General features: G+C 39.2%; 2 protein-coding genes and 4 non-coding genes across 6 annotated transcripts; 3 read left to right on the top strand and 3 right to left on the bottom strand.

Moving 5' to 3' along the window:
• The first annotated feature begins 6344 nt into the window (after positions 1-6344).
• On the top strand, positions 6345-26723 carry LOC139739673 (uncharacterized). The gene is made up of 6 exons (XM_071650284.1): positions 6345-7151; positions 7574-7772; positions 17334-17406; positions 22070-22446; positions 24402-24965; positions 25065-26723. Exons 1-6 carry the CDS (start codon positions 6345-6347, stop codon positions 26717-26719), a joined length of 3675 nt encoding a protein of 1224 aa, XP_071506385.1. The 3' UTR covers positions 26720-26723.
• Positions 8291-8363, bottom strand: Trnar-acg (transfer RNA arginine (anticodon ACG)). Its single transcript has one exon. It is a non-coding gene; the product is annotated as a tRNA-Arg (tRNA).
• Positions 10663-10735, top strand: Trnar-acg (transfer RNA arginine (anticodon ACG)). The gene has a single exon. It is a non-coding gene; the product is annotated as a tRNA-Arg (tRNA).
• On the bottom strand, positions 15027-15099 carry Trnar-acg (transfer RNA arginine (anticodon ACG)). Its single transcript has one exon. It is a non-coding gene; the product is annotated as a tRNA-Arg (tRNA).
• Trnar-acg (transfer RNA arginine (anticodon ACG)) lies at positions 16373-16445 on the top strand. Its single transcript has one exon. It is a non-coding gene; the product is annotated as a tRNA-Arg (tRNA).
• A 4011-nt stretch (positions 26724-30734) lies between the features above and the next one.
• LOC139739672 (fumarate hydratase class I, aerobic-like) lies at positions 30735-46851 on the bottom strand. Its single transcript, XM_071650283.1, has 10 exons — positions 46728-46851; positions 46228-46355; positions 45395-45533; positions 44762-44862; positions 43300-43506; positions 42585-42711; positions 41785-41975; positions 40839-41156; positions 39186-39305; positions 30735-31041 (listed from the first exon to the last, which is right to left on the bottom strand). Exons 1-10 carry the CDS (start codon positions 46849-46851, stop codon positions 30823-30825), a joined length of 1674 nt encoding a protein of 557 aa, XP_071506384.1. The 3' UTR covers positions 30735-30822.
• Positions 46852-51443: the final 4592 nt, after the last annotated feature.

The raw sequence follows: 51443 nt of genomic DNA, 5'->3' as shown, positions 1-51443 counted from the left end.
CACCATACAAATGAATACGTAAGGTGTCACCACATTGATAATCACTTTCACTGTAAGTCCAGCTCAAACGCAAATACTTTCATTTTTCAAACACACACACAAACACACGCAAGGATTTTTGTGCTTCCTTTTATGGGCCATTCCATTTCTTTCAAGTTGTAATTCTCATGATGGTAGTAATCTGATGTAAGCGATTCTTCATTTTCTGATCTAGAGGACATATTTCTGTTAAGAAGTCGGAGACAATTAGTCAGAGAGAAAGACAGAAACGATAGTCAGAGAGTCAGAGAGAAAGAGAGAGAGAGAGAGAGAGAGAGAGAGAGAGACGGGGGAGATATAGGGGAGGAGAGAGCTAGACGGACACCGTGCATATTTAGGTACAAACATTGATCTCTGTATGCTATCATACTCCCAAAGACAAGACTCGTTTTGATCAATGATATACGTATTCGGAGGGGATCTGAATGTGCCCGCATCGTTTAAAGCAGATCAGAAACAGCGGACCGATGGAATAAAGAAAATCTGGATATTACCGGAAAAAATGAGAGGGATAAAGGCGTCTTACTCTGGAAATAATGACCTCATTTAAAAATCAATTTGAGTCGTTTAAAGATACACAAATTTGCATCACAGATTCTCCTTCCCCCCCCCTCCCGAAAAAAAATGATAATAAAGGATATGATATTTCTATTTTCGCTATTGCATTAATTTCTTTGATTTGATTTGATTTGTGAGTCTCTTTTTCATACATATGAAATACAAGGTAAGTTCAACGAACTAATTGAGCACAATATAATTTGAATCTGAAAGTTAAAACAGATAAGTGATAATTTGAGTGTGTTGAAAGCAGAAAAACACAAAATGTTCCCTGTACTCATTGCATTCCTTGCCAAACGAATGAGAATGGAATGACCTTTCGATGAAGTCACCATCAGCCCTTCCTTCACAAATTTAAAAGCACGTTAGAATCTTTATTGTTCAGAAATAGAAATGTTATGTCATTTTAAATGGGACCTCCGGATGATTTTCAGACTTTTACATCTGAACAACTATAAATTAGTTAAACCGAGTACAGAGTTTCTGAATTTATAGTGATTGGGATGAGGAATGAGAATGTTTCCAAAATTTATTGCAAATTGTAATGAACAAGGATGATGACATGGCAGCCTCACCATAAGAATGCATGGGTTGAGGCTCAAGGAAGCAGAACAAAAGAATAAGGCATGCATAGATTCTTCACAGGTGAACTTGTTAAGCGGGTGGTATTGTAATGGAATTACACTGCTACATTTCTGAAATATGTGAGGCTCTGATGTCATCAACACTGTTCAGTGTAATTTGTTTAAGATCTTCATTTTATTGGTTTCTCTGCTCAAGGGCAACAATAAATTCCACGAATCTACATATGGAGCTGTTGATTTATGTACTATGTGATGTGAAATTATGAAAATCGTCCGGAATGCCCCTTTAATAGATACATGTTAAAAAAAAACAAGAACGTTGTCTAAGAACAACATTCTTCATCCTTTGGAGTTAATAAGGCAGAATTAGATTAAAGTGCACACTTCTATATGTTCGCCTCCCCCAACTTTGAAATAAGGAAGTGCTTATCAAGATACAGTACCATGTTTTTTACCGTCATAATATATTTTCCCAGTTTTATATTGTCAATGAATGTCAAGCTTTGGTTCCCTTATTTATTAAAAAAAAAGCCTTTCGTTATTTATCTATCCACGAATCAGTCAAATCGCATTTACTTTTGTAGCTAATTTTTGTGTTTTGCATTTTTTATGATGATTTTGATAATCCTGTCCGGTATTGATATAATTAATATATGTTGTAAATTAAAGTAGATTAACTCTAAAATTCAAATATTTGAATTCAAAGTACTTACTGATCGTGGTCTCCCTCACACAAAGGATGCATGCATTCAAAACGAAACTTGGCCAGGGGAACTTGGGGTTGAAATAGACATACATTCGACTTGTAGACATGTAGTAAAAGGGAAGCACTAATAAATCATATCCGAATTCATGGTAGAAATTGAACATGTTTTGTAAAGCACATCAGTGCGTTGCCATTTCTATCCAAATACGGTCTTTAGTATAAATCAAAATGGCAACAAATAATCCGGGGTATCTTGCACACGAGAAACATTTCCGGCTATGGGAATAACAAATGCAATGATTTAAAATGATAACATAACATCCCAAAAAAAGATAATCAAAAGCAATTGTATTGTGTAGTAAACATACACAATGCATATACAGGCAGTTTCCCAGTTGATATGAGAAGGTTTCAGTTCAGAGAGTCTTTTTTTTTTCAGTTCAGTTTCATTAGTTTTCCATCCGGCAAAGATTTGAACAAAATACAAAGCATGCATCACATCATCACATTGTTTGATCAGTTTGGAAAAAAATATGTGAAGATTATAAAAACCTAAGAACGTCAATACAAACTTGATTGAATGCAGAAGACCACCGTCGTGAGTATTATTTATAAATTCGTGTTATTGTTTCAACATTTGTATACAAACCTGACAAATGCTGTATTGTTACTATAGACTCCAAATTGTTAGTAATATTATACAAAGCAGGGAGTTGTCCCTGTACACGAGTATGGGGGAGGGGAGGAGTAAATCAACAACGTCATGAAAATAGTAATCTTTGATTTGGGCGTGATCGTGCATTGCATGCGATCATTTTACCACAAAGAGTCATGGATAAGATCATGAGAAATTCTAAAAAAGACGAATAATACCACAATAAAGGACTACCGTATTTCATGTGAAGAAGATACCTGCTTTCATTTTTATTGGTGTTGTTTTGTCCTTCACTTGTCGATCAGACTATATTTATGACAGTTAAAAGGAAGGACAAACAGCTGATCGCCAACAAGTGGCGGTGATTTTGGAGCGAGAGGGACCTCGCCTTCCGTTGCCATGGCAACCTTTAAATAAAAAAGCACACCACTGCCTGTGCGATATGTGGAGAGGTTCGCATTGATATGCCCCGCTATTGAAAGGCGGTGAAGTTTTGTAAACCTGCCATTACCGCAAGAAACCACTGTGCGTGCAATTTCAATAGCAGGTTTGAATCGTGACCCCTACATGGTTAAGAACATGAAACATTGTTGGAATTGTATTTGTCTTGCTTTTATCATATACACCCCCAGAGTCCCTCACTTTAAAAAATACAAGATTACCAATATACCAAAATATAAAATAAAAAGAATAAAATAGAAATGTCGTATGTCTTTAAAAATCAAATAATTTCATTCGCGAATGATGTATCATGATATGGCAGATTCCATCTTTTAAAATTCCATTTTAAAAGATAATCCAAACAGCTTTTTTTTTTCTTTTTTTTTCTTTTTGTCCTCAGTCTCAAGTTGACCGACGCTGCCCTTTAGGCACTCGACTGTTATTGAAAATAAAAATCTGAACTGTTGTAAATACATAAACATGATAATTCTCAGTATCATTTCAGAACATGCACACACAAACACACACACACACACATACACACGTATATATATATATATATATATATATATATATATATATATATACATATTGTATATATATATACAATATATATATCTATCTATATATATATATATATATATATATATATATATATATATACAATGAATAATATTGTACACTGCTACCTATTATGAACACGTTCACCTATGGCTTTTGCAAAATGCCAGTATGAATGGAAGATCGTGAAAGGAACGCCTTTGTATATCAGGGAGGTAAGCTGTGGTATCCTCTCGATGGTCTTGCGACTATTACTGATTTGAGTCTCCCGAGCCATTTTCTATGAATCCTTGGGTATGGCCATTGTTGACAAAGAAATGATTATGTTTATAGTTCCTCGACATTCAAAGAGTAGACTTCCACCATACAACCTCGTAAAAGTCACTGACTTCTTGTAGAAAACGCCGAATTCCTATAAAAGTCTTAGAAATCTGCTCTTACAATATACGCCTAGCAGTAGCAACAACAGAAATATAATGATGGCCACTATGATTACGAGAAAAAAAAATACATCGCTTTTCATCATGTTTAATCCTCTGCATGCCACACTAATTGTCCATAGGTTGGAGAAAGAGATTTGTGCATTCATCGGCACAGAAAGGGTTAACATTGTTAAATCATGCATATCATCAGGATTATCAATATCAATATCAATATCATTATCATTATTTTCATTCTTATTACTATTATCGGCAACCTTGTTACCAATGGTAATAGTGGTACAAGTTCTAATGGCCACTGTCATATGCCGTAATTTGCTTCCAAAACAGAGTAACTAAACCAAATAGACGTTTACCCTCTAGCTGACGTACGTTCACAGGGTCAGTGAGGATATTTTGTTCTTTCTAAACTATATTTGACCCAGAGCTGTAAGAATGCACAATCCCCAGGAGAGCTGGAAATACGAAGAGCGGCGGAGTTGGGGAGTACCATAGGGGTAGTGAGGTCTCACGCAACCAAGGCTATATCAATATCGGCTTGATTTTAAAGAATTCAATTGAAGAAAATCATTTACTTTTTCACTGAGGACGCATGTATTTTTAAAGGGGAATAATATCCAAATAATGATGATTACATAGCTATGTGAATTGAGTGAATGCAGCAGTGTTAGTAGCACACATCGGTTAAGTTTGAGGTAAAACGGAGAATCAGTTCAAAAATTGTGAATTCTTAAAGTTTCAGTATTGCTGGATGAGAAGAATACAACAATTTGTGACGTCACTGCAGAATATCAAGAAGATATAAAAAAATAACCTTCCTTGCCGGGTAGCTGTGACGTCAGTGGTGGTGAATTCATCGAGTTAATGTTCTGTTTAAAATCCCACTTTCTTCAAAGCTTCTCCATAAAGAAGTGTGTCATGAATATGCATTTGTGCCAAGTGGGTGTGGCCTGTTCGGCCCACGCAGGGTACGTTGGGAGAGGATGGACTGGAGACTGGAGACGATATCGCTCGAGGCGAGGGAAGGAATAAAGTTTTGTTGTTACTTAAAAGTCTTATATGGTGGTGGTGATTTGTTTGTTGTTATAAATGTGTGACATGTTATTGTGCCATCAAATTTTTCCTCCCTTCCGTAATAAGTGTTTCGTTGTTATTTCATTACTCTGAAGAAATCGAAGGTTTTAAGTTTCCACAAATCCTCCACGACAGAATGATTAAGCTCTTTCTTTCAACGAAATCGATGCAAATCACATTATTTAGGTAATTTCATGTGACGTTGAATTACTACAATTATCAAGACTGATTTATAGAGACAGATTACCGAGACGGCTTTCATTTAAGATCATCTACCAGTATACAAAATAGATAATGCCTTTGAATTTGTATTTGTTCTTTTGTATAATCAATAGCCCTCTTTACGCTGCTCTCGTTGAACATGATTTCCTCTTACATATTAGTTTATCTCACCCTCTGAGTTATCACACATTGCTCAGTTCCTCTGAGTCTCTGACCACGATTTAAATTTTCGTAGTTTTCACAGCTTGACCGAGGAGCGTCGGCGAACGATAGGCCTAAAAAAAAAAAAATGTACTAAGTAAATCCCAGACGGTGCACGTGTGCTTGTGGGCAGCGCAGTGTATATAGTGGTGCTTCAATTAGAACGAGGTTGATTGGTCGCATTATCATAGCTGGGCGTCCTTCAATATGTACAATCCACAACTCCAGAAATCATTATCTCTATTTTTACACCTTCCACGAGCGTCAAAATAATGACGAAGCACTGAAATGGTTGCACTGGTTAGCCTTGAGCAGAGCAGTACAATGAAAAACAGACATAAAATATCACCAACGTAAGTAAAAACTGAGTCAAATTCACCGTTAATATTTTCTTTATTTTCTTTTATTCATGCATATATATTTTTTTCATTACATGAAGGTCATCATGGTCCTCTAAAGAGAGAGTCTTCGACTGGACGACACATAGCGATAAGAAGGGGAACCCCGACTTTGACAGACGATACGACAAACAGTCATAGGACCACTTGAAAACACAGACGTTAGCGGTGATCATGGTGATGAGGACTATGCTTCCAAATGTGAAAGTTCAATGTATCACGAAAGGGTACAAGAAAATTCTTCACAGGCGAGATATTTGATCAGCGTTAGACATTTTTCTATTGTGATTGATGATTTAGTGATTGTGTTTAGTGTTTTTGCTCACGTATAGCCTAAAAAATGAAGCAACTGAGGACCAAACATTACGTATCGGTGGAGATGACGCTCATGAGGTTTTCAGTGATGCAGAATAAAGCGAATTGAATGAGCTCAACGTGCTAGACGAAACTAACCGATCGGGTAGGATGGAGCTGGGGGGACAAGCAATACAAAATGCTTCTTTCGACCCAGAAATAAACGCAATCGCAGCTGGCCTTTCACTCGCGGTCTTGGTTGCCCTAGCAACCATCGGTAACATCATCCTTCTCGCAGCGGTTGGGTTTGTGGTGAGAGCAATGCCAAGGGGCGGATGGATGGCGTTTCACAAACTCATCTTCGCTTTCAGCTGCCTGGAGTTGCTCTACGCATTGGTGCCCTGTCTGATAGCAACGGTCGCCTACCTGACCTCTTGGAATGTGGTCGACAACCAGTCCGTCTGCGACTTCATGGGATGGGTGGCCTTAACGCTAAGGGTGGGATCGATGTGGATCTCGACAACGCTTGCCGTAGAGAGGTATCTCGTCGTGAGTGGACGCAGCAGATTAACGGAGGTGATGGCGGAGAGACTAATGTACGCCGCAATAGGAGGCTTATTCTTGATCTTCGTCCTATCGGCTGTGCCCCTTATGCGAGAAGCTCACATGGTGTCCCTTGCTGATACATCGGGGAGCTACTGTCATTTTGAGTTCACTCCTAAAACGACTCACACGCGCGCCTTCGCCATCGCCTTCGTGGTTCTCATGTACTGCCTCCTACAGGTATCATTGTTCTGTCACGTGTCGTTACTCTGCCAAAGGTCACATGACCGTAGTTCGCCAACCAAGGATGGTGTAGACAGAAATGTCCATTGTGACGCCACTTTACCTAGCAGACGACAGGACGAGGTACAATCCGTGACATTCTCTAGCTGCCTACTCTCCCTCTGGCTGTGGATTTGTGCTCTGCCATTTACAGTAGGTATCTTCGAGAAAAACAAAAGAAAAGTAAAGAGAGACAACAGCATTAATTTGTGTAAATGCAAAGAAATACAATGGGATGATAACTAACAGTTGCAATAACAGTGATGAGCATGCAATTATGATGGGCATTTGATAAGAATGATGACATTTAAATGAAATGACAATTAGATCCTATGCTGTTGAACGTCTGTCCACCAACAAATCAATTTTCGTCATTTCCATAATAAGCAACTCATAATTTTGATTTCAATATGTATAACTGAATCATGTAGCGAGAAATGATGACTTAATAGCATCGTAGGACGTAGGCACGTGATTACGCCTATCGTGCATAATGTATCGTAACCAAAAGTTCGACATTATAATACGGATTCGTTAATATCTTTCCCCTGCCCTGTCTGTGTATGCCTTTACAGATTGCTGTGATACTTGCACAGTCTCAGTACGAAATTGGCGCCAAGTTTGATTTCGCCATAGTCCGTATTCTGACTGTCTGTTCCACGCTGAATCCTTACGTAATTCTGGCGACTTGTGGAAACTACCGAGCGGCATTTTACGATGTAATTTGCTGTAGGGAGGTGGAGTCAACATTCCTGGCAGCCGACAATACTAGATGTAAGTGCAAGCTCTCACTTGAAAAAGAAAAAAAAAGATAGAAAGAAAAGAAAGATGTATGAATGAGTGAGTGATTTATAGACAATTATTCGCAATTATGCGCATATAACAAATCGATAGATGTGTGTGTGTGCAGGTGTGTGTGTACAATAAACGATATAGCCTTGCGTGATACTTTTTGATTATGATGCAATAAACACTGAGACACATTTTAAAAAAGTTGGCAAACTGAGTCAACTCCATTCTTGTTCATATGACATTTGCAATCAAAATTGCTTAAAATCGAAGAAAATTAGAAGAAAATATGGAATATTATTTATGATACTTCGCGAACACTCGAAAGATTTCGATTTGTTCTGTCTGATGATGGACTTCAAAAAATGGTGTAAATGTTACTCTCTCTACTCTCTCTCTCTCTCTCTATAACGTAATATCACTGCGCATGTATGCATCATTGCGAAACGTTTCTGAAATAAGATTTTAAGAATATTATAACAAAGTAGAAGGGGGAAAAAATTCGACCCTGCCAGGACTCGAACCTGGAATCCCCTGATTCGTAGTCAGATGCCTTATCCATTGGGCCACAGGGCCGCCGTGTTCTTGACCGTGAACAAAAGAGATAGGTGTCTTTTTCCCCCCACTGCATGTCATGTCATTTCCGTATGCCAAACTTCTACAGACCAACATCATCACACCACAACGCACACCTCACAGCGCTATAAGCACCTTCTGCACTACTATTCACTATAATTATCGTGAATTTATATAGTGTTTTTTTTTTATTGTATTGTAAGTTTATCTGGGGCCATCTTGCTAGTCAAGCTCTGCTCATAAAGATGGTCCCCTGCATTTCAAATTTCATATGATACTGTTTAAGAAGGTATGCGATCAATGGGAAAATTTGAGACAATTATCGTGACGTCATCTACATCTTTTGCATACTCATATAAAGTGCTCTAAGAACAGTTTACAGATGAAAAGCGGGTGCACATGCAAAGGAAAAAGAGCAATCTATAAATTTTGTTCACGGTCAAGAACACAGTGGCCCTGTGAGGCGCCATATTGAGCTAGTTATACTGCTCAATACTTTCCTAACACAAAGCTACTTTCCTAACACTTTCCTAACACTTTCCTACCCACTTTCCTAACAGATATCAACTCGGGATTGAGCATGCGTGTTCGTGCCGTGCACAAAATGTGTTACAATACTTGTACATGGCACAGGCAACGTCAATGTCTCACGCACGCACAGCATTATGCATATCGTCGTACGTACATGTATTGTCAATGCCAGCTCGACCGTGTCGCGAGTACAACTTTTTGAAAAGTTTCAGTGACCTGTGCCTGGTGTTTATCTCAACTGCATGTTATCATATTGAGCTGATCTTCTTGTGAAAGTATATTTCCAGCACATTTTACATTGATTTGACTCTTTTCATCATCTCTGCCCGTTGCACTGACGTTGACGACAGCCATCGGTATGCAAAAGTGCAGTGGGCTGCAGCGTACGGCGCGACACTGCAAAGGTTTGCACCTGTATTGTAACCACTGTGATTGTAACACATTTTGCACACGGCACGAAGGCGCATGCTCAATCCCGAGTTGATATCTGTTGAGAAAGCGTTAGGAAAGTGGGTAGGAAAGTGTTAGGAAAGTAGGAGAGCGTTAAGGAAAGTATTGAGCAGTCCAACAAGCTCTCACATGAAAAAAAAAAAGAATTTAGAAAGAAAAGAAAGATGCATTAATTAATGAGTGAGCGATTTGTACATACACTATTATTCGCAATTACTGTTGTGCATACAACAAATCGACAGATGTGTGTATGCAGGTATTGTATGCAATAAACAATAGTTAATAGCCCTACGTGGTACTAGTACACTTTTCGATTATGATGAAATAAACTATAAGACATATTGAAACAGAGTCAAATCCATTCTTGTTGGTATGAGGTATTTGCAATTAAAATTGCTTAAAAATCAAAGAAAATATGGGATATTCGTTGTAATACTTCACGAACACTAGAAAGGTTTCGATTTGTTCTGTCTGATGATTGACTTTAAAAAATCTTGTAAATGTTTAAAAATACCGTTTATCCCACTACGCGACCTCCTCTCTCTCCCCCCCCTCTCTCTCTCTCTCTCTCTCTCTCTATATATATATATATATATATAAAGATAGGGGAGGGAGGTCGCGTAATGGGATAAACGATGTTTTTAAACATTTACACAATAATGTATATATATATATATATATATATATATATATATATACTGCACATGCATGCATCATTGCGAAAAGTTTCTGAGATTTGATTTTAAAAAAAAAAAATCACAAAGTAGAAGGTGAAAAGAAAAGAGACACGACCCTGCCAGGACTCGAACCTGGAATCCCCTGATTCGTAGTCAGCCTTATCCATTGGGCCACAGGGCCGCCGTGTTCTTGACCGTGAACAAAAGGTATAGATGGTTTTTTTTTTCTCACTGCATGCTATGTCATACGATATGCCAAACTTCTACAGACCAACATCATCACACCACAATACACCTCACAGCGCTATATGCACCTACTGCACTAAAGATACTGTTCACTATATCGTGTATATCGTGAATGGCGATATGGAATTTTATGAAGATAGTTTAATTTATAGTGTTTTAAGATGGTTTCACTTATTGTGTTGTAAATTTATCTGGGGCCATCTTCCTAGTCAAGCTCTGCTTATAAAGATGGTCCACTGCATGAAAATTTAAGACGATGACGTTAAAAATTAGCTACATCTTTTGCATATTCATATAAAGTGCTCCAAGAACAGTTTGACAGATGAAAACCGCGGTGCGCATGCGAAGGAAAAAAAAAGGAATCTATACTTTTCGTTCACGGTCAAGAGTACAGCGGCCCTGTGGCCCAATGGATAAGGCATCTGACTACGAATCAGGGGATTCCAGGTTCGAGTCCTGGCAGGGTCGGAATATTTTTACACGTTTTTTTTTTCGATTATCTTCTAATCCTATCTCAACACTTCACAATGTCATAATCAATGCATGTGCACTAAACTTACATGGATCGTTTAGTTTATTGGTTGAGATGGGGCTTCAGGTTTTCAGCTTTTTTTGTGTGATAATAAAAAAACCTCTTATGAAATATGAAAGAGCATAAGGAGGGATTGGATGTTTACTTGATGAAAAATGATTTTGAAATGGCTGAATGTTCCACAGACAAAGTAGCCCCAATAAAAGGTGGGACCCACCCTTTATTAGGACCACTTTGTTTTAATTTACTTTTTTTACCCCATTTCAAAACTGATTTTCATCAAACAAACTTTGAATTCCTTTGAATGTGTGCTCTTCAATATTTCCTATACGTGGTTTCTAATTATCTCGCAAAAGTTCAAATCTGAATCCCCCATCTCAACTAATTTCCCATGTCATTCTCTTAACGATTTTCTTTCTTTTTAACAACTTCATACGCAAATGTATGAAATTAACAAGAATATCAACTCATTATGTGATAAAAATTTCCGTATAAAAAACACACAAATATAAATGTGTGAAATGTTTCATATTACAGCTTACACGATCAAAACATAGACTTTTATATAGACATCCATGTATTACGATTCATTGCTACGTTATTATGGGTTTGATTCGTGGTTGTCTTATCATTCTGTCTTCAACTATAGTTAATGTATACAATTTATGTGTAAATTATACAATTTATGCGTAAATAATTTTCCATTTGTCTTTGTTTATCCTTAGTTACTGTAATAATTAACCATTAGTCTCTCAAATTACACATTACGCAGGATGGTAATGACAGTGCAGGCCCAGGTGATCATGACAATGAAAGTTAACCCTCTATGAAACGATATATTTCATATCCCCAGGGGAATTATAGAGTGATGAGCGTATTTATTATGATAAACAATCTTGAATAATTATTATGATAAAAAAAAATCATGCCCATCAAAGTTAAAGATAACATAAAGTTTTGGCATGTTTGGTACCTCAAAATTTTCCCTGAGTTTCCTTGTCTTAGTGTTTCAGGTTAAAGTACCTTTCATATAACTAACACTGTGAGACTTATACTCGCCCCAAAGTGCTCTCATGTCTTAGTAATCATGCCATAATGGTTTCGTATACAATACGTGTATATTGATTGTCGCGGTACCGCGTCGAGTTAAACTAACGGCTCGTTTGATTTTTTTCAGAGCCCGCTCTGGGATGCTCTGGTACGAAACCATTATTGCATGATTACTGAGACATGAGAGCACTTTGGGGCGAGTAAGTCTCACAGTGTTAGCTATATGAAAGGTACTTTAACCTGAAACACAAACTAAGACAAGGAAACTCAGGGAAACTTTTGAGGTACCAAAACTGTTGTTATCTTTAATTCAGCTCAGTTACCGTTATTATGATTATGTTCTAGCACTTAACATTACCATCTATCATACGTTTAGCTGTTTCTTCTTTACGTTTGGACATTTAGTTGTCAAACCGAGTTATCTTTACACTGTCATATAACCATCACATCAAATTTGTATTCCCACCCAAGGTCATACAATGATAACTTACGGAATTTGTGACGTTCGTGCTGAATGAAATTTCACACCAAAGAGTATATGAAAGCAAATATTTCAAAGAACTCTGCGAATAAGAATTGGCAAATCACATTATCTATACGCATCGGCGTTTATGGATGAAGGCCAAATGTTTCATCCAGATCCGTGACCCTGCATGGGTATACATAACAAACTTTTGAACAGCCTTACTATAATTCAAAAAAATCAAACTCTTTTTAACCATCAACTTTAGACAACAAAAGGAGAGAGAGAGAGAGAGTGTGTGTGTGTGTGTGTGTGTGTGCGTATGTATGTGAAAATAGCTGTAAGCATTGCATCCTGTTTGAAATTGATTAGCTGCATGTACTCAATCCCATTATACAGATTATAGCTTAATTACGAAAGCGTGATGTATGTCATTAATTCACGAAAATTGGTCCATTTACAATGTAAACCATGCGTAGGCCTACCAAACGATAACGAGAATCACCGTAACGATTAGCTCGATGAACATTATCTATGTATAGAATGCACATGGAACGAATTAGGGTCGAAATGGGAGAGAGAGAGAGAAAAAAAAAACACCCACAGGTATCCTGCATGAACCTGATGTACTTTAGGAACAAAAACCTAAATTTATTCGAAATCGTAAATTATCAAATAAACAGCAACAACAACAAGGTAACCAGCATCAATATATAATAATACATGTTTTTTTTAAATACACAGCCAAAATTTGCGTTAACTTCAGTGACGCTGAGAAGAATGAAAACTCTTTATGTTACAAATAACATTTCCCACTTTTGATCCTTAATAGCTCATAAACTATACATCAGATAAAACTGTCATTGACATGAGTAATAGCTGAATAATGTACAATTTGATTTGAATATGAAAACCATTACCAGTTTCATGAAATCAATGATCAATTTCAAAGTAAGGTTCCAGATTTTGGTCAAATTTAAACCCTCTGTACAAAACCTGAACTTTACACAGGAACTAATGACGTATATGTGAGTGTGTACTTATCAGACCCTGAACAATGGATCTGGATACCACCTGTTCAGAGCTCTACCCCAAGGCACATGAATGCTTATTGATTATTTATGATGGATTGCCCTTGGCACTGCTAATCTGAATTCTAGCAAAGGGTGAAATGTATGCACATGAAAAAAGTAACACATGTTTCCATGTGCTTGCATACACCACATTTCAGAATGAATAAAGACTAGCTGTGATAGTGTAATTCCTCATGAAAAAATAATTGAGCATTCAAATTCCCTCAGGACCATTGTCTGGGTGTCAATTACACACTCCCATATAATATACACACCAATTGACTTCTGTGCAAAGTTAAAATTTTGTGCAGAGGGTTGAACTTGAAATAGAGCAAAATCTGCAACCTAACTGAAAAATTAATGTTTAATTTCATGAAACTGAACTATTTACGCTGTCGTTTTAAAATTGCCTCCAACAAGATTGTACACTATTCAGCTATTGCTCATATCAATGTCAGTGTTATCTGATGTGTAGTTTTTGAACTATTCAGGATCAAAAGTGGGATTTTTTTTTGTGGTAACACCTAGTATATATATATATATATACATACATACATACATACATATAAACATAAACACACACACATATATATGTACATATATATATATATATATATATATATATATATACATATATATATTAGGACTACCCACTACCGAGGTTTAAGTGAGCATTACTGTGATAGACCAAAAAAAAAAAAGAGAGAAAAAAAATATGGGTGCTCCTTACTTAACAGAAACCACATGTTTGAACTGAGACTGTCCCATGGATAATTTGCTTTACTGTTATGATGAACTAAAATTTTTGCATGCATTTTTTTCTAACATTCAGTTTAATTCAGTATCATTTTTAAATATTGTCATCGTAGTTTAAATGCTGAACTGCGAATGATTTACAATGCTACATTTCTATTGTGAATGAGCCATTCGAAATTCAAATATTGTATAGTCCAAAGTACGGATATCTACAACTCACATCACAACATTTCAATGTAGCAAAGAAAACAATAATCATGATCGACCGCAAATTATCTTAAAAGACTATTCAATGCTTGTCGACAGACTTGCAGCAACTATACTACAGTATAATCATACCATTGGAAGTGAGGATCTAAGATAATTATGTATTATTGCAAATATGTATTTTGAGCCCGTGCCCTTCGATAGAATTGTGTCAGGAGTGAAATGGGTGGGGGTGGGAAAGGAGCTATCCTTTAAATACTCACACAGGAAAAAAAAATACTCGCACACCCCTTAGCCTTTCTTGGTAAATGATTGTTTTTCGGCGATACATAAATATTGGATAAGATAGCAAATCTCATTATCATTATCATTATCATTAATATTACTAATATTATCATTATCATTATCATTGTTATTATTATTATTATTATTATCAATATTATTATTATTAGTATTATCAATATCATTATTAGCTGTGGGTGTATTGAGACATATGTAGTATGGACAAACATTGTATTGGAGAGGTCAAAAGGTTTTCTCGGGCTTATAACTACTACTAGTATCGTGATTTCAGAAGATGTCATACGAAATACACGGAAGTGAAGTTATCCATGCACTTAGGATATTGCTAAAACAAGAAATGATTACAAAACGCCAATGGCATAAAAGCAAAAATAACGACCCTGCCAGGACTCGAACCTGGAATCCCCTGATTCGTAGTCAGATGCCTTATCCATTGGGCCACAGGGCCGCTCCATGCTTGTATGTGTGTTACACAGTATAATAACGTTGCATGCTTGTATTGTACACAGCGAGAAAGCGCGCCAATGAGGTTTCTGTGTATTCGCGCGAGACCGCAAAATTATTGATCCAAAGCAAGTCTTCTTTTCAGACCCTAACACCATTTATGCTCGCTGGCAGATATGGCGCTGTGTATTCTTCAACAATAATCATTTCCTATAAGCAAATTTGGGGTAGTAAAACAAGCAAATTGCGTCATCTGTGAAGAGAAAGCACATAAATTGATATGCTGGGGTATTTTTGTGTTTCCTATTGCGGGATCAAACATATCAACCTGCTTCGCAGGCACAGAAATGTCCGAAAGGTAGACTTTGTATACTAGTACATGTACAGTACATAACATTGTGAACTCTGATACCAACTTATTACCATGAAGCTACAAACCAATTGACGCCCTAATACTGTGTATTGATATGTTATCATGTTCCACAATTCTACAGCTCCATGATTCCTGGTTACATGAAACAACGCAAAACCATTCTACATCTCTATAGCATTTCGTTTTGAAACAGCTGAGACAGAAAAATTATGACAAACAAAATAACTCTGTTTATAATTTCATTGAAGAAACAACAAACTCATGATACAATGTACTAGTAGGTTTCAACTTAAGTTGGCGATCTATCACCTATTGGTCTAATCAAAAATTAAAACAAGAGATCATAAAGAAAGCTGTAGACATAATAAGAAATATTATTAGAAATGGAATGCCTTGATACAAATATATAAGAGATTTCTTCCCCTACAGTTAACTATCAAACATGGTAATATTCAGGAACATAACCCGGGACATAACCCCATAGGCATATATTTTGGTATAACTTCTCTGTCATACACGGGGAAGAGAGATCAGAAGGCGGGCTAGAAAGGAAGAGAAAGAGAAACATAAGGATGTATAAATAATTATAATGTAGATAGATAAATAGATAGATTGGGGGGGGGGGGCACATGAGACCGATCACTGAACTAACCATGGAACATCAATTTGTGGTATACACTGTATCAAAATAAACCTAAATACATGTACAAACAATGAACCGGGAGGTGGTTCTCTCTTCCACCTCCCTGAAAGGCACGCATGAGAACGTGAGAAGAAAAGAGGTCCCTGGGAGCAGCTGGAACGGAGAGAGAGAGAGAGAGAGAGAGAGAGACGGGGAAAGAAGGGGAGAGAGAGCGGGAGAGAAACAGAATCTAATTCAATATAAAACACAAGAAGTCGTAACGGCCCTGTGGCCCAATGGATAAGGCATCTGACTACGAATCAGGGGATTCCAGGTTCGAGTCCTGGCAGGGTCGTATTTTTTTTTCTTTTTTTTTTCCTTCTTTTTTTGTAGGGTGGGGGAATCCATCTCTGCATGGATTGATGGACGCAAGATGTTGTGGACCTAAATGTACAGATATGTTTTTCTTTTAATGAAAATAATTGCATCTATGTAAAAAAAATAAAATACTCCAAAAGAGACCAATTACAAGCATCTCTCTCTAAAAAAAAAAAAAAAAAAAAAATGATTAGTATCTGAAATCACCATGAAATTAAAGAAAAAGAATGCATGCAAACCACCCGAAAGAAAACAGAAAAATCATCTTAACTCCTTATTGCATGATAGTTTTGAAGGAATTTAGTGGGTTTATCTATTTGTGCATACAGTAATTTGATCGACAAAATACATAATGGCAGCACATTCCTTATGTTGTATAACAGTGTTTTTTTTTCGAATATTATACCTAGCTTCAAGAAATGCGTAGACGTCAGTAAAGAGTCAGTCTCTGATGCTGAGAGAAAAGAAGAGATTTTATATTGCGTATACTGATAAACTCGTTAAGTGTATGTTTTTAACGCAACCCGTACTATGGCATACTTGTCTAGTGATAATAACATTTCATAACGACAGTTTTGTCAACAGTATAACGGCTGTGATAACAATCTTGGATTTAATCTTGAATGTTAATAATAGCATAATTCACCCGAGTATTTGTGTACTATGATGCTCATGATTTTTATCTTGGCTGATAACTAAAAGTCTTAAAACACTGAATAATCTGTGCGTATGAAGGACAATGCGTCAATCAGTTGCAATAAAAAACAACTCGACCAAAGAATCATTACTTTAAATACTGTAATCTTAATGTCTGCTGTCTGTTTGTTTTAGTTATCCATCCTTGTATTTCTTCTTTTCTGCTTAGATTTAGAGGAAGCTGGATTGCAAGGCGAGCTTTGTCGATCTTCTGGCAGATCCGAACTGGTGCCCGATCACAGGCAAGTATTCGACCGTAGTTACACGTATTATATACATCCGTATACATTATTGTTGTTTTTGAAATGAATGTCGGGTTTCTGGAATAAAATAAAGTCACTGCGAACATTCGGATAAAGTACACATACATTAGGCATGCGCTTTCATGTCCTTTGCAACCCTTGACTCTCTGTTGATGAGATATTTGCATTGTATCTAATCCAAACCCCTTTCCTGCATACAGTTATAGACTTAATGTTAAATACAACACGTTTATGTACAAGACAACAGATATTCTCTCTGTATATTCATATCCCTGTATATGCCATTAGAGGACAAGTTCACCTTCATCCACATATTGTAACGAAAGGGTAAATTTGCCTTCCTTCTGATGATGAGAATACAGGGAACCTTCGTTATTAGTTATTAGTGCATAGATGTATTGCAAAATCTGGCACCACACACTCAGCATGCAGTTCAATCGGTCACTCAGGTGAGAGAACAGCTAATATAGTAGTAATAGAGTAGAACGGACACAATCTCTTCCGGACATGACAGCAAGTTTATTGTCTCATCCCAACTCGCAGTGTATACAAATCAGAACAGATTCTCTTGACCGGATCTCCAGCCCGAATTCACAGTGTTTCGATTCGCAGTGTTTTAGCAAGGTGACTCCCTGAGAGACTCAAAAAGTGTTTAGTATAGTCCGAGCTCGCAATGTTTTGATCTCTACAAGCAGGGAGGTGGTCTCTTCCCACCTCCCTGCTACAAGTAGCCGGTATTTATACCATTCATACGTCCCTGGGCCTTGCCTGGGCGGCACGCGACCAAGCCCCAAGAGAGTACAGATAACTGTATGGCCACAAGGCTGGACCGAAGAACTTAGTCCTTGACCTAATTCGCTGAGGGCAAGTTGAGGACATGGTCAGGTCAGGTCAGTGGAGCGAGGACACTGTGGTCCCGAAGGAGAAGATAACAGTCGGGGAAATCAAAGGGACTTGGAAGGGAGGAGGACTTGTCGCAGACAGAGTAAATAGAATAACAGATGGGGGAATGGAAAGGGGGGACCGTTAATTCCAAAATATTACGTAACCACAAATAACGGACTATCATGGAGGTAGTTATACCTCCATGGTCTAACTCACAAGACGTGTGACTGTTATTTGAAATACTATCGTCAAAATCAGTAACAATGCGAATTGAGAAACTGCAGCAATATTGACTTGATTTGATTTTTGTTTTCTGCATTATCATTGCACATGCAGACACACAATCACGTTGGTGCCATAATGATTATATTGGTAGTTTTTTCTACATTGCCTTTAATGTACAGCAAAACATAATCAGCGATATAATGAATAATACAGAATATTAGCAGAACAGTCATCAGCGAAAGTTGAGGAAAATCGAACAATCCGTTCAAAAGTTATGAATTTTTAAAGTTTCTGCTGAGTCACCATGCTCGATTAGAAGATTACTACAGCCTGTGATGTCACATCCATGGGTGTGTAGAACGATACAAAGAAAATTCAACATTTATTATTTCCACTTTTCTCGCATGATAAAATAGCACTTGACCTTGTTGACTTGTCTCTTTCGGAAGGCAGGGGGAATAATATCAGTGACAGTTCGAGGAAATGTACATTTCTTTTTTTTCAAAATATCAAATTTTGTTAAATTGTCTTTATGTTTTCCTTGTATCGTTCTATACGCATGTGACATCATAAGTAGTAGTCTTCTAATCCAGCAGTGACAGCGCAGATACTTCAAAAATTCATAACTACGTCTTTTGAAAAGATTGTCCGTTTTTCCAAAAACTTTCACTGATGTGTTCTACTAATATTCTGCATTTGAAGGTGGACTTGTCCTTTAATATCTCTCTCTCCCGCCTCTCCTCCCTCCTACCATCTCTCCCTGTGTTTGTCTGTCTGTCCGTCTGTCTCTCTCCCTCCCTCCCTCCCTCCCTCTCTCTCTCTCTCTCTCTCTCTCTCTCTCTCTGTATTACATAAACCTATAACTGCGCTTAGGTTTGAGAGTATAAAAAAAAAGATCAAACATGAAGTTTTGTCTGTGTTTGTATTTCGTTTTTTCTGATAAGTTATCGTATTTATTTATTGTATGGTTGTTTTATGTACTGTTCATGCTGGTTATGTAAGAGCGCCATGAGCATCATTCTTGATGACCTTCAGCGCAATATAAGAGGCCACTATTATCATTATTATTATGATTATGATTATGATTATGATTATTATTATTATTATTATTATTATTATTGTCATTATTATTATTATTATTATTATTATTATTATTATTATTATCATTATCATTGTTGTTGTTGTTATATACTAGTAACTGAGTAAAGGGCTGCATCAGAACGAGGGTTCATGTAATATATTCTTCTAAAAAATGTTATGAGCAAAATAAAAACGGCGACAATGCACAAATGAAAACCAAGGAGAAATATTAGTATATATGTAAAATAATGATTAAACAGAACAAAACAAAAACAAAGCCTTCGGCAAACCAAAATAATTATACTAATGAGAGAAGCTATTCTGGTTCACGGACTGATAAGATGATTTCGCGTTATTCAGAACCGAGCGAGAAAGATTATAGGGCTGATTAGTACCAAATTATTTCCATTGGATATTTCGTGTGCCACGGCGCCACAGCAAATAAACACATCAAATATAATAGTAATGCCGAGTGCTATAAGGTTTGAGAGACAGTGTAAAATATTCATGCCAAATACCTTGTCCGTGGGACTGATTGTGACCTGGTGGCACAAGAAATATCTTATAATATATGAAACGGGCAAACCGCACACACTATCAATACAAATCGAAAACATCGTTATTTTGATCCTTGCTGGACATCGCCTCATACGTCATAGCGAAGACTATTTATGGAATGAGTTGACTGACATCTTCTACAATGACCTTCGAATGAAAAACGACCGAGAAGAAAACAACTACAGCATGCAGTAACAAGAAACACGATTAATCTAGCCACGCAGACGCAGGCAATTAATTTGGGAAGGACACCAGCACTGACACGCAGCTGTGATATGGCGTATAATGCCTCATTTGCCTTGGATTATCGATCTTATGTCTTGGTTCGCTGAGCGGCAACTCATTGATCTACAGAAAGCAAACCCCACGCAGTATCAATAATCGTCATTCAGTACTCTGTCAAAATACATTTGACACAAACAAACAAACAAACAAACAAACACACAATCAAATATAACATTGATAAATATAATAAAATGACTGGGAGGGGGAAGCAAGAAAGGCCAAACAGACAACCACACAAACAAATAAATAAATAAACAAACAAACAAACTAAATATTTGATCTCGAATCTTCCTGACAACAGTCTTTAGGTATACGCTGAAGTTTCTAACAACGTTATGAAAACAAAGCTCATTAAGCATGTTTAACTTTTTTTTTTAAATTGGATATAATGCAGCTAATAAATGTGATTGTTAGTAATGACGATATTCATGAAGTCATTGAAGATTATAGGTCAAAGATAACAATCAACCTGTACGTTACATCTGGGTTGTTACTGGCTTTTTCTCCAACGGTCTGACCAACTGACGAATCTCCAGTCAGCCGACTGTGAGATATTATTTGTAATATCAGTATTATTTCCTGAGATCAGGTCAAACCATTGCTGCGGGTTTTTTTTTTTTTTTGGGGGGGGGGGCGGACATAATTCCGAAGATGGTGCGGATTTAGTGATAGCAATTACACGTTTTCCTATAGAAGACATAGTGAGAAAGAACGCTATTAGGGAGGCTCGCATAATGATGGGCTGTTCCCCTCTTGTCCATAATTACCTTCCTTTTGACTCAAATTTGACACCGAACAAGCGACTGGATGCCTTGAACATTTAGTATAGCTGGTGCTGAGAGGGTGAGGATCACAAATTTAATGAGCTGGATGAAATATTGATGGAAAAACCAATCTGTTTACTCGTGGGTGTACAGATACAATCTAAGTCGTCATCCCTGGCTCAGTGATTGACAATACAGCCCATGATCCCCGGAAATGGAAATATGATATCACTTGAGAGATGACGTATAGAATGAGCTTATCGTTCTCTCTTGTCTTTTCAATACATGATCGAAAAATCTCTTACTCTTATAACAAAGTCTATTTCCACGTATAATGCAACAGAATGATTTACTGGATTTTGGTTTTATTCACTATTGCCATGCATAAGTAGGCCTGGATATATGCTGTTCATAAGGGTTGAAGACACAAGGGCGAAAACGTAACAATACCTAGTGGAAAGAATGAATTTTCATTAACTGGGTTAAGGTGTCTTTAGAAATGTCATCTAAAGAGAAAAAGAGAAAACAAAAACAAAAAGAGCGAAAATTCGCACGACACATATTTTCAACCAGAAGGAAAGAAAAGATTTGAAAGAAAGATGTCAGTCTCATGTATGTGAGCATTGTGTGTTTATCAGAAGCTATATCCTGCTCTTGACCGGGAGGGGAGGCGGGTAGACATGGTAGAGGGAGGGGAAAATATATCAAACTGCATATAAAAATCTAGACTTCTTTTTCAGAAGCAATTGATGTAAAAACAAAAGCAAAATAAAACTTCTGTTTTCAAATTGCATAATATTTCACTATGTTTATGTTGTTGTTGCATCTTTTTTTTTTAAATTCAGATTGAATATGGTGACAAATGTGTGCGAAGATGTAAATATCCACGCCGCGACCAACAACCATGCACATCACACTATCACTCAAGATCAACCTGTGACGTCAGTGCCTTCGACGGCTGCAGACGCGTACCCTGATTGGCCACTTGTCCCTGTCGTGCATATCGACCACGCCGATCCCGCTCATTCCGCTCGACCAATCCTAGTCGAGGACACCCAGCGGAGATCGACGTCGACGCTACAAAATGATTCTCGGATCTTCGTGATCTCTCACGGACAGAACGGCGACCTGGTGTATCGAACGTCGTATGACGGGGGTCCATTACCTGACGACGAATGGTCACGACGGAGCGTAGACCACGGAGACAGCTACTCAAGCGAAGGTAAGACCATAGAGCTACTCCGTGGTGAGACCAGGAGGGTCACATTCCACTATCATGTTTGGTAAGACTCATAATCATAATGACAACAATATGATATTATGATAACCATAATCATAATCATAATAATGACAATTATACTGGGGGGGGGGAGGTCTGATATCATGTTTTGAGATATTTTGCTAGAAAAAAAATTAGATATTCAACATGATAAACCTCTTGAAATGCTATATAGTAGAAAAAGTCTATTACTATGGTTCTTATGAACATGCGGGTTATAACAATTAAATCCTTATCAACAAGCTGCTTTTTTTCCCTCAGAGACAGGTTTGCAATCGGAAAAGACGAATTAATTCACTACCTTTGCTCTTTATCATTATTAAGTCGAAATTGTGAGGGAATAACTTTAATAAGGGAGAGAAAGGCGTCCAATCAGCCAATTTAACATAACATGACCTCACAAAATAAACCACTCGTACTCTTAGCCTTTCAAGTCTGAACAATACGAGAATAAGACAAACTGCCTTACAAGGTGTTGGAAATAGAGCTCATCTGTCTCTGCAAGAAGGGTTTAGTCTATAGCAACGCACGTGTGCATCCATCAGTCACTCTGTTCGTCAGTCTCATTAACAACCCCAATCATAACTCGGTTTCAAAACTGTTCAGACACTGAAGTTTATATGACTGAAATATCTCGTGAATTAAATCGTCTATGTCGTGAATTAGGCCTACTAGTGGCTTGTATGGTTGCAATCTGAACAACGAATTAAGAATATATAGAACGTTAACTTTCTTTAATAATTGAAATTATGTCGGCAGCGTCACAAGCACTCAGACTTCATGTATCAGATGTATCCAACTGTATTTCATTAACATTAGCCTTCAGTATTTTTGTGTCATTTCATCATCAATGCTCTCTCCGTTACAAGTTAATGGTAATGTATAGGATATATTGCCACGTGGTTGCAACAGACACGAATGAATAATGTACTACACTATGTGCTTCTTCTTTGCTCCTCTATACAATATGCAGCGATAATTATTAGTGGAGCTATCCTTATATGGACCGCATGATAGACCAATCGCGTATAGACCAGTATAACTGTATACGATTCCCTCGATCTTGACTGTCCCTGTAGCTATGTTCTCCCCTGCAAGCTATAACCGCCTAAGCAAACTACACGACCGAAAGATCGGTCTGTATCTTGTCGGGAACATGTTCCGCTCAGACTACGGAGGAAAGTAGTATAATGTCCAAAATGATTTTGTTATTTAACTGATAGGAACGCGTCCACGACAGGCATAAAATGTTGCTAAATAATGGTAAAAACAGAGATAAAACTACGCTATGCAAAGTTCGTATGGTCTATTACAACCAATTAAGCTTATTAATGATTGAATATAGTTGTATTCGGACTACTGACTTTTTCCTCGTAAAAAAGTTCTACAAACTTTCATTTTGGCGGATGGTGCGCAGTGCTCTGGCCAGTGTCGTTGGCCATATTGATGATAGCACGCTGACAACTCTCCTCCGATAAAATTTCAGGGGCGTCACAACTAGATATGCAGAATACCCGTTGGGTGGCATTCATATTTAAAAGCAGAGGTGTATTCAAAATGGCCGATCTGTCGAAACAATATCATTTCAGATTGGACAAAATAATAATATTTATAAACCCTTCGCTTGGTCTGGTATTAGAAAGCTGAGTGAGTTTGTTGGCATGTTTGTTTCGTTTTTTGCACCTATTCATGTTTTTTTTTGTAACTTGAGCTTTGTCAATGCGGTTATTGTATATGTATTGTATTAATGTCGTTTTTTTCTTCAGGATTTGTAGAACAGCGCCCCTTTGCTGAAACAACTGCCTTGATCGAATAAAAGCTTAGCTGAAAAGGAATAGGTGTATACGCGACATTCTAACAAGACAGTGTTTCAATTCGTCTTTGTTCTCCATGTACAGGATCTGGAAGTTGGAGCGAATATTCTGGAAAGGAGGACGGGGAATATTTCTACCCGGAAAGCTCTGATTCACATGGATATGTCATCACACTTCCGGTCAACATGCCTGGTCGAGGATCAAGCGAAACCGTTGAAAGGATATTCTATATCCAGGAACCTGTTCCTCAATTGGACAGCACATTTGAAAATGGAGCTTCGGTTCCGAATCACGAAGAAAAAAGATCTGTCGATCATTCTTTTCCGGTAGCGGGACAAATTTCATCTGCAGGAAGCGTTGCGAGAACAGCTTTTCGTGAGGGTGGAACGGTCGCTTTCGACAGAGATTCTTATGACGTAAATAACAACGGACTCTCCTACGGAGGGACACAAATTGACCATCTGGCAGTAGGTGAAAATGATGAGGACCTACAAGAGCTGGAGCTGACCCGAATAGAGGCGGAAATACGTGGCAGAATCCTGGGACGAGCTGATCTGAGGAGGCTGAAAGGCAGAAGGAGCAGCGCGCCACCAAACATTGTCTCCACAGAAGACATCCCTGTGGAAACATCCCTATGTCAACAGGCGAGTAGACCGTCTTCCAGTGGGGTTATGTCGCCAGGAGCTGCACCTAATGAGACAAACGGAAGTAAACAGGAAGTAACGCAAACCCCTAATCCATTATCAGTGAATCGTGAGCAAACGGTGCGCTTGCATGGCCCACTGTCCACGGACCCCCAGGCGGTAACGTTGGCATTTCAGCAAGCGATGATGGCACATGCGCAACAAATCAAAATACGCAGCGAACATTGTGAAAAGAGCACCAAACATGGGAACCTCACTAGGAAACACTCTTCTATGCCTACGGTACCTGTTATCAGCATTACTTCCGCTGAGGACGGCGATGACGAATCGAATGATGGTTGGTCACAGAGAGGTCGCGGGAGCGATTACCGCTTCCTTGCGCCCATCGCCGAGGAGGTTGGCTTCACTAGTGATCGATCATCACCTCGATCATCACCTCGATCCTCGCGATTTCTGTCAATGTTGACGACGAAACACGAAAAGGTACATCGCGTGCCGCGGACGACGCTGCAGATCATGTCTACCATGAAGCTCCAAGAGGATCTTCTGAAGACGTCATCACCTCCATCTTCATCATTAAGTGCTGAAGCAAATTCTCAAATTGACTTGGAAAATAGAGATGCTTCCCGTTGCAGTGACAACGTGCAGGAAGCGGAACATGATGAACGGAAGCAGTATCACTCGGATGGTGACCTCAAAAGGAATCGCGGCACATCACTCGATATCTCTGCCGAGACAGACCCGAAGCACAAAGTATCCTCCGAAACTCTGGAAGAAGTAGGGAACATTGTCGAGCGTCTTGGGCGAGAGAAACACTTTGCTACAGATCCACTTTTGCAGACACCAGAGTGGGAACTGGTCGAGCAGGCGATGCAGGGAAAAGTCAACGTTGGATTCGTGAGTGACGAAGATGATTTGGCATATCAAAGGGAAGATGACAATCGAAAATCACATTTTCCCGGAAGAGAAACCGACATTCGGAAATGCTCATCGGTAGTAAATGAGGCGGGAGGTGGACAAAGAATGAAAACCTGTCCGTCTGTGACCTTGACGAGACAAGCTAAAGTGCGTGATGACTCCATTCCAGATAGTGGTGACGCCAGCGATCCATCCTCGCAAAGAGATAACTCTCTTACACTTTTCGAGACCACAGTGCCGACGTTTCCCGAAGACGAGTTCACCTTATCCGCCTACCCAGAAGAACCGCCTTCACCGCTTCAGAGATTGGATCAACTTATCAGTGACTCGTCTGGACATTCCTCACAAGATGAAAAGAGTACTAGCAATGACGATAATGAGCAACGTAACTCCGAAATATCTGAGGAGGGAGAATTAAGACTGGTCGATGTGCAGGAAATAAACGAAACTAGTGATAGTGATATGTTGACGCAAAATGATTTAACGCAGGAGACAAGAGGGCAAAGATCACCTAAGATCCCACTGCATGGAATTAGTTCATATCCATTACTGCGCATGCCAGCGTTTTCAATGGACGGATCACTCTACATTCTGTATCCGAACAAGTTGAATGGGCGGGAAATTGCCGAGGTCACAATCAGTGGAAGCGGCAGCGACCTGAATGGATCCAAACAGATAAGACGAGTTGTGAGGGTGTCGTCACTGGGGAATGAAGGCGATTTGAAAGAGGACATTAACGACGAGTCGATGAGGCCTTCCGTTTTGCCAATCAAGAGGAGACAATTTTTGGACATTCATGAAAAGCGACAGTTGCCTGGTATTAAGGTGGCAATGGTATAACTAGACTGCACTGCCTGAAAATGCGCAATTGATTCTGGAAATGTTGAAATTTACTTACATCTAAGTGGACAACAGGCTTTTTATGCTATTACATTGTACAGCTTATTAACTAAATATCACTTACGCCGATCGAACTATCTGATCAAGCCATTCAATTTAGAATAAAAATCAAACAAACACGAGTAGATATGGGCATCCAATAGATAGGTGATGGAACATCAGTGACAAACATTCTAGATATCAAGCCTTAACAGGTCACTCTGAACGGTAACTTACTGCACATGTGCTGAGTTATCGACGCAAACGGGCTTGCCTTTATTGTTTTCTGAATTCGTGAGAATGCCATGCCATTTTTCATTGTCACGAATATCTGTGTTGTTCGTCATCATTTATTTGTTTAAGATGACAATTGAAGTTTTGAATTTTTCACACGCACACACACAGCATTTGATTTCAACTGCCCTACTTGAACACTTTTTTTTTTCTTCTGGCACCATATACGCACTGCATGGCAAGCATTAAATCTAAAATGTCTGTTATATAAGCGCCAGGTCAACTTCACATCAAACGGGGAATTAACTTGCTTCCAGCTGGTAGAATGTGTGTTTTATCAATGTCATCCTGAAACAAAACAAAACAAAACAAAACAAAACAAAACAAAACAAAACAAAACAAAAAATAGAAATAAGAAACAGCACGGTGTGTATTGTACATTGTACCTCTGTCAATCCATGTGCCGATGATGTATCGCAGAATACATACAATAGTCACTTAATATTCTGACGACCAAAATCTATCTCATACAAAAAACAACAACAGCAGCAACTTAAACATTGTTAAAAGCACCTGTATGAATTTCTAAATGTTCTAAATCATAGTTACAAGGAAATGGAAGTGTAAACTAATTATGCATGGTGTGTGTTTTCTTTTGAGGAAAACATGATAATTTGAAGTATACAGTGTTGTTGCGTGAGAGAAAAACGTGGCTCATTCTTTTAGCATATCACAACTCCTTAGTCTAGGATCGCAAGCCTTCCATCCGAAGTAATATGGAAGAAACTTGATTATAAGTTCCAGATAAAATTCAAACAATACATGTAATTCCAAAGTTATTTGATTTTGATTTCAAGAGGGCAAAGGGATAATGACATATAAAGTAATATGGATGCCTCATGACTTGGGAGAATGTAGGCCTAGAACCGAGGAGCACTTTCTGTGAATGAGTCACGCCAAGCCAACGAGAAGATGCAAGAGAGTGGTCCATAGGAAGTGAAGATGGTGCACATTGTTAATGTGAATATGCCATGTGCAAGTTTCGGGGGGGGGGGGCAGTGTTAACAAATATCAGGTTGATGCTACAATCAAGACTACAAACAAAATCGACGCATTTCTCTTGTAACCAGTGATGTTTACGACTGTTTTTTGTGTGCTTTCTACGAGTGATGAGTATTCCCTAAGCCCCGTTCAGATCTCCTGGAATAGTGAAGAGAAATCGCCTGTTCTGTCACAGGAGATAAGTGTGAATTTCCAATTGAACACCACATCTGCCTCAAAGTCGGATGAATTAAATACGAAAAAGACCGGCATCTGACTCGGCAACACTATGTGTATGAGAGACTTCATTCTTTGTGTTGTGTTTGGAGTGTGTCTCACTAACGAGTTACCATCTGCACTGGAAAGTGTGGACATCTGTTTTATGTTTAATACTACACTTAAGGCAGAGATTCACTTGACCATGGCCACCCGGTTTGACGTAGAGAGTTCAGCTAGCAATCCAGTTATCCAATATGTGATTCCTATGAAATAGGATATGTTAAATGACCATTTTCATATCTACTGACAGAAAGTTGCCTGTAAGCATTAAAGAAAATAATATCTCTCTCACACCCCTTTTGATTACCCCCCCCCCCCCCCGAACTACATGATGGTGATTAATTTTTAATGTTCCATATCAAATACACTGATACAGTCACACACACGCGTGCATACACACACACACACACACACACACTTAAATCGTATGTATTAATCTCTCTCTCTCATATCTCCTTCAAGATCTGGTGTAAAAAAATCCACATCTTGGAATTGACTATCCATTTCTTTGGACTCCTAAACCATTACAAACAAGTTTATCATGAATGTTTGAATAATAAAATCTTTATTCTCAATTTGCCCTGATATACATATTTGCACAAATACACTCTATAGCACAGGACTGGCTCCTTTTAAAATCAGCTCCAGTTCCCTTGCAATTGCCATATGATGAATGTCACTTCAAATCTAGCATTTCTTTTCCCATTAGGGCACTGATAAAAGTAGACTTGTCAAATCAGTTTTGTGCGAAATTGAGCGAAAATAGGAACTTTCCATAAACCACCCGTCATTCAACATTGTCTATGTCCAGAGATGTAATTGTAACCAGCAGACAAAGAAGAGATACATATTTCTTGAATGAGGACATTTAACCTTTTCCTTTATAAAGAATAGACTACTTTGAAAAGTCCACATTTCTTTTGGCTTAAAACATGCTCTGGATTACTTGCTATATCATCATCAAGCACTGACCTCTTGAATAAGGAGATGAAAACGATATTTCCTGCAGCTACACAAATACTTACTGTTTTGCAGACCTTTGGGGTTGGTGACTACACACCTGGTCATTGCATCTTTGATTCACAATAACAGTGTATTTACGGGGATTGGCAGCCGAGAGCTGCTCTATAAAAAAAGGGGGGGGGGATGACAAACAAACAAACAAACAAACAAAAACAAACTTAGATTATTACCCAAAGTGGATATTCATATATTTCCTGTGTTTTAAATTCTACTTTAAATGTCACCTCACTTGATAATTTTATTGTTTTTGATGTCTGCCCAGACATGACATTCTACCTTTCTAAATGTTGTGTCTAGGCATTCAGATTAGACATTAAGATGGTGTTACAACATTGGAAGTCAGATCCAGATTGCTCTCATATCATGTATCCCCCCCCCCCCCCCAATAAAATACATGCTGTTGCTACATGCTATTGATATCGGCATGTTCCATTATTTTGTATTCAGTGCCAATTACTTTCAGTCATATTTGAAAGGAATTCACTCACAATATTGACAGGCCAGATTTATAAAAAGCACTTCTGTTTAATCAGTTTTAACATCCGCATTTGATTTGCAAGATCACCTCAAGAAGCATGAAGGGAATGACAATTGATGGCATTGTGCTCTGGGAACATTCAGCCAGAAATCTGAAATCCACTAGAAACAATGTCACTCTGCACCAATAATCTCCCCATACTTGTTATCAACAAGTCGACCAAGTGATCGAGGTAAAAACAGATGTGAAATGCAGTCGGTAAATGGCCTCAGAGTTGCTATCACTAGACAGTATGCTGTTCTTTTTATCTTTAGTGGAGGTGTAGATGGCTCAATTGCATACAAATATCCAGGAGTTCATAAAATGATAATGATGACTGACGATGACGATGGTGAGAGAAAATAAGATGAGAGTATAATCAGCCACTTGAGCCTCAAAGCGCGGGAGGGATGGTAAAACTATGTGGTCATCAAAGATGAAATACTCAATGGGTTGATAGACGGGCAGTGTTATCTGGGTACAAACACACACACATACACACAAACTGAATACTAAAGGGGCTACATAGGTTGCAGTTGTTCATCAACTTTATCCTTGAACCTGAAATATGCATGTCCAAGACCACATATTCTGATAACATAAAAAGAAAATAAAGAAAACTGATGAGTTACAGAGCACAGTTATGAGCAAAAACGTTTACGAGATACCATCGTGACCAAATTTGTGGATCAGCTTTAATAGCTGCAGTATAAAAACTTTCAAAATGACGTTGGATACTTAAGATGATGTGGTTTTGCAGGTAAGCATGCATATCTGTGTTACTGTCAACAGTGCTGTAGCTTACTCAGTTGCTTTCTGATGAGAATTTACCAGGAATAAAGAATGTGGGAAGGTGAAAAGGGGGGGGGGGGCATTGAGAGAGATTGTGTTCTGGATCTTTTGCAACCCAACTGCAGCATGTCCACTGGTTATCAATCGCACACTGATTGTCAACCAAATTTCCTCCTGTTCATTCCACCTGCCACTGTTTGAAGAAGTCGTTGCCCTTGTCGTCGACGACGATGAACGCGGGGAAGTCTTCCACCTCGACACGCCAGATGGCCTCCATGCCGAGCTCGGGGTATTCCAGCACCTCAACCTTCTTGATGCAGTTCTGGGCCAGGATGGCGGCAGGCCCGCCAATGGACCCCAGGTAGAATCCTCCGTGGGTTTTACAAGCCTTTGTCACCTAGGTGAAGACAAAGGGGAGAACAAGAATGTATGCAACATGATGACCCAATGTCAACTGGGATTCCTAAGGCAATATGTGATATACTAAACAGGAAGCAATATAGATGCAGTGAAGTGAATGGAGAGGGTTTGTTTCAAGTAATATGTTGTATCGTGGGTTACAAGTAACGAAACTTAGGACTGCAAATAAGGAAGGAACAGAAAAGGCGTGGCAGTTAATGTCTCGGTGTTTATTGCAGAACTGTCTGTCTCCAGACATGCACTCATGTATATAAGAACAGTTTCAATAGGTGGGGTATTGGAATGTATGCTGACACCTGAGGCACATGCATACTAATACACAGAGGTTACATAATGAGGTTACATAATGAATGTCAGGGTTCCTAGACACTTTATGAATATGCGTATCTGTAAATCTGAATATCTATAAACACAACATTCTCCCTCTCGTTGAAATTACCTTCATGGCACTCATCCATTATACTCCAAACCAATTCCAAATTGATCAGTGTTTACACAATCCTTTCAACATCATCACATATAAAATTACCAATTTGATCAGGTTTACAAAACCCTTTCAACTTTATCGCATATAAAACCTCTGCCTTAAACCGTTACTCTGTATCTCTTCATTACTGATACATCATAACAAAGGTGAGTTTTTGTTTGTTTGTTTATTTGTTTGGTGGTCTTTTTTGTGTGTGTATAGGTCTGTATGTAAAGTCCAATACTATAGGATGAAAACCTACATCTTCCATATTTTCCTTTCCAGATATAACATGACAATTGAAACTAATCATTCCTTAACACACGTGATGGAACATTGAGTGTTTTCTCTCTGGTTAACAACATATTTTATATCCTGGAAATCACAGGGAGTTCAATATTCTACACCACAATCAGTTTCCTGTTTCCTGATTGCCTAAATACAAAATGAATATGCCTGATAATTTTTTTTTCAATACCTTACATAGTCATGTAAGTAGCTGGGCTCCCTCCTACTTCTCAAACTTCTTCGTACGTCATGCTGTACCTTACCTCCTTCCTCTTTTCCGGAGACCTCTCTATCCGTCTCTCGTGTCTTCTCTACGCCACATGGAGACAAATGAAATGCATTCCAAATTGTATGATCATCTAGTTCATAGGTTGCTTTACCTTTTTGTTTGATGATTTGACGAGGTTCTCCAAATTTCCTTTCACCTTTTTGCACATACCTTTGTTTTTTGACTTTTACTCTGTCTCCGACCTGAAATTTTGGTGTGCGAGCCTTTCTTTTCTCGTCTGTGTACACTTCAGACTTCTTTTGTTTTAGTTTCACCCTTTGTTTGACTTTGTTTCCTTCAGATACCTCTGATTTGTGCTGCCCCTTTGTATTTGGCATTCTACCCTGAATGTCTAACTTAGTCCTTAATTTTCTTCCATGAAGTAGCTCTGACGGTGAGCAACCTGTCGTTGGATGGGGCGTACATCTGTAGGCCATCAGGAGCTCTAGTAGAGTCTCCTTCAGAGAACCCTTGTCTTCAATCAAAGCATTCTGTATACACGACTTCAATACACGGTTGAAACGCTCTACTTCACCGTTCGAACGAGGATAGTACAGTGATGCCCTGACATGAGTGATACCGTGTTGACTGAGAAATTGCTCAAATTCGTGTGATACAAATTGAGGTCCGTTGTTGGAAACCAAATGGGTGGGAATTCCCTCTCTGGCAAATAGAGATGTGAGTGTGTTTATCACTGCTCTGGAAGTTACACTTCTACACAATGCGACTTCAGGCCACTTACTGTGGTAGTCAATTACAACAATGGCATATCTTTGATCTTGGGGTGCACTTTCAATCGGCCCTACGATATCGATGCCAATTTTTTTCCATGGCGACTCTGGAAAATCGACTGACTGCATAGGGGCACTACGTGTGCTGTGAGATTTGTCATTTTCTTGACACGTGACACATGACTTGACTTTCTCCTCAACCACCCTGTCGATACCTGGAAACCAGTACGTTTCTCTCAACCTTTGTTTTGTACGTACAATACCCTGGTGTGCTGAGTGAGCAAAGTCTACAAACTTAGCCTGAAGGGATGATGGTACTACAATTCGATCCCCTCTCATTACAATGTCATCTACTACTGACAACTCATCCCTCAGAAGGAGATATGGTTTGATTTCTTGAGGTAAGGCCTTGTGGTTACCTGGCCATCCTTCCTCAACATACTTTCTGACCTGTACCATAACTCGATCATTACTAGTCGCCACTTTCAACTCTTCTAGGGTTACTGGGGAATCACTGATCTGACTCAGAACATACTCGTCTTCTTCTACTACATCACAACATTCTGGGCTATCCATTGGTAGCCGGGATAGTGCATCTGCCACATAATTCTCTTGGCCAGGTTTGTATTCTACAGTGTAGTTGAACTGTAACAGTTGCGCTGACCAACGTGCTATCCTCATGGTTTGTCTATTTGAGCCCCTAGTACTCAACATGGTAACCAAAGCCTTATGATCAGTCCTGAGCACGAAATGTCTACCCCAAAGGTACGTGTACCACTTGTTACATGCCCAAACACAAGCCAATGCTTCCTTTTCACCTGTGGAGTACTTTCTTTCAGCAGATGTCAACGACCTTGAGGCAAAAGCTATTGGAACTTCCTGCCCCCCTTTGACCTGGCTAAGTACTGCTCCTAACCCATGATCGGAGGCATCTGTTGTGACTATGGTAGGTAAGTTTGGATTGAATAAGCCAAGAACAACTCTCTGTGCAATTGTACTCTTGATTTGGTCGTAAGCCTCCTGTTGTTCTGGTCCCCATACAAAAGGTACGTCTTTACACAACAATCTTCTCATTGGTTCTACTACCGTGGCATAGTTAGGTACAAACTTTGCATAGTAATTCGTCAAACCTAACACTGATCTGAGTTGACCCACATCTGTCGGGTTGGGAGCTTCAACTATGGCCTTGACATGCCTATCATCAGGTGCTAGACCGTGGCTACTCACAGAGTGCCCTAGGTAACTGAGTTCTGACAAGTGAAACTGACACTTACTGGGATTCAAACGCAAACCAGCATCTTGCAGTTTGGTAAGTACCTTGTTCAATCTAGTGTCATGCTCTGTCCTGTCCTTGCCGTACACAATGACGTCATCTAGGTAACACTGAACTCCTGGAAGTCCTGCTAGGATCGTACTCATGAGCTTCTGGAAGGTGGACGGTGCTGATGCCAATCCAAAACAAACTCTTTTGAAGCGGTACAATCCATCATGAGTGATGAACGCTGTGAGGTCACGACTCTCTTCGTCCAGCTCAAGTTGGTGGTATGCGGATGCTAAATCCATCTTAGAGAACACAGTGGATCCTTCTAGCTCAGAGAATAGCTCTCCAATATCCGGTAATGGATAGCTATCGACAACAATTGCCTTATTCACCTCGCGCAAATCTACACACAAACGAATATCACCTGATTTCTTTGCGGCGACAACGATGGGCGAGACCCACTCGCTAGAATCAATTTTCTCGATCACATCCTCCCTTTCGAGCCGCTGCAACTCCCGCGAGACCTTCTCCTTTACTGACAAGGGTAATCGTCGTAGTTTCTGCTGAACTGGAATATGATCGCTTTTCACCTTGACACGATGCTTGAAGTTTCTCGCTTTTCCCAAGCCTGATGAGAACAGCTGGCAGAACTTCGACGAAATAGGCACCTCACCGCTGCCTGCTTCGACACGGTCAATGTCGGCCTGGACTGTGCTGCCATGGATCTGCAGACCCAATTTGTCGATGAGGTCCATCCCTAGAAGCATAGATCCTCTGTGAACGACATAGAACGTAGCCACTGCTTGTCGACTGCCCACTTTAGCTGTGGTGTGGAAAGTTCCAAGAACGGGGATGTCGGCTTTCGAGTAGTCAGACAACTTTACTCGCGCTGGCTGTAATGCTTCCTTCACAAAGTGTTTCTCATAAACGCTGCTCGGAATGATAGAAACACTTGAGCCAGTGTCGACTGTCATTTGTAAATCAACTGTCTCTGCGATCCGCACCATGCATTTAATGGAACTGGCCGGGTTTGTGTTGACGGTAAGGACTTGTTCTGACGTTCCGACAGTTAAGACTTCTGACTCGTCTTGAACTTCACGAATACTCCGTCCTGCACGACAAACTCGAGCCCAGTGTCCTGTTTTGTGACACTTGAGGCATCTGGTACCTTTTGCTCTGCATGTGCGGTCATATGTCGCATGGTCCTTGCTTCCACAGTTTCTGCAACTACCTTGTGTTTTCTGTTCCTTTTCATTCCTGCTCTGTTTAACCTCCGAACCCTGTTTTCCCCATCTTTTCTGCTTGAACAACTTTTGAACGCTCTGGCTTTCCTGATGTCCCTGAGTCATCGCTTTGGAATCTCGCTGTGCATCTTCGATGCATCTGCTGCAGTCGAGCACTTTCTGTAGGGTCAGATCGGGTTCAAGCAATAATCTTTCACGTATACGGGGGTTAACACATGCTTCCACAACCTGGTCACGAATCATTTCGTCTTTCAAGTCCCCAAAAGCGCAATGTTTGACCAATTCCTGTAAGGCTGTAACGTACTGCGCAACAGTCTCATCAACCCTCTGCCTGCGTCGTCTGAATCTGTACCTCTCAGCGACCACATTGATGCGAGGAACAAAGTAAGCTTCAATTGCTGTTAATGCTGTCTGATACACGTTTCCAGTAAGGCGTGGCTCTGACGCAGACGTCGTACCAGTGTTCAAAGAGTAGAAGATTCTCTGTCCCTCTGCTCCTAAGCAATGTAACAGAAGCGCCTTTTTCCTCTCGGGCTGAAATGTATCACTCCCTGATGCCAATAAATAGTTTTCAAACTGCTGCTTCCATAATGGCCAAGGAGTCGGTGGGTTACCAGGATGTTGTAAGAAAAATGAGGGTGGAGGTATCGAAGACATTTTGGCTAGAACTGAATTGAAGTCAGGAATGAAATTCAACAGTTATAAGTGGAACAGCTTCATCCTCGTCGCCAGAAATTATGTTGTATCGTGGGTTACAAGTAACGAAACTTAGGACTGCAAATAAGGAAGGAACAGAAAAGGCGTGGCAGTTAATGTCTCGGTGTTTATTGCAGAACTGTCTGTCTCCAGACATGCACTCATGTATATAAGAACAGTTTCAATAGGTGGGGTATTGGAATGTATGCTGACACCTGAGGCACATGCATACTAATACACAGAGGTTACATAATGAGGTTACATAATGAATGTCAGGGTTCCTAGACACTTTATGAATATGCGTATCTGTAAATCTGAATATCTATAAACACAACATAATATTCATGACAAAATACAATACAGGGAGAATCCAAGTTATGATGAGGTTGTGGGAACTTCTGATTTTACTTTGTTTAATCCAGTACTGGGTTGTAAACATACTGCAAGAGAGATTAGCTAGATACAGCAATGGAAAATCAGGATGCTCCCCTCATTAAAACCAGTACCTTGTTGTAAGCAAGCTGGTTGGAACAAGGTTTCCCTGTACTGTAAAACATGATATATTCGCGGCATGAATTTTTCGCGAATTGGAACCGACAGCCTTTTTCGTGGCATGAAATTTTTGCGAAGTGCCACTGGCGTTCAATGCATATAGTGTAAACAAGGACTTTCGCGTGCATTTTAATTTCGCGAATCTTGGCGCTCGCAAAATTCGCGAAATTAAAGTGCACGCGAAAATTCCTCGTTTCACAGTATATGGATTTTCTTCAAAACATAATGAATACTTTGTACTTTTTGTACATCACTTTGCTCATGCAGACACAACACCAAAGCTCTGAATGATAGCCTTAATGTGCACATGTTTTCAACCACACAGTAGAATTCCATGAGCACGTTTTTCTTCAATTGGCATGGAGTCATTGTCTATGGCTATTAACCTTGGTGTATTGCATTCTACTATTCAAGGAGTTCCCTAGCATCAAACAATCCCTTGTTTCCATTAAAAAACTAGATATATCGCTATGGCGACTGATATGCCTCCGCCATAATGCATGGTTCTCCTAATAGGTGTATAGTACAATGTCTTGACAATGTGTGATGACAGTTTCACACAATTGGCAAAATATTAAAATGACAGGTTTGACACAAATGTGCTGAATGTTCACTTTCCTAGAACTAGGTTCAATTGGATGAATGATTAAAATGTCAGAGTGCAGGTATTTGGGGAACTGATGATTTTTATTTGACTTTTGACCCTTTTATAAGTTTATGCATTAAGTAATTTTCAAGGTATTGAGAAAAAGTATAATTTCAGTATCAAATGGGAAAATAGCATTATCTAAACCTTTCGTTTGACCTTTGACCTCACAGTTCCACAGAGAATCACTGTTAGGTAGAACATGTATAAATATGTAAGTTTCATGATGATACCTTGATCTACTTTCGAGATATGGAGGAAAAAGTGCAATTTAGCACTTTCACTTGACCTTTGACCTTTTGACCTTTGGGCAAGAAACTTCCCCAAAAATATATATTAGGTAATACATGCCATACATCAAGTTAAAAAAAAACACCCTTCAGGCATATTGCATTTTAAGGATAGTGATATTTTGAGGAGTTGACCTTGACCTTTGACCCCCTGACCTTTGACCCATGACCCCCAACTTCCCTAGATAATCACTGCCCATCGGTACAAGCATATATACTAAGTTCCATGAAGATACCTTGAACCATTTGCGAGATATGGAGAAAAACATGAAATTTCAATTTTTTTTCACAAAATGACCTGTGACCTTTGACCTTTGACCCTGTGACCCTAAAATCCACACAAAGTATTATCCCCCAAGGATATACCCTCATACCAAGTTTGATGTAAAACCACCACACGGTTCTTGAGATATCGACAAAAACAAAACGGGACGGACGGACGTACGGACGGACGTACGGACGGATGTACGGACGTACGGACGTACGGACGTACGGACGGACGGACGGACGGACGACCCGAAAACATAATGCCTCCGGCCACTTTGTTGCGGAGGCATAAAAACAACGAAAAAGAAAACAGAACTACATGTAAAACTTTGCTAAGGTAGCCTCCTGATTTTATTGCAAGTCTAAAAAAAAAAATCTCGCAAGGGAAGGTTAGCTCTGTGGCAATGATTGAAAACAAAAAGGACACATCAGGGTCTAATCTTAGAGCGTGTTTCTACTGAGAGCACCTCACATCCCTGGCATCGCCACGAATTTTGTCCAACGCAGCACCTCGTATTTTACGACCACTCGAGCTGTTTCTACTGAGCGATAAGATACGAGGTGATGCAAAGGTGACGTGCAAATGCGGCGATTCCGGAAGTCAGGTATTTTTAAGTCACAGATTTGGGTCACGCGCGCACTGCCTGTTAATACGATCCGAACCCTGCCTGCTTTGCTACAACTGCGTCGGCTATTTTTTGATTAGCCATTTCTCTTCGTCTTCCCATCCAATATACCCCGAACTAACATACTGGTATCCTGCCACTGACTGATGAGAAATCTTTGGAGATCGAGGGTCCAGTTGAGATTTTCTCAAGGCTGCGACACACTAATATGGTACTCTCGCGATTAGAGACAATATAAAATGAAATAACGCGGTGCAAAATCAAGTAAGTGATGAGGGCTTAGTAATGCAATAAGTTAGGCTGTTAATCACGCGAACAATAGGCGATGAATGCCACAATTCACATGCAACGTAACGTATAGGGCCTGTAACACATACACAAGCGAGTTGGTACCAACAAAGCATGATGCGAACACGGTCGCTGTGTGTACACACGTATTTTGTACACATGTGTGCGATGAACCGATTGAAAAGCGCGGGGAGAAATTCTAGACGTCCGATACACCTCGAATTTCGCTACCCGGTGTGTTTCTACTGAGAATCGTCCTTCGCGTCACCACGCATCGACCACCTCAATAGGTGGACGACGGAGCACCTCGCATCAGCCGGCATCGGCCACTACCAGATCTGTTTCTACTGAGGAAAAATTCGAGGTGTCACCACGCATCGGCCGGTATCGGCCGGCATCGGCCGGTATCACCACACATCGGCTGGCATCACCTCGAATTTTCGTCGCTCAGTAGAAACACGCTCTTAGACATCTTTAGCTGTACTTCCTACTAAATACCTCTTTGCTCCTGTTACCCTTGGCCAACATAACCTTTGACCCTCCCTGAGCTTGGAAGGAGTTGACATAGGAGTCCATCCTACCAGCAGTGGTTGGACCGAAGGAGCCTGATGCGTAGCCCTGTGGAGAGGAAGAAATAAATGAGGCTCAAACCTTCAGATATCAAAAGTGGCTAATGGGAGAGGGTCGTCATGAGTGAAAGAGAAATGTAAATATATTGTAGATGCAAGTACGTGGAAGTGGGCTGACTAGAAATCTGGAGTGGGAGAAATCATTTCCCTCCCGTGAATAAGATGCTACTTGAAGTTTCAAAATAAAGCATACGTATGAAGAACAAGGAAAAGTAGAAATTACGCGGTGCGTAATATATGTCCCCGCCGGAAGTAGCATTTAGTAGCAAAATGTACAATATAGGTAAAAAGATCAAGGTCAAAGGTCAAAGAAGTCAAAGGTCAAAATTCTATGTAGAATTTTTGAAGCCCTCACCTAGTGCCATCACATAAAGCAAACGGAATCGAAATCAGGTTGGAAATGGCGAAGGAGTAGCATTTGGTAGCAAAATGTACGATACAGGTCAAAAATCAAGGTCAGAGGTCAAAGAAGTCAAAGGTCAACATTCTGTGTAAAAGTTTTGAAGCCCTCACCTAGTGCCATCACTTAAAGCAAACGGAATTGAAATCGGGTTACAAATGGCGAAGGAGTAGCATTTTGTAGCAAAATGTACAATATAGGTCAATGTTCAAGGTCAAAGGTCAAAATTCTGTGTAGAAGTTTTGAAGCCCTCACCTAGTGCCATCACATAAAGCAAACGGAATCGAAATCGGGTCAGAAATGGCGAAGGAGTAGCATTTTGTAGGCAATGTACAATATAGGTCAAAAATCAAGGTCAAAGGTCAAAGAAGTCAAAGGTCAAAATTCTGTGTAGAAGTTTTGAAGCCCTCACCTAGTGCCATCAAATAAAGCAAACGGAATCAAAATCGGGTTAGAAATGGCGAAGGAGTAGCATTTTGAAGCAAAATGTACAATATAGGTCAAAGGTCAAGGCAAAGGTCACGACTGAAATTCTGTATAGAAGTTTCAAAGCTCCCATGTAGTGCTATCATATAAAGCAAACAGAATCAAAATCGGGTTAGAAATGGCGAAGGAGTAGCATTTTGAACATTTTGATCACACACGGACGCACGGACGGACAGACGGACAGACGGACACACGGACACACAGACACACAGACACACACACGTACGGAGCCCGTTTCATAGTCCCCTGCTCGAACTTGTTCGGCGGGGACAACAAAGATTAGCTTTCTTATTAAAATGCATTTAATCAATGTAATTAAAATCCTTATCAAGAGCCAACATCAGGAAAAACACAAATACACATACTTCTTTGTGTGAGCAGATAGTCACTGAATGATTATTCTATCACCAAATGAGCAGACACACACACACACACACAAATCTATGTACCCATAAACTTGGACAGGCTTGCACAGAAAGAAAAAAAATATTCTACCAATAAAGACAGGGAGACTTTAATAACAATCATCACAACACAAAAGAAGCAGGACAGATTTGGTACAGTAAGTGCAAAAAGTATAAAGTAAAAAAGTTTACATATTGAGAAATGGAGTTCTCTGCTTGGTATATACAGTACCTCTGGTGTCTTAGCGGGTCCAGCATAGTAGACAGGGTGGTCCTTGATGTACTGGGGAAGTCCCTCCCCTGCGTCAATCCTCTCCTGCAGCTTGGCGTGGGCAATGTCCCGGGCTACCACGAGTGTGCCGGTCAGACTCAGCCGCGTCCTGATCGGGTACTGGGTCAGCTCGGCCAGCACTTCATCCATTGGCCGATTCAGGTTGACCTTGATGACCTCTCCGCTCAGGTCGCCCTCCTGTATTTCAGGCAGGTACTTGATGGGGTTCGTCTCAAGCTGCTCTAAGAACACACCCTCACTTGTGATCTTCCCTACAGCCTGTGGATTTCAAGCACACCAGAAGTGAGCAATTTAACCTGTTGAGGACAAATCCCGAGTATACTCGGGCAGGTGTGTATGGGACATGCGTGTTGTAGCAAAATTAGTCTGTCCTCAATGGGTTAAAACTTGTTGCATCATTCCACTAACAATACCTATGAGGTACACGTACATTGACACAGTAAAGCTTGTAGCGCAAACTGTTTACATTGCTTGAAGTTTCATTATTAATGCACTGCATATGAGACAAATTTGAAACATGACAAGGAAAATCCCAGATATAATTTATTTTAGAAGGTGGTGTTTAACACAACATTATGATAATAGCTATTAAAAAAAAATATCACATGGTCAAACCTACATAAAGGTCTCAAAGATGACAAGATTTTTAAACCTAAAAAATCCCTTTAATACAGATATCAGTTTTGTGTATTTAACTAATTTTACAAACATTGGATATGAGAGCTTAATACATGTCAATAACTTCCATAATCTAAGATACCGAAGGGAACCTCATATGTACATATTTATGGTCATTCACTCTTGTTTCCTCTTTTGAAGTCATACAACAAAATCATGCATGTCTATTGATTCAAGACTTTTGTGATGGTTGCCTTGACTGTGATACCTGTCGGTCTGCCGAGCAGGACACTCCTATTCCGACTGGACATGATGCACCATGCCTTGGAAGACGAACTACCCTGACATCGTGGCAGAAGTACTTCCCTCCAAACTGGGCCCCAATGCCCAGCTGCTGGGACAGTTCGTGAATCTGTTTCTCGAGCTCCAGGTCTCGGAATGCCCTGCCATGATCATTCCCTATCAGGAATGGAAATTTGTGGTGGAAAAAATCATTTTAAAAACTGTCAGCCAAGTGACAAGCAATATGTGATAACAACTTGTACCATGTGTTCACAATTTGTGATTGGATTGTTTGCCTCCTGTTGTCACATCCCAAGTGGGGCTCCTATAACCAGTTCATGAATAGAATCCTACAAAGTTTTTCATATCCAACAATGGATTTTTAATGAACACTATATTAAGCTGAAAATTGGAGAAATGCATCAAGCAAACTGTCACTCAGAGACCTATGGTGAACAGATACATAACTAATGTTTTTGGCACATGCATCTGAGGTATATTATGAAAAAAAAAAATCCATCTGTAAAGTGCAAAATTGATTTGTGGAAGATGACTCCTGAATACGGCATTTATTTTGCAAATTAGGACTCGTACAACAAATTTGCAGGTAATTAAATTTGTGATCAAGGACTACTGTGACAGAATATCAGTTGACTCGAGAAATTTGCAGAAATAAAAACACTATGAAATACACCAAGTATGCAGTATACCTTTACAGCTCTATTCCACGATTTGATTGACAGGCTGTAGTGACAATATGAATATGTGCAGCTCTAAATTATCTACCTGATGTTGGCAAGTTGTCATAGTACTTGGTGGAAGCCATCTTGACTGTCTTGAGTGTCATCTCAGCAGAGAGTCCCCCTACTACCAGGGCAAGGTGATACGGTGGGCAGGCTGCAGTACCAAGGGTCTGGATTTGTGTGAAGATGTATATATTCTGTTATCATAACTTGATTCTTTCTTTCTTGAGATCTTTCAAATTCAGCTCCAGAAAATGTGACATTAATTAACAGTTTTGTTACACCCTCATGTGTTGGCTAACATATGTGCTAGTGATAGAGACTGCATGGCAATACTCGTGGCTATCGAAGATGTATAGGTTCTGGAGTTATCTTTGAAAGTGATTGGTAGTCCATGGTTTTTGCTACTTAATTAATGACTGCATATATGAAATAGAAAAGAAATTATACATGACAATCACTTTTATTTCAAACACAAATTTTGAAATCAACAAAACTTTACAATTGATTTTTATAAAAATTTCACACTGGTAGTAAAGTAGTCTTGCTTAATGCCTTTAACACCGACTTAAGTGTAATGCCAATTTTCACCAAGGGGTTCTGAAATATTACATCAGGCGGCTTTAGTCTAATCAGACTAATGTTGCATTTTAAACTGTTATCTTTAACTTCATCAGAACGTATGCATCCATGGCATTGGCACAGTGACTACATTTCAATAACTGTCTCTCTCTCTCTCTCAAGGAACATTGGGGTACCTTTATCTTTTCATTGACGAATGTCATGAGTTTCTCAGGGTTGAGCAGTGCCTTTGTCTGCTGGTAGAGGAAAGTTTTGTTTGCTGAGCCACCCCCCTTGGCTATGAAAAGGAAGTTGTACTCGTCACCGGGTGTGGCATAGAGCTCTATCTGTGCTGGAAGATTGGTGCCTGTGTTGACCTCTTTAAACATATCGATTGGCGACACCTTGAGAAGACAACAGAAACAGTCAATATCATGACTGGGGCTGATATCATCAAGTAGATAAGCTATAAACCAAATGTCTTTAACCTATTGAGGACGAGTCCTGAGTATACTCGGGCAAGTGTCTTTGGGAAATCACTGTTGTAGCAAAATCAGCCCGTCCTCAATGGGTTAAGATAAAGTGTAAATTCACAGCATGATTAAAGTCACAAAGATGAATAACCATCATACAAGCTGAACAATTTGAGGTCATCATGATTGGCTTTGCACATCAAGGACCTATCTAATGAACACTGAGATAAGCATGATGGTATTATTACTCATCTTTTTGAATGGTTCAGTTTAGTGTCAGGGATGCCATTCACTTCACACACAATTAGTCATGACACCTAGTTTGTTAATGCAAATGAGGCTTGACTGTCTGCTAACAAGGTTTTCTTTACAGAAAATATCTACATTCTATAATCAATATTTCCTAATTCATTTGTGTGTGTGTGTGTGTGTGTGTGTGTGTGTGTGTGTGTGATTATGATGACACTGGTAAGACAGGAGCAGGAAGGACCGCATAGCCTTTGATGAACATACCACAGGCTTTTAGGTACAGTGCACTCCCAATATAATGAAGTCCTCAGAACTGGAGGTTCTCTTTTGTTATATCAAAATTTTGTTATAGGCGAACAGTAAAGGAGATAAAGATTTAGAGATGATAATGATGGGACCTTAATTTCTACATTGTGGTAATTAGGATTCCGTTATAACTGTGTTCATTATAAGGGGAGTGCACTGTACTTGATTATTCAATTCTTACAGGACAAATTGTAACAGACACTCTTGAAATAGCATTGCTCCATTTCCCCATACAGATCATTTGATGCCTATATCAATATCTTGCAGTGTATCAATCACGAACAGCTTACATCTTTCCTTAGAGTAGCGAAGAAGAAGACACTAAAAATAAGCTTAATATTTACTGAAGGCAGTCTACCTGCTACCTCTCTGGATTATTTTAAAACTTTTACTGTGGAAATAGTCTTGCTTGAAGATTAGAAATGAAAAAATAAATTCCATGATATAAGAACAAGATGTACAAAGTGAGAATCTTGCCAGATGGAACAACTAGTTTCATACCATCTAATCAGATTACATTATCATTATGGAACACAACTTGCAAACATCAATGAAAAGCTAGTCATCCGTAACATTTGTGATGCCATCTGTCATTTACCACTGTAATAACAAAATGCTTTGATTCCCTTACCTGTGAGTATCTGAGATTTGTCTGTGTGTATGTATTGTAGACACCTCTCGACAGGTGTTCCTCATCTTTCTCATCTGTCCACACATTCTGACCTCGTTTTCCTGACATGGGAAAATGATTCGGTGCAAGTACAAAGTGCATTCTTGTTATGTTCTGACCTCTTTTCCCTGAATGAAGACAAATTTCATTTGCTGTGTCTTCATAAACATCACTTTAATAGCAAAACACTTCAATGTATGTTCAAGTGTTGTTATGAAGATACTGCAGTAAGTCCTCAACTTAATACTGTAACACCAGGGTTATGTGATTATTTACAGCCAACTGAAAGTTCCTAAAATTCTGTTTTAAAATTGAAACAATGGACATCAGGCAAAGACATAACAGGACATTTGTGCAGAATCATTAGGGATTATATGCAACTGTCTACCACAATCTGATGAATGACTTGTTTTGCTGTTTTGTTTTGTTTTTATAGAAGAGAAATAATTTTATATGCCACATGATTTTACTTATCAGAAGCCAGATCACTGATTTATATCTTTGGTAGGGAAAGACATATAATAATTGAGGCTGCAATTGAGGAGCTTCACATAATGACAGAGGCCCCTGAAGTTCATAGTGAATATGACATACCTATGATTATAGCAGTTCCTGTGTCCTGGCAACCAGGGAGAACCATTCCTGAGGCAATGTTTGCATTCTTCAGTAGCTCCAGGGCCACAAAGCGATCATTGCTGGATGCTTCTGGATCTTCCAGAATGTTCCGCAGTTGCTGCAAGCAGGAGGTGCATGAAAAGACGAAATACAGCCGTACATTGAGCAGGGAAACCAAATGTTTCAAAACACAAACACAACAACAGCCGCAAGATGTCATAATTGGTACAGTGGCATCAGCCCTTACACACGTCATTATAGAGTATCAAAGTTATGATGCCACAGCCTTTGTTATGGCTTAGGGTTGGTTCCACAAAAAATACCCTTGCACAAGGCTGTGGGCAGTGGGATGGAAATGGGTATGAGCATGGTTTAATAGCAACCACTGTTTTCATAGACATTTGACTTTAATACAAAAGGCTGTTTAGTACCAGTTTCCAAGGCGATGAATGGCTGTAATGTCACACTTTGGTACTCTATTGTTTGAGACAATACGACAAGAGAAAATGGTGTGAAAGCACACTATGACAAAGAACAATATCTAAATAGGTCAGATTCAATATGACATTGTTGTTCGTATTGCTATTGTTCTTTTCATATTTATTGGGGGTTTACCCTGCTGGAGACTACTGGATGAGGCTAGTACAGAAAATATACAAATCAAACAAACAGATTGCACAACAAACTGATGTCTCTGATCCCATCCTAAAACCAATCTCTGTTAAAGACCCCTCTCATCTCATCCCTTGAATTACCCATTACATGTACATTGTGTATATATTTAATACATTGGATATGGCAGTCACAGTTACCTGCAGGTGCTGCGGACGGAGAAGATGAGCGATATCAATCATGGCTTGAGAAGCTAGCATCGTCAGAGCCTCTGGTTCGACCTTCAGGATCTTCCTACCATGAACCTCTAAAGTCGAGACGAAGTCACCTAGGGGTGGTAGATAACGAGTAAAAGAAATATTGAGCATGTGTCATTGCAATCTCATAACAATTCTTAAGTCCAGCAAATGTGCTCTCCTGATCTTTATTTTCTTACCGGTGACTACATGTATGTGTGCTGACCTGGAGATGTGACAGAATGTCTCTTTACATTTCATATCATGTCAACAGTTCATAGTTGTTTATTCCGAAAAGGAAAAAAAAAAGACCAAATACTTGACTTTCTTAAATTACTGAAAACTTCAGACATCTGATTATTATAGGATCTACATCACAAAGCAAATACAGATGAAGCAAAAATCATATCATGCAACATGCACTGCTATATTTAGCATAAAGATTCCATTTCTGGAGCACTTACCACTGAGTTTTTTGTATGGAGTATCTTGCACCTGCTCTCGTTTGAACATGTCCTGGTAGATGAAAGGCTTGGCTGCAGCAGCCGATGCCTTGCATCTAACCAGGCCATGCCTGACAGCAGGCATGGTGAGTAGTCGTGAGCACAGCATCTATCAGTAAACAAAACACACGGGCAATTCCAGCATTACTGACATTACATTTAGAGAATTTTTTGTGACTTTGTGGGCTTTCTATTTCAACAGCTCAGCATTATCATTCTTAATGCATTACATTCATGGTTTATTCTAACCCAGTCATCCTGAAATGTTAACAGTCCGAGTTTTGATCAGTTACTATATAAATCATTTAGTAGATATTACACAAAATGCTTGTCGTTACGAACATTACATTTTTTGGATATGATTATTTACCTCCATGTGGATATGTTGAGAAATTTATGAATCAGAGCATCAAATAAAATGAATCTTCTTCTGAAATGAATGCTCAGGCCCTGTTTAAGCTGTAGATTGATAATTGTGTACAACACATTCAGCATTTACCATACAGGTTCACAAATGTAGTGTTACGGACATTACATTTTCAGCATTTAATACGGACATTACAACTTTGTCCACTTTTTGAAGTCCCAATATTCATATTTCAACACAGTTCGTATCTCAGACAAAGCTAATATTAGTGTTTTTTTGTGTTGCTGAATATGGAATAATGAAAGCTAAAGATTGTGATTTTACAAAATTTATCAAAAATTTTGCCCAATAAATGGGTTTTTTGAAGAAAAGAATGCCTAAATGCACTTCAATTATATCAAAATACGACTCAAATGAAAGAACTTAATATGTTCTAGCATTTGATACTAAATTTCAAATTATTGCAGATTTAGGATTTTTAGGAAAAGTAACATTTTTCATGGAATTTCCCACACACAGAATGATCAGATATACAACCATATACAATGTACGTATTAGTACTAGAGGTGGGCTATAGAGGGTCAATTTTAGGTCATATTTTCAGAACATGCTCATCACACCTTAGTTTGATGACTTTTTGCCTACTGACACCATTTTTGAAAAAAAGAACGAAAAAAATGCAAAATCCGGGGTGCCCCGGCCGAAAGCGTAAAAAATCCAAGATGGCCGCCGTTTTGGCTTTAAAAAGACATTTTTGGCTATAACTCGGCTATTTTTTGGTCTATTGTGACGATTTTGGTGTCTAACCCCATGTTTTAGGGGTCAAGGAAATGGATTATCATAATAATTTTAGTGAAAAACCTAAGCTTCTACATGAAACTAACTTTTTTCCCATATTTAGGGTTAAATTTCCTTCTCCTTTACCCCTACCCCAACGGCCATTTTTTGCCTTTCCCCCCCCCCCCTTTTTTTTAAAGTCATGTTAAATACCATACTTTTAATAACAAGTTCTAGCAATCCATTTTTTTTTTCTACCAAACAATACAGCAAGAAATTATACAAATAACTTACGGTATACATGTATGTGTCATGCCAATACTGGTATGTGGCTGGTGCATTCAGAATGCATGGTAACTGTGGAACCAGTATTAAATACTGTATCTGCTTTATAGTGTCCATTAACATTTTGGTCCTAAGACCTTTAACAATATAAATAAATAAATATAATAATAAATAATAACAAATAACTTACATTAATACATGGTTTGCATATGTGTCATGCACATATCGATATATAGTGTGGCTTGTGCATTCAGGATGCATGGTAACAGAAGCCAGTGCTTATACTGTATCTGCTTTGTAGTGCTGATAAACATTTGGTATTCGGACCTGTAGTGCATGACACATGTAAACCATGTATAATGTAAGTTATTTGTATTTCTTACTGTATTGTTGCAAGAAAACACCATATTGATAGCTAGAACTTGTTATTAAGAGTATGGAAGTAGTTAACATGACTTGAAAAAAAATACGGAAAAAAATGCAAAAAATGGCGGTTGGGGTAGGGGTAAAGGAGAAGGAATATTTATTATTATATCTATTTATTTATATTGTTAAAGGTCTTAGGACCAAAATGTTAATGGACACTATAAAGCAGATACAGTACAATACTGGTTCCACAGTTACCATGCATTCTGAATGCACCAGCCACATGACCAGTATTGGCATGACACATACATGTATACCATAAGTTATTTGTATATTTCTTGCTGTATTGTCGGTAGTAAAAAAACCAAACAGATTGCTAGAACTTGTTATTAAGAGTATGGTAGTTAACATGACTTGAAAAAATACGGAAAAAAAGTGCAAAAAATGGCGGTTGGGGTAGGGGTAAAGGAGAAGGAAATTTAACCCTAAATATGGGTAAAAGGTTAGTTTCATGTACAAGCTTAGGTTTTACACTAAAATTATCATGATAATCCATTTCTTTGACCCCTAAAACATGGGTTAGACACCAAAATCATCACAATAGACCCAAAAATAGCCGAGTTATGGCCAAAAATGTCTTTTTAAAGCCGAAATGGCGGCCATCTTGGATTTTTTACGATTTCGGCCGGGGCACCCCGGATTTTGCATTTTTTTCGTTCTTTTTTTCAAAAATGGTGTCAGTAGGCAAAAAGTCATCAAACTAAGGTGTGATGAGCATGTTCTGAAAATGTCACCCTCTATAGCCCACCTCTATTAGTACTTTGTGATGAAGCACACGAAAAACCCTGAAAATAGAGTGTACAATAGTTTAGTTTGGTTTGTTAGTTTGTTTATGAGTTTATTTTTTGTCTCTTTGTTTTTATTTTCATAGCTAATGGCCCTTAACCCCACGCGTACCTTTTCATTCTACACGCAAACAGCCATGATATGCAGGGTGCCGATGTCAAGGTACCCTGCCGATAGGCTAATCTCGAAAGGGTGCGGCGCGGAGTGGAGCAGAGCGGAGTGCTCAACGCACCCGTTCGAGACAAGCCCCCCCGTTTGTCTCAAAAGGGTGCGTTGGGCGGAGTACATTATGTTCGATGAACGCACCCATTCACTCGAATGGGTGCGTAAGCTAGTCTTAGAGGCCAGACTTTTTGTCCCCGTCATAGTTCGCGAGGGGACTATATGAAACAGGCTCCGTACGCACACACACACACACACAAATGCTACTTCTAATCGATTCTGATTGTTAGATCTGATAGGGTTTGCTGGGAGCTACCAAACTTAACACATAATTCTGAAATTCATTAGGCCTTATGAAAATTTCTCCAAAACATGAAAATGCTACTTCTCAAGACATTTTACAGTGGATTTTCATTCTATTTATTTTATCTGATAGGGCATTATAGGAGCTATCAAACGTCTACACAGAATTCTGAATTAATTATGTTAATTTATGCAAATTTATATCAGTCATGGGATCTACACGGAGGGGACAAACGCCCCATGTAATTTGCTGAATCACTTATGAAATTGTGTTGTATTTGTTTCTAATCCCAAAAAACAAAACAAATTTCCGCATGATTTCCGCAACTTAATAAATTCATAAAACGCAATGCAAAAGTATGTTTAAAAAATACTACAAAGCCACTAAAATTTACATGAAATACATTTTTTTTTCAACTTTTGCCCCCCCCCCAAAAAATCCAAAACATGTATCGACACCGCTGGTGATCGGATGTGAGGTAGCACGTAAAATTACGAATCCTTTCATTGAAGAAGCGCGTGCTGTCAAGATTTCCCAATTTGCCCACGAGACCTCTCTAAAAGTATTATGGGATGGACAGCTGACTGCCCCTCCCTCTTGTGTATGATGATCGAGGCGGACGGTGGTGGACTGGACTGGTGGTGTCAATATTATGTACCTTCACACTAAATTGTATAAAAATCCGTCTGTAGAATACAGTAATCTTACGTAAACTTCTGAATGAAACCAATTTAGCTATTTTGCATTGATAAAGTATGACCTCTGACCTCTAATCTAGGCCTACATACACTAGAATGAAAATCCACTGTACAATGTCTTGAGAAGTAGCATTTCCATGTTTTTGGAGAAATTTTCATAAGGCCTAATGAATTTCAGAATTATGTGTTAATGGTAGCTCCCAGCAAGCCCTATCAGATAAAACAATCAGAATCGATTAGAAGTAGCATTTGTGTGTGTGTGTGTGTACGGAGCCTGTTTCATATATACTAGTAGTCCCCTCGTGAACTATGACGGGGACAAAAAGTCTGGCCTCTAAGACTAGCTTTATGCACCCATTCGAGACTAGGCCCCCCCCCCCCCAGTTGTCTCGAATGGGTGCGTTCATCGAACATACTCTGCCCAATGCACCCTTTCGAGACAAAGGGGGGGGGGGGGGGCTTGTCTCGAACGGGTGCATTTAGCGCTCCACTCCGCACCGCACCCTTTCGAGATAAGCCCTGTCGATATGTGGTACCCTTTTGACATACGCCATGTACAGAGACTCCAACCCAAAGCACCTTCTGATCTGGAGATTCTCCCGCCTGAAACCCCTATCAAACGGGAGACTCCAACTTGATGTGTGCGAAGCGAGAAGTTCCTAGGGTTCTAGATGCTCTCTTGTGCTATCTAAGGCTTATTTTTTCAACATATAGAAATAAGTAAGAAATCCTTTCCAACGGGAGAAATTAAATCTCAAACGGGAGAACGGGAGATTTTGCAAAAATGGGTTTTCGGCGGGAGATCTCCCGTCGAAAACGGGAGAGTTGGAGTCTCTGCATGTAAAACCATTAATGTTTGCACTGTTGCCATT

Source organism: Diadema antillarum, unplaced genomic scaffold (genome assembly GCF_040938485.1).
Source record: "Diadema antillarum isolate AM-2024a unplaced genomic scaffold, OU_Dant_1.0 seq00000810_RagTag, whole genome shotgun sequence".
Taxonomy (NCBI): Eukaryota; Metazoa; Echinodermata; class Echinoidea; order Diadematoida; family Diadematidae; genus Diadema; species Diadema antillarum.
This window is presented reverse-complemented; position numbering and strand designations above follow the sequence as displayed.

Excerpts from the sequence above, each read along its gene's own strand:
- LOC139739672 (XM_071650283.1), bottom strand. The coding sequence starts at position 46,851 with ATGCCTGCTGTCAGGCATGGCCTGGTTAGATGCAAGGCATCGGCTGCT. Across the intron at positions 42,712-43,299 it reads TCGTCAATGAAAAGATAAAG|ACCCTTGGTACTGCAGCCTG; the intron begins GTACCCCAATGT and ends ACACAAATCCAG. Across the intron at positions 41,157-41,784 it reads CCTGCTCGGCAGACCGACAG|GCTGTAGGGAAGATCACAAG; the intron begins GTATCACAGTCA and ends TGAAATCCACAG.
- LOC139739673 (XM_071650284.1), top strand. The coding sequence starts at position 6,345 with ATGGAGCTGGGGGGACAAGCAATACAAAATGCTTCTTTCGACCCAGAA. Across the intron at positions 7,773-17,333 it reads GGCAGCCGACAATACTAGAT|ATTTAGAGGAAGCTGGATTG; the intron begins GTAAGTGCAAGC and ends TTTTCTGCTTAG. Across the intron at positions 22,447-24,401 it reads AGACAGCTACTCAAGCGAAG|GATCTGGAAGTTGGAGCGAA; the intron begins GTAAGACCATAG and ends CTCCATGTACAG.